The sequence below is a fragment of the Amborella trichopoda genome, chromosome 1 (assembly GCF_054954075.1).
Source record: "Amborella trichopoda isolate Santa Cruz 75 chromosome 1, AtrichopodaSantaCruz75HAP2 v2.0, whole genome shotgun sequence".
Taxonomy (NCBI): domain Eukaryota; kingdom Viridiplantae; phylum Streptophyta; class Magnoliopsida; order Amborellales; family Amborellaceae; genus Amborella; species Amborella trichopoda.
In genome coordinates, this window is record NC_142336.1 from 13888926 (window position 1) to 13961014 (window position 72089).

General features: G+C 34.9%; 1 protein-coding gene across 3 annotated transcripts; it reads left to right on the top strand.

Moving 5' to 3' along the window:
* Positions 1-5519: 5519 nt before the first annotated feature.
* On the top strand, positions 5520-31390 carry LOC18444545 (glycoside hydrolase family 2 protein). Of its 3 annotated transcripts, none has more exons than XM_088861547.1 (18): positions 5520-5645; positions 5999-6202; positions 7701-7937; positions 11385-11534; positions 12576-12654; positions 13947-14130; positions 16598-16663; positions 19591-19827; positions 24589-24795; positions 24954-25257; positions 25343-25502; positions 25612-25720; positions 26280-26415; positions 26538-26593; positions 26674-26973; positions 27066-27191; positions 28426-29136; positions 30823-31390. In XM_088861547.1, the coding sequence occupies exons 2-18, from the start codon at positions 6058-6060 to the stop codon at positions 30994-30996; spliced, it is 3381 nt and encodes a 1126-aa protein (XP_088717673.1). In that variant the 5' UTR covers positions 5520-5645; positions 5999-6057; the 3' UTR covers positions 30997-31390. The 3 variants fall into 3 exon arrangements, with proteins under 3 accessions (XP_088717673.1, XP_088717676.1, XP_088717683.1); XM_088861550.1 differs by having other exon boundaries at positions 5520-5546; XM_088861557.1 differs by lacking the exon at positions 5520-5645 and adding an exon at positions 5646-5790.
* Positions 31391-72089: the final 40699 nt, after the last annotated feature.

Below are 72089 nucleotides of genomic sequence, written 5' to 3' on the forward strand. Positions count from 1 at the left end.
TATAGTTACGTAGAAGACTGAGGACAAATTATAAAACTTAATCACTATAGTCCAGTAAACACTAAGGAGAAATTACAAAACTTGTGTTAAATCACTATAGTCTAGTAAACATCAAGGAGAAATTACAAATGTTGTGGTTAAAATCCAAGTTTTGTCAATCATCAACAAATAAACCAAGGATCTTTGCACAATGATCTACAATAAATAAGTAAGAATTATCACAAAACATATACGAAACCCTTAAGCATCAAGCTACACAACGACACTTTGACGTCTTTAAAATCTGAAGAAGCCGAGCTCGCTCTCTCTCTCTCCTTATCAAAGGTCTCAAAGTATTAATAAATTGTGGTGACGGCCAACACCATTTGTTGCTCCTGCCATGTTTGATTCTCTGTGAATGTAATGATTCAACACTCCCTGCATGTTTGATTCTCTTTGACTAGACATCACCACTCAAACAACAAACTATTAAATGAGGGATAACTGATGTTTATATGGATATCAAGAGAGAACCGATACTTCAGTATAATTTCTAGTGGAAAAATTGGAATGCAAAGCCCTAAAAAAAGATACAACCATGAAATTAAGCCTAAAATTTTACTATGAAACAAAGTAAAATTCATTGACATGGATACAACCACACAAGCATAAGAATTTGAAGGCAAAAAAATTTCTTACAATGCAAATTCAATGCAACAAATACTTGTTTACTGATTACAATACAAAGCACTAAAAATTCTTACCATTACTCATCATGTTCCACATTCTTACATGACCCATCCGTGCATCTTATATTGACATTTAACCTAAACGAAGAAACCCATTTCAATTCTTTATAATTAGGGAATTCATATTACCATCACAAAGAGTATGAAAGATGGAGCAACAGTTCATTCATACTTTGAACGTGCGAGAGATGGACAATTCATTCTGTCATGTCCACTCCCTTTGCAAATTATGCACTTTCAGGTAACTTCCTTCTCTTTCGCTTTCGCTTTCTCTGCCTCTATCTTAGCCCAATGTACATATCTATCATTGGTAGGTCTCCCCTTTGTTTATGCCTGAGGGGGCTCAAGGATGTTATAACTTGCATGTCCCTCAACCTCAATGCGGTTGCTACTGTCGACATTCACATTCTCAGTACGACTACTGCAAAGGTTCTTAATAACACCACGTGGTAACACCGCACCCCCAATTTTGGCCTCAACCTTTTCAACTGTACTTGCTATTTCAGACATTATAAATGCATGGAGTTCTAAACTTTCTGAAGCATGCTCAGCTAGTACTCTAGTGGCTTGACAAAGCTCATTAAAACAAATGGAACGGGGTTGGTTAAGTTTAGTTGGTTGTCTAGCAGCTTCTCTGTAAATTACATTGAAACCCTAATTCTAAAACCATCATGTCGTAGAATAGAACTGATGGCTTAGAGTCGAATCTTATTTGAGGTCCTCATCTGAACATGCAGTCCCTATGAATGATAAATGAGAGACTATCTAGTTACAACCTTGCAATCTATATAGACTATCCAGCTAAAATTTGAAGCACAAACCTAAAATCTAGTAGCTTCTCTATAAATTACATTGAAACCCTAATTCTAAAACCATCAAAGTCCATACAGTTAAAATTTGAAGCACAAACCTAAAATCTAGCAGCTTCTCTATAAATTACATTGAAACCCTAATTCTAAAACCATCAAAGTTCATACAGTTAAAATTTGAAGCACATAAAAAAATTTACTTGGCATATTACAGAAACCCGTCACATTCCATCATCTCAATAACATAAATTACCGAATCTAATAAGGCCATGATATTTACATCAACACTAATACATCCATAAAATTAAAGTAAAGTATAACATCCATTTGTGCATATGTGCAAAAAAAAAACACAAAAAAAACAAAGCAAAACATTTTATTCTAAAACCATCAGAGTCCATACAGTTAAAATTTAAAGCACAAACCTGTATAAAAAGGTTCTCTGTATAAAAAGGTTCTCTAGCAAGTTCTTTGTATAAAAAGGGTAAAATAACTCAATGCAATCAATCTGGTTGCAGAGAGAGAAGGGGTACAGTTTCCTGGTTGTGGAGAGAGCGAGAGAGGATTATATGGGAGAGGGAGCATGGGTTCAAAGCTTTTACCTCCTGGTTGTAGAGAGAGAAGGGGCACGACTTCCTCCTATGAGAAGTCATACAGAGTTTGAATAAAAATGTAAATCCTATTACATATTTTTATATTTTTACTTTACATTTTTACGTAATAAATATGTAAATCTTTAAATCAATAAATCGTCAATTCTGTAAATTTCAAATATTTGCTTATGTAAATTTGTAATATTTTTTACAAAGCAAATCTATAACAAATAATTGCTTCAACTTTTCAGATCTATAGATTAAATTTATAAAGTCAATTTTGATAGTAAATCTGTAAATCAATTTTACAGGGTAATGTAAAACCTGTAAATTGATATTTAAAGTATTTTTTACAGAGCAAATATGAAACACATAATTGCTTCAACTTTTCAGATCTACAGATTAAATTTATAAAGCCAATTTTGATATTAAATTTGTAAATCGATTTTACAGGGTAATGTAAAACCTGTTAAATTGAAATTTAAAGTATTGTAAATTTGTATATTGATATTTATGATTAATGCAAACAAGTAAATCTATAAATTGATTGTTAGATCACAGAGAGAAGCAAAAATTTGTAAATATGTAAATCTGTACAAACCTACAAGTTGAGATTTCAGAGTAATGTAAATCTCAAGATAAGTACTTTGATTCAAAGATCAGAGGTGTACCATACATGTGAGAGAGAGATGGGGTACAACCGAGAGAGATAAGCTTCGGGCATATGGGGAAAATGATGACGAGAGAGAGCAACAATTTTCCTTCTTATGACATTACAGCTTGAGAGTCCTGAGATAGATAATGCAGTTGAGAAGAGAGAAAGAACTTGGAGGAGAAATCAGGTAGTTGAGAGAGAACGAGAGAGGCAGCTTGCGGGAGAGGTAAAGAGAAGGAGCTTAGGGGAGAACTCAGGTAGTTGAGAGAGAACGAGAGAGGTAGAGAGAAGGAGCTTGGGGGAGAACGCAAGTAGCTGAGAGAGAACGAGAGAGGTAGCCTGCGAATGTCATATATATATATATATATATATATATATATATATATATATATATATATATATATATATATATATATATATATATGTGTGTGTGTGTGTGTGTGTGTGTGTGTGTGTGCATACTCTAAATTTCAAGTAATTTAGATTTGTAGAAAAAAATGAAAATTGAAACACTACTAGACAACTGTGACCATGCGATGAAGTTTGGATAGTGATGATGATAGACAAATCACTATTCATTTTTATCTATAGGCGTTGGCAAGAGTTTTCTTATTATATATATATATATATATATTTGTCATTTGCCTCAATGAGTGTGGCATGTATACCTTGTAGTTCTTTCTCGGGGAAAAAAGATGCACTTTTGATTCTATGGGAAACAAGACATTTCTTTTTTGCTTGCTTGAGGTTGATGACCGTTAATTAATTGGCCCCAGCAAAATGACAATAATAACCCTGATTCAGCTTTAGGGAATGTTGCTTTTTCCACTAAAAAAACAAAGAAGCTTTGTTCAAGCTTAAAGATGGTTAATATCATCATTTCCATTAAATTAGATGATACTAGGAAGATAGCTATTCTACTCCTTATTGTTAAGTTTCAAGTTTGGTCCAAGAAGGATGAGGACCTTCTTGGACCGGAACGATTAATCGGATGTGGGGTCGGAAGCGGTTTAATTGGCTTAATTAGGCAAGTCTCGGATATTTAAAAAATATTAAAAAATAAACAAAGTACAAAAAATCTAATAAAATATGAAAAATATATTTAAAGTATGATTAAATAAAATACATCCAAATGAAATTGAAATTGTTTTTAAAGAATCGATTTGTGCTCATGAGTATTTTTTAAAATTTTCCAAAATATAGGAGAAAATGTAAAAATAAGTATTACTGACCAAAACAATTTTCAATGTTTGCCAAAATGATGAAAAGTTTTTATTGCCTCCTAACAAGGGTTTTTCTTGATTTTGAAATCTAAAACCTCCAAACCTAGACGAGATTAAGTGTGGGCTTAGGTTTTAACACATAATCAATAGCACAACAATGACAAAGACTTAATGTTAAAAGAAAATAAAAAGTAAGAACAACAATTGTAAGGAAATCAAGAAGTTAGGGGAGAAAAGATTTTATGCTATTAGATAAGTAAACTATCCAATTATTCCATTGAGCAAAATCCAATCTAGAACAAATTTAGAAGCCAATACTTTAGAGATATAACCTTTTCAAAACATAGACCAACCGCAATAAAAATATTTTCCAATTTCACTCTCTATGCACTTGAAAAAAAAGAAAAGAAAAAAATTCAAGATTGAACAAAGACCGTCCACTATTTGGAGGGTAAGATCCAAGGGTTAATAAACTCAAAATTCGCATTTTTTTTCTTTTTAAATAATCATCTAATAACTCTTAGGTGGTCCCGTAATCAATTGAAAGAATTTCTCCTAACTAGGTCTTTTAATTGAGGAAGTAGGTATACACTCATGTGGAAACAAAATATACACGTGCCAGAGGGAGAGCATCACGCTCTTATTCCTCCTCAATTATCTAAGGAAAATGGATTGATAGGGCTGTAACCCTATCAAAATAAGTAAAGTCTCACCTCATAACTCATCAAAAATTACAATTTAAGTATTGAATTTTTTTAAAATCGTTCATCTTGGTTTGAACCTAACGATTGTTAAAAAATTTAAGATTTCAAGTTCTAAAAATAGTGTATATTGTAATGAATTACCTAAACCGTCCATTTCGCCCTAAGAAGTAGGTATTTATAGATTTGCAAGATATATATTATTCTTTGAGTTTCAAAATTTATTGTCGTGTTGAAAATTGATTTTAGTGCATAACAGATATTTCTATCGCCAAAAGTGCTTTTTGGACTAGGATTTGAGGTGACGTTTTGTTTTGTTTTTATAGAAGCATTGGCCCTATAAAAATTTTATCCAAAGATGAGGTTTCTATAAGTCCTAGGTTTTATGAAAACAAAAAAAAGCCTCACTTCAAATTCTCATAATGTAGGTACTTTTGACAAAAATATCTATGATGGTTCTAAAATCAATTTTTAATACAAAAAATAAAATTTTAAATTAAAAAAATAATACAGATCTTGTGGATCTATCAACATTTATTTTTAAAATAAAATAAACGGTCTAGATAATTTATTACAATATACACTATTTTTAAAGTTTCTTAATTTTTTTTTACAACCGCAATGTCAGCTCTGTTCAATGTAAAGATTTTCCAAACTTGCCATTTTTGTTTTGCTGTGAAGTGAGGATTTACTTATTTTGACAGGGCGGCAGCCTTATCAAAGCATTTTCCATATCTAGGAGGATAATACACTCAGCAATTTGACAAATGAGTTCCTTTAAAAACTCAATCCATCTGTCCACAACTCCTCAGTCCTCACTCCACTGTACACAAGCAGGTCGACTTCCCCTTGAATCAGTGAATTATTCACTGACCGAATCTCTCTCGATCTCGTCCAAAGTTTTTCATTACTTTGTGTTTTGGACTAAAATGCGCAGTATGTCATTACAGTCATTACCGTCTTTAGTTGATAGCTTTTGTTTTTTGGGTTGATCATTTGAAAATTAAAGATAATTAACAATCCACCTTTGCTCTGTATTCAGCTAGATTTTCATATGCATCCCACTCTTAAATTTATGCAAGTAAATCACTCTCCTTTTCTTATCCCCTTTCCGGTTTATTGCCTTCTCTAAAAAACTTAATATTTGAGCATTATTTACCTTGTAACTCTCTTTCTCTCTCAATTTGTAAAATGGAGCGTTTTTGGGTGCTATCGGTTTCATTTTTACAGTTGCAACCTGAGATGATTGGGAGTGTTTTTTGTTTTTTTTGTGTGTGTTTTTGATGCAGGAGGTTTTCTGGTATTTTTGCATGAAAGTGTAGGATGAGTTATTGAAGATATTGAGCGTATGAAGAGCATTACGATGGCTAGTTTACCTGATGCACTAATTTCTCCCCTCGAATTGAGTCATAAAGTTTGGGAAGATCCGTCCTTCATTAAGTGGAAAAAGAGAGATGCTCATGTGCCTTTGCGCTGCCACGATACTGTGGATGGTGAGATTTTAAGTTGCACAGATTTTTTTTGGATATGATTCTATTTTTTTATTGAATGTCTTCCGTGATTTTTATAGACATTGTTAATATTTTTTCTGTTTTTGAGTTTAGTAGAAGAGGGCCTTTAGATGGATATGTTTATGCTACTAGTTTATTATCCTTTATCATTGTTGCTTGTGAAAAGATCTTTTTCATGTCAGTTTATTCTTAAGGTCCTTACTTTTTTGATACACAATGTCCCTAGGGCTTAAATTTGATTTAGAACATGTTACGCGAGTTGTTCGGAGCACAAGTAGTTCTACCTGTGAGAATCATTGTGAAACTGTCTTATTTATACTAAATTTTGTCAATGTCTATTTTTGATCACTTTGTAAGCATGGTTATGGTCATGCAGTTGTTATGGTCACGTTAGTTTGCTGATTTTAATTTAGTATTCCCAATTAAAATGTCAATTGCAAGTTATTAAATGTGATTATTATATTTGAGGAGCCATTAGAGAAATGATTTCAATCTCGTTCAGCTCACCACCTTATAGAAAGGGAAAGAAAACTGATACATATGTTATACTTATGCAGTGATATGTGATCATTATCCAATATTACGACTTAAATTATTGACTGGATATAGAACTAATTTTGCAGATATCCAACTAAATTCCCATTGATCGTAATCTGGATTTTTCTTATAAAAAAAAGAATCATAAACCCGAACATGATCATTGGTTTCCTGAACTATTGCAAGGTTCAACTTTGACTGCATTAGAACATTATAAGGCATACTCAGAAATTTTATTAACAAGGGCTCTCACTATGTACCCATCATTTCTTATTCTTGACAAATTTGGCTGCTGCCTTGACATAGCCCAAAGATTCCCCAATGTTTTAGGATAGATGAGTGGGGTCCTTGCATTGTTTTCATGAAGGAGTTTTCGGAGTCAAAACGCTATACAAATCAATTGGCTTTAGCAAATAGATGTACTTGTAGGAATTGATCACCCATTCTTATAACAAAGAGCACTTCCATTTTTGAGGAGTCATTATCATCTGCTAGAATTTGAGTGTGTTGTAAGCGCCTTTCTGGTGGATAGACATCACAAGGCTTGGAGCAAATTGAAGAACCAAGCAGATTCCATAGTCGATTGAGGGCTAGATTCATCAAATGGTGATGTATTGTTTAGGCTTTGGTTTAGTTCTATGGTTGCTTTGGATGTCTATGCATTTTTCTATGTAGTGGAACATATTATTTGTAACAGTCCAAAAATTCCAAAGAAAGCCTGAAAAGTAAATTGAAAAGTTCTTGCATGTGGATTCTCTCAATTTCTTCATTCCCTTGGTGAATATTTTATCAGTGATATGCAGATAACATTGCTCAATTTAATTTGTTTATTTTGCCTTCCCTGCTTGATATCCACTCTCTGAAACAGCTTCTTGTAGTTTACATTTTGAAGGAATGCTCCTCATCAAAAGCAAACTCTTAACAAGTCTATCGTGCTAAACAGGCTCTTTGAAGTACTGGTATCGGCGCAGCAAAGTTGACAAACTGGTCTCTAACTTGGCTGTATGGGATGACAATGCTGTCACTGGAGCACTTGATAGTGCTGCTTTTTGGGTCCAGGGGTTGCCCTTTGTTCAATCATTGAGTGGCTATTGGAAATTCTTTTTGGCTCCAAGTCCTACAGATGTTCCATTGGATTTCTTTAAGACTAATTTTGATGAGTCAAATTGGGGTTCTTTACCTGGCAAGTTTATCTTACTGCAAACTGAAACATCTTCCTTTTTGCTTTTTTTGGCACAATTTTTAGTTATTGACCAAAGCTTCTGCTATATCTTGTGGAGTCCCTATTTATGGGATTTTTGAAATTTAACACTAAGAGTTAGCTGGCAACTTATTTAATCTATTGTTATTATTTAAGTTAAGCATTTCATAAGTTAGTTCATTCATTGACATAATGCTTTTATCTTTCCTGACTTATTCTTTGAACTATTCTATTATGGTAGACTTCTGAACATTGTCAAGTTGCCATACTAACTCTGCTCCTACTGTTGTTTCTTTTTGACAAGTTGCTTCTACTGTTGTTTGAGTTCTCTCTATCACATACCAGGCTTCTTGGTCTATCAAAAATTGATTCTATTATTTGCATATATGCGTGACACTTTTTCTTATCACAAATTATGTGAATGTAAAAAAATGTGGCTGGAATATCTGAAAATATGCTAAATAAACTTTGTTTTTCTTTTAGAAGTGAATAACTTGGTTGTGTTCTTTGCTTATAGTATTCTTTGAACATGCTCTGCTCTCTGTTGTATATGATCCATCATAATGGGCAGGAAGCATCTCATTTTCCTTATCATGTCGATTATTTATTTTTCGTGCTCCTCAAATGTATTTCATGAGATGAAAATCATCATTGTACTATATCTGCTTGTTTTTGTTTAGTTATTCTTGATTAGATAATCTGGCTAGTGTTGAAAGGAAGAAGATAACACAAAGACAGTGAAGGATTTACAAGAATACTATTCCCAAATCTCCAAAATGAATTATGTTGGTCGACCTGCCATACATACAATGGTCAAATTAACAAAGCTAATCTTAATATTTTTGCATTGGTATCATATGGATCCCTTGCTTTTCTACCCCATTAACCAAACCTGATCTACCCTTTCATGGACCGTTACCATCTTTCTATATTTTGGTTCACACTTATCAGTTTTGTTCGTAACCCATCCATTAGTTTTAAAACCTGCCTGAAATATGGGGAAACTCCAGAATTAACCTTACAAATTGGCTGGTTAATCGTCACAAGACCCATTTTGATCTCTTTTTCTTCATCTCTGTCATAAATTGGCTTTCCTCTACCATCTTTTTGTGCTTGGTGCTTCCTTAGGCGCATCCAATTTGTCTGCAATTATTGCTTTAGTGGAAACCAATAGATACTCTTCCCAAAAGTCCTCCAGCAAGAAAAACCTTTCATTTAGAGATTTCTTCATTCCCATAGGGACCCAAGAAGTAGTATGATATTTTTCCATGACATAATTTGAAAGGGACCTTGTACTTGAAATCTCTCCACTTTCTCCTGATCTTGTTCTTGGGGACTTGAGGGAGAAACTGCAAGACCCATGTTGCATTGAATATTCCATTCTTTAAAAGTAGTATCTTCCCTTTTGCTTAGAATGGTCTCCTTTGCTTGGAATTGCAATTGGAACTTGCTTCACGGATTAGTCCATCAGTCCCACCTCTTGAAACGAAAACAAGAGTGTGCACTCTCTTGTGGGTCTGCCACTGCTATCTCCCACAAAAATGGCATGCCCTTCTTCCGCATTTCGCATTTGTTGAGAGTGCCTGTATCTTTGTTTACGTGTTTGTAATAAGGGGTAATCCTGACAAGGGGTAATTCGGTCTCTTGTAAATATGTGTCTATGTATGAGGGGAGTTAATCTGGCATATGTGTATGAGGAAGCAAGTATGATCTTTCTAATTATATGGCTAAACTTGTGATGGATCATCTGATATTGATATCTCTAGAAGAGTGTTTGGTTAGTGAAGTTTTAATTTTCAATTGCTTTCTCTTTGATAGATGAAATCGCCATATTTGAGAAATTCATACTCCTCTCTGTGCCCTCGTCTCAGGTTCTGGATGCTTGATTAGATTCCTATTGGGATATAAGGATTCTTATCCCAATAAGTGATAAACAATTTTTAAGATCGTGGCTTAGCCTTTCTGAAATATCAATGTATGTGCAGGAAAGAGGAAAATATGTTGCATCATCTTCCTCCTCTTTTGTTCATCTGTGGATTTGGTCATTTTTCCTGTATTTGTTTCTCCATGGGTGATGTGCTGACTAGGGTGGCAATCCTCATGTCATTCTTGTCATCTAGCCATTTCAGAAGAACGGTGAGCTTATTGAGAAAATGTTCTTGTTTTCCACACGGCGAGAGAGGGAGGGAGGGAAGAAGAGAGGTGCGTTCCTCTCTTTTTCTCCAAAATGCATTTAATGCTGGGGCAGTCGTCACTTCTTTCCTTTAGCTGTCAGTACTATGCCATTATACCTAATGCCCATACTGGCAACTGGAAGAATGTGCTACACACCAAGGCCACTAGACCTGGGATTGTTGTTCATTGGAGTAGACCACTAGAGGTTAAGCTTAAGCATAACTTTGATTTATAATCAATCCTGGTCCTTCTGGGGTGTCTTAGGTGATTAGGCATGGTGAAGGTCATATATCGGAGGGTTATCTAGGCCATCTCGGTCACTGCAATTTGATGATGGTGGAAGTGGGGGCTTTTGTTGTCAGTCTTAGAGTTTCTTACCCTACATTTCATGTGACTATTGGTTGTAGAGTGCAATGTCTAGAATGTCTGTCAGCAAATGGGCTAGCATGTCTCGATTGTGCCTTGGAGGTTGCTAGTTGTATTTACTGAAGTCGTGTCAGTAGTTAAAGAGCTTACTTCCATATGTGCTTAGGAAGGCCAATGAACTCATGGATGATTAAAACCAAGGAGGGTACTAAACACTTTTTTTATTTTTTTTTCCTTTTTTTTGTGTGTGTGGGCGGGGGGGGGGGGGGACGGGGAGGGGGGTGTTTGGGGGGAGATCATATTTCATTGGTGCCTCTCTCCCACAATCTTGACCTATGTCTATTGTAGTAGCCTTCTGAATGCTTTTTAGAAATTTCTCTTTTGCTTTTTTCTCTGTAGTGTGTTATAGTTATTGCTTTAGATATATAAATGTCATTGATGGGGAAAATAATTATTTAAGTATGTACAAGTCATGGAATGTGAAATGAATGTTTTTGTAGAACCTAAGAAGTGAAACTGGAAATTCTACCATAATATGAAGAAGTTTTTCCTTATCCATAAAAAGAACCAATTATATGAAAGTGTTTTCGAGTATAATGATTTCTGCAATATTTTATGTCTAAGAGACAAATTCTAGGAAATATTTTGTTGAGGCCAATCTAAAAACCATTGATTTAGCTCTAATGGATAGCATGTGGAATTGTTTAATTAACAACACTTTGTGTTTATTGTGAATAGCTTTTATGCCTAGTCATTATGATGTATATCCATTTATCATTGCGCACTTTTTCAACTGTATTTATGCATGGATAACAGTTTCTCAGTTGGGTTTTCGTGACTGTTGTTTGAGATTTCTATCCTAACATAGTTATTCCTTCATTGAACCAGTTCCTTCCAATTGGCAGATGCATGGGTATGATCGACCTATATATACAAATAGTCAGTATCCATTTCCACTGAATCCACCATATGTGCCAGATGAGAATCCCACTGGTTGTTTTAGAAAGCATTTCAGAATTCCAAATGAGTGGAATGGTATGTAAATATAGAACCACTTAACACCTTCTTTTAATTTGTTTAGTACACCAAATTCAATTCATCGGTGTCAACTATGATACTGAAAAAATAGTTGTGCATCATGTACCGTTTTCTTAGTGGCTTGCATTAGTTGGTAATGGTATGAGTGTTGACTTCTAACATTTACAGGAACAGTTTATATAAGGTTTTACCCTTACTTGTAGAAGTAAGGTTGCAGTAATCTACCCCATTTGTTTTATTTGGAAGGTGTGGATTTGATACTATCTTAAAAGAAGTGCCACTTTTTGACACAATGTCAAAAAAGACGTGTCAAATCTACACCGTCCAACTAAAATGGATGGTGTACAACACCACAACCTCACTTCTACAATTAAGGTTGCAACCTTATATAAACCACATCCTTAGTTATATTATCCATAGTTAAGAACTATCCTGATGCATATAATACATATGTATTTGACGATTCATTACGTGAGGGCTGAGGAACAATATTACAATATATAGTAACTGGAGGCTAAGCACATGAACAATATGCTTGGTATCTCAATGACAATAAGTTTCTTCTTATCACGAACGACCCATGAGCACCATAAACGGGCACCCGAAAATCTTGAAATATTGGATTTACTAGTTCATGATGAACAAGTACTTCAGTTATTCCAAAACAATATATTGTTGCATGGTTTTCCTAGATCCTGTGAAACCCTGGGCTTAAATGAACTTAACTTGGACTTCATGTTAGTGAGGAAAGAATAAGCTGAAGTGTGGTCATAAGTGTACATGAATTTTAATTTATATATGATACGCACAAAGGGTAAAATTCAGTCATGCATTGTAATTTTACATTTTATAGATTCAAGCTTGATTCCTCTGAACAGCGGAATGGTGTGCCTCTAGGTAAACATGTGTGGGTGCTCGTGCACATGTGTGTGTCTGTGAATTAGATATGATCCATTTTCTTGTCCTTTTTATTTCTATCGGTATATCTTGTTTATAGTTACAATTCAGTGCCATTGATTCAACTATATTGATTGGCAGGTCGTCGTATCTTGTTGCATTTTGAGGCTGTAGATTCAGCTTTTCAGGCATGGATTAATGGGGTGCCAATTGGTTACAGGTTTGTGTTATGGAACTATTGAGTGTTTGCCAACTTGATCATGGTGATGGCTCGGTGCATCATGTGTATTTGTCTCATTACATTTAGGCAATTTTTTTTTTCATTTCAGATATCATGGCCTGCAAGTAAGGAGTAGCTTACTGACAAATATGAGTGTATTTTATCCTCTTTATTATGGAACTGTTTTCCAATGTTTGCATAATTCAGGGACTTCTGCAATGTTTTGATAATTTCCTTTAGGGATCATTAAATGTTGGTGAGTTTCTATGGCAGATCTGAGTTGGCTTGTGAATTGCTTTGGATAGGGATATGATATATACTCTTGACAAGGGTTTCCTAATAATATTCTATAATTTATAATGGTGAAATTATAACAAAAATGTAATGGTGAATAGAAAATAATGGAGTTGGTGGCTTTGATGTTTCACATTGAATAGTTTTAATGTTCTATATTATAAAGTAAGAAATGAAAGTAAAAGGAAGAAACCATACCATTTAACTTAGAAAGAACTTTACAAAACTCTGGATTTTAACTGCTGATCTTGAAACTTTTCTTTTTTGATGATTTACAAATTGAAACTCATTCATGCTCGTGTATTTATTTGAGTGCAACAAAATGCAGGCACTTATATTACTGTACTGTGTTATGAAAAGTAATTATTTAGAAATGGAAAGAAATGTTCCATGGGTACTTTATATCATTCTCTTGATAGTATCACATAGTTTTTGTCTTCCTTCTATGGACTATGGGGATGGGCTTGAAATTGGTTTGTTAAATGTTCTTTAAGTGGATTAGTGGGAACTTGCTGTCTCATGTTTTTTGAGAGAAAGTTAACTTTCTGTCTTATGTTGGAAAATTAGGACTCCAAATTGTAGATTATTCCTGGATATGTATGGAATTGTCCATAAGAAGACAGGTTTTTTTGGTAACACTACGTTAGGCGCAAGCTGTTCCACATCCTTTTCTATGTTTACCTGGGAATGCATATATTTTTACTGTAAGTTTATAGGTGAACTGGTCAAATCTATTAGATCTAGGATGTATTTTTTATTACTTTTTGTCCTACTCTTTTACCGGAAGCATTAAAAGGCAAAAGACAAGCCCATGTATTTCTATTTTTTGATGGTTACAGATCCTTGACTGTTGAGGACATGAAGTCATGTTTGAAATTGTATTTTATGTTTTATTCATGAACTGACAAGACTCGTGGGTAAGCGTGACTTAATACAATTGCAATTTATGTCTTATCTATGATGGTTTCTGATGCATTTCATTGTTCGTGTTGGGACAGCCAAGACAGCAGACTTCCTGCTGAATTTGAAATTACAGACTATTGCTTTCCTTGTGGCTCTTCAGAGGAAAACTTGTTGGCCGTTCAAGTGATGAGATGGAGTGATGGTTCCTACCTAGAAGATCAGGATCATTGGTGGTTGTCAGGGATTCATAGAGATGTCCTCCTTCTTGCAAAGCCACAGGTTAGAATATTTTTTGGTAATTGAGTGACATTCTAATGTTGGTTGTTTTGGCCTCAGTTTTGCATTGAAAAGTCTCATATTGTAAACTCCTCAACAAGGATGTTGGGACTCTTGTTTGCTGATCCAAATTTAGGTACACTGTTAGCTTTGTAGCTCCTGGGAACTCTTTCCTCAAGATTACCTTAGCTTCCTTGCACAAATTCTCAATTTCTTTCTTATTTTATGTAATTTGTTTCAACATTTTTATCTTTTCACTGACGTATTTTCTAATTTCATTTTTGATTCCCCAATGTTTATTGTTTTTCCCCTTTTTAAGTTTTTGCTTACTTTTTTCTTTTTAATTTAATTATGTTTCCATCATCCGTTGTCATCATCATGTAACAAATTTTCCCTGCAGTAGAACCGGACTGGTGAGAACCCATTCCCATTCCCTCTCACCTCCCTAAGGATATCATCTTTTTTCTCCTTGGTCTGTGTTTCTTCATCCTACAGAGCCTGATTTTTATTTTTAAACAAAGAACCTGCCTCTAATCTTGAGAGAAATATTTAAAGGCAAACTCTTCTCATCCATCCTTTAAATCTACCCTAGTTTTAGAATTTCAGCCATACTTCCTGTTTTCACCTGCTCTTCCAAACAAGCATCTGTAGCCTTTTCAGTCTCCCTTCACTAGCTTAGCGACTTTTAATTCTCCTCCTCTTCCATGATTTCCTTCCAAGTCATCCAGGACTCGAAACTGTTTACAAGCTATTCCATATACTGTCCTTTCTCACACCCTGCATTTCGCCCTTGAATTGTCTCTATTTTTGAAGTGCATTAGCATCCTATTGGCTTTAGGTGAAAATTTTATGGCATGTCGCTGAACTCTAACCTTGAGGTGAAGCTTTGAAAGCTCTGGTTACTCATTCGTCTTTTGAATCTCATGTCAATCTTTTCAAATTGAAGCACACACCTCCTCTATCCGCTGCTTTTCAGCCATTTTTCCTACATTTAATCAACACTTAGAAACACATGGCCCATTAGTTGGATGCTGCTCCATTATGCTCATTTCCTTCCCATCTTGTTGGAGAATTTTTCTTGAACCGATCTTACATGTTATCGATTCTTGCTATCTGTCTTCGTTTTAAGGCCCTTGGCTTGTCTCTTTCAGTTGTGTGTACTAAACTGTGACCATTTCATGACTTTCTCATGGAGTCATCTTTCATGATTTTGCATATGACCCTATAGGTTGTGAGCTATCATGAAGATCATGTATTACAATCTTCTCTTCCTACCTCCCATGAACCTCATCCTTGTCCCCTTGCCTTGGCTTGTCATCTGTTCTCCCCCAGTTAAGTGTCACCTTGTTAAGCATAGCTTGCATGCCTTCCAAAAGCCACTCTCTAAACTGTCTGAGATCCATCCAGGATCTTTCCTCAATTCTTTTGTAACTGGTCTGATGCTGCCTTAACTCTCTTCTTCACCTTGCATACTTAAAAATGATTGAATCCATATTCTTCCTCATACCATGCTTAACCAAATTTGCTGCACTAGAATCCTAGTCCTCCTTCCACTTCTGTTGTATCTTTCCACTGTCAAAAGAGTCAAAACCACCCTATGAAACTTTATTAGACATCAATGGTGACTGGGTATAGTTTCCTATTTATTACATATGCCATATAGGATGATCTGTTGGTTAACCTTAAGTTTTATAGTGTAATGGTAGTTTTGATATTTATTTTAAAATGGTTATCTTGATATTGTCCTTGGCACGTTCTCTTTTGCTACTTGTGCCTTTTGGGGAGTTTATAATTTTTTCCTGAGTTCCTCTCTTTATAGGCTTGCTTGATGTCCTTTTTTTCTCTTTCAAGATTCTTATCCTGGGGGATGAGTTAATGCCATTTTTAACACGATGCAGGATAGTTGCGTACTTAACACATATATAATATAGAGGTTAATGGTAAGTGGCTGTAAAATGCAGAGAAGCTGTTAAGCTTGTGGAATGAGCAAAATTATGGTGGTTTTGTCTGGCATCTTTTGTTCCCGACCTTTTTCTTGTCCAAATATGTGTTTATGGAATTGTGATGATCGGATTACTAATGAGATCTGTTTTCAAATCTCAGATGTTCTAAGATTGTGACATGCTTAGTCTCATCTCTTCTCTGTGAAGGAAGCATGTATCATATACTGAATCATGGTCATAATTCAGTTGCCTGCGATTTATTCTTACTCATAAACACTGCATTTGATTTGGCCCTTTTAGATTTTATCTATATTGTTATATTTGATGTTGAATGATTGCTTATGATGAATATATTAGCATATTTTACGGTCATTGTGATAAAGTTTAGTTTCATATCTATCTTTATCACTTTCTGGTAAATCAATTATCTGGAATATGTTGTTATGCTAATATTAATTTAGTGTTCTAAAAATTATATTATCTTGGAACGTAAGGTTATCTAATCCAGCAGGTGCTTGTTTATGCAGATATTCATAGAAGACTATTTTTTTCAATCATGGTTGACTAAAGGCTTCTCATATGCAGACATCCAGGTATTGTAATGTAAATACATTCTTGTTGTAAAAATTTTACTCTTAGTCAATGTTGAGGGGAATAACATGGTCGCATCTTACATTGAGAGAGATTTCATGTTCTTCGTACTGTTGCCGTTGGTATTCCACAGTGAGCAGCTTTGGTTATTACTACCGGGAATGTACTTTACCTCGATGTTACTAGGCCATCATTCGGGCATCTTCTCCATTTCCTCTTCTACTTAAAATGATTAGAGATTATTTAATGGGTGTGGTTTGTACAAGGCTGAGGCCCTAAAAGCACAAAGTACGGCGCACCTTCAAATAGTGTTGAAAGATGTCGTTTTAGTACCAAAAAACTTTATCGTGGCCTAAAATTTTTTATCTCCAATTGTAAAATTTAAAGCTTAAAAAATAGTGGTAGATCAAGCAGATCTATGAACACTTGAAAATCTTGAAAATTGGTGGTCTAGATAATGCATTACAAGACGCACTATTTCAAGGCTTGAAGTCCTTTTTTTTACGTCCATATATCTCAAGGTCGGGATGATCAGATTTGAGGGTTTCTTGACATTGAAAACTACTTCAAGTGAATTTTTGAGGTGCGCCTTATTTGATTGTTTAGGGCCTCAACTATATATGAACTTTTTCCTTATTTAATTTGATGTAGCGCCATAGTCATATTGAGGGGATTTGGGAATAGTTAAGCGTGTGGAGTAGAATTTAATCTATTATATTAAAGCTAGAACAACGATAAAGTTGTCCACCCAGATGATTTTATACTGCACGAACGTCACGTGTGATAAGGCTGAAGTTGGTTTTACACAAATTTCATCCTACCTCCAGGTTCAGGCAGTTTTGGTAGACCTTTTCTGTAGTTTATGGATCATTATCATTGTTCTCTTTTTTACTGTCTGATTAGAATTTTTTCTTAATTTGGGACTTAAATTAGTAAATTGTTTAATTTCCATTAGACTTGTACTTGGAAAAGTTCATTACAATCTTAGTTGTCAATTTTAAGTTTCTTGAAAACTGGTGAAGCCTTTATGAGTTACATGAACTTTAGCATTTTTTGTGAACCAGAGATTTGCCTTGATGTTTTTCTTTTCTCATACTCTTAAGTAAGATGGTGGGGGACTATGCTCTGGGCATGTCATAGCCTAAAACAACTCAAAAATAAGGTCTTTAATGACATGTCAGTGGTGCTATCTCTGAACTTGTAGTTAGAACAACCATCATCATTATCAAAGCTTTTTTCTAACTATTTGGGGTCGGCTACTCGAATCCTGGTCCGCCATTCTACTCTATCAAGGGCCATACCCTCACTGAAGCAATAAGTCCCCATATGTAGCTAACCCTTGCTCATTTCTAATTGTATCCGGGTTCCGGTATAGCGTGTTGCTTATGGGGAATGCTCAGCATAAACAGATAATGTCGATTCAGTATTCATGGAAAGTTTTGGAAAATTTTTACGTTAGCTGACTACCTAACACAACCCATCTCCTGTACTAGGGCTTAGGAAGGGTAAAGGGAAAGTTTAAGGTCCTCACCCTTTTTAGACCACTTGTAGTTAGAACATATGATTGAAAAATTTATTATATGGATCTTAAATTCAATTGATGTGTCTATTACTACGAATCTAGCCATATCTCTTTAAAAAGAAAAAAAGGAGTGCTAAAGGGAAGACATATTGTTTATCAAAAAAAGGAAGAGAAATACTTGTGTGCTTCCTCTCTAAAAAGAAAATATTGTTTTCTCTCTCTCTCTCTCTCTCTCTCTCTCTCTCTCTCTCTCCTAAAAAGGAAAACAAATAAATTTGCATGTGTGTATGTTTGTATTTAATTTTTTATTTTTCAGGCATTATTTATTTATTAAGTTTAAATCATTTTCTAATTTCTTTATAACATAGTTACTTGTGTGGTTGAGAAAAATGTATTTGATAGTTCCCATTTTTGTATAATATCTTCTTTAAAAATTTGGGTTCAAACAAATGGGCTGAACATAATTTTTGAAGATTGTTTCATCATATTACAATGCAACCGTTGCATGAAATCATTCCCCATATGTCTAACTTGAGTTTTGTTTTTATGTATCTCTCTCTTATTTCTTCACTCTAGTTTATTTTTGTAAATACTTGATATGGATTAAAATATACCAATTTTCAAAGGGGTTATCTAACTTATGCATTTAGATAGTGAATGGGAGGTCCCTAAGGATAGATGCTTATTCAAGGACACTATCTAGCTAGTAAATTATATTCAAAAGAGTTTACGTAGAAAGACAACTTAGGAACATTGGAGGGAAAGGAGATGTTATTTGTAGTTTGGAAGTCACTATTTATTCTCCTACACGTGCACACACACATTTATATGAGAAGTAAAAGAAGAATTTATCTTCCTTCGCTTTTATCATCCTTGTGTCTTCTTTTTTCAAGGGACTACTTTTCTGTCCTGAAGATTCTTGGGCTTTCACGCCTCTGAATCCTTCTCTTGGGATGACAGGGCTTATTGGCATTGCAAATTCTTTTCTGCTCTACACCTTCTTGGTGCTCCCCTAGGTTGGTTTACATCTTGATGTCTCTCCTTTAAAATATGTTGAATGCCCATTGGAGATCATTCTCACCTTACATGAATCTGTGTCCATTGTGATCATATGCTGATAAGCTTTTGGTTCTTTGGGAAGAACATTTAAAATTTCTTCTTATATTCTTCCCTCTTATGGTTGTGTTCTATTCGAATTATTTTGTCAATGTTACTCTCTGTAGACCCCATCACTTTTTCATGGACTATCGTTTTTTTGCTCTACATTTTACTTTGCTGAATCTGCTTCATCTATATTCAATATAAATCACTGGCTAATGGGACTGCTGCATCGTGTTTGTTGGTAGCAGTTGCAGCTACAATTTTCTTTGTTAGCTAGTTGAGTCTTAGTAGCTCTTCAACTTGCAGGTTGAAGTGAAAATCAATGGCCTGGGAGGAAGCAATGAGATCGACAGGCATGCTGATATCAACATGGAAGCCATCCTGTATGAAACAGGGAAGTGGTATGAATCTGATGAAAATGTGGACCTACAGGCTTCTGAAGTAGCCCGTCTGGAATTATGTCCATCCAACAAGAATATTGGATTTCATGGATATAAGCTTGTTGGAAAGCTGGAGAACCCAAAGCTATGGACTGCAGAGCATGTGAGGAGATTTACTTTGTTTCTTAGTTGACTTTGGTAAATTAGGTTTTCTGTCATCTCTGAAATGGACTCTAATTGATGAAATTGATGTAGTTTTTCCTAATGCTGCTGTTTGTATTGATTGAAATCCATTGTTCTTTGACTAAAAAGCTCGTGCTGAAGAGTACTTCCTACATCTGTTAATTTAATTTTATTTTATTACCATTAGCATGGGGATTTTAATTATCGTAGTGTGTTTTGGAAGTCACGGCAAATTATGACTGCTATTGGATATATTAACTAATTGACTTGCTATGTCTATATCCAACTTCTACCATGTGGTGATGGAATTGGAAGAAGGCATGCAATAAAGAATTTTGGGATTAAGTTTGACCTTGTTGTCTTTTTGATTATCGACATGGCTATACTGTGCTGCTGTTCTTATGAATATTTTTCCTGCTGCTGCTTATTTGTTGTTGAATTCTTTCCATAGATTTTTGTGTACCTTGACATTAAAGTGAAAACTAAGCTTTCCTAAGGTTTTATCATATTATCATGAACTTTGCTGTTCTCTAGGTAATGAATTTGGTAATCTGATGCATAGTTTCTGGGATCAGGAGCGAGGGCAGGTCCCTGATTAGAAGTAGGACCAGATCTAGCAAGGCTTGAAGTTTTCTCCATGAGGGATCAAGATGATCGAGTTTCCAGTATGGAGGGAGTGCGATTTAAATTTTTCCAGGATTGAATAATAACGTATATGAGATCGCGGTCCATCGCTTTGAATCGGGGCTCCCAAATATCACTTAGCTAGGGTAATTTAGTTTATGAACACAGTATATTTAATTTTTTCCTGAATTCAAAAACCAAAGTATATTAAATACAAGAATCCTGTCTTTAAAATACACTTTTGACTTTTTATTATCGTTGGAGTGTGTTTCATATATAAGAAGTGAAACTAAAAACCCAATGTGAGTTTCAAATCTCAGTCCTCAGCCACTAAAGAAGCTCCAGTGTCCTCGACCTTGTTTTCCCTCTGTTTGGGTTCTTTCACTTACATGCCATTGGGTGACATTATCAACAAGAGGGTAAAGGTATCTCTCTTTCGCTCTCTCTGTGGTCCTTTATTTTGTTAATGTTAAAAATAAAATTTTCTTGTACTGTCTCTTTTGGTGCTTTCTCTCAAACTAAAGGTGGTGGGCTATGCCAAACTCTTCGCATTCACAATGCTATCGGCCTCTCTCTCTCTCCATGTGTTGAAGATCTGTCAAGTAATCCACGATCCCTTAGTATATTAATCTCGAAGTGTGCTGGTGAACCTTGCTCCCAATGTAGAAGAAACTCAATTCCAAGTTGGTGGAGGCTCGATTTCAGTTACTCATGGACTCATGATTTGGATACGAGGGATCTGGATCCCATCAACTGGGGATATAGGTCCCCAATTTTGTGGATTGAGATCCCTGAATTAAAAAATGCCTGGAATCGAGATCCCTTGTCCGCGAGTGCAGGATCAAGCTTCCGGAGCTGGAGCAACCACCTCCTTGGGAGATCCCAGAGACTATGATCTAATCTATGAACTATCTCCTTAAAAAGCTATTAAGACTTTTCTTGGTTTGCAATCCAACAGCCGTCTTGCTCTCATCATCTTCCCCTTCCCCAATCCCCTAACCCCCAAAATCCATACGTAGAACAACTCCTTGCTTCCTCGCCTATCAAGACTTGATCATGTAATCAGTCCTTCCATCCATAAAACACCACAATTTATGCATAAAATCATTCTGAAACCTTAAGAGACCTGCTCCATAATAGAAAACCCAATATTTGTGGTTAGGAATGAAAACATTCATGGCCAACTTGATTGAATTAGTAACACCACTTTCACCAAAGTCTACTTTGAAATGATTTAGGAGAGCGAATTAAATCCAAAATCAGGGGAAAAATTTAAATAGTGCTTTTTGAGGATAACTATGATTGATTGTTGTTTTACTCTTTTTGGAGGCTGTTTTAGTCTCAATTGCCTTGGTATTATTGGCTCTCTAGTGCTCTTTATCATATTGGCACTGGTGACTTGTTCAGTTACATTAGCTTTGCATGACTGGTGTCTCTTTGAGCGTGATTTGTGTCCAGCAATATGCTAAATTTGAATGGAAAATATTGAAACTACTTCTTCCCTTTTGTAATTTGATGTGTCAATCTAGAAAACTGCCATATATTGTTCCCTGAAAACTAAGGGATTCTTCCCCAATGCCTCATGTGTTTGAATAATATGATAATTGTGGTGATGTTATCTCTATTTACTGATGGATGTATTTAATGCTGTTCAAATCTAAAGGCTTATAACAATTAAGGCATTGGCTGGTTGAACAGGGTTTCATAGAAACCAATCCTCTCAAAAAAGTTCCTTATAGAATATTGAGAGCCCCCTAAAATTCTTGAGGGCCTCTGGCCAGCTTTGCTTGTCAAGTCTGTCACTACACCCAATTTTGTATGAAAGCAGACCCTGTTTTTAGTTCGTCGAACTTTTGACCAAGATTTTCATTTTTCCTTGTAATCCAATCCTAAACCATCTAGAAATAGATAGTCACCAAAAGAGATATTGGGGAGGTTTGAATGCTGTTTCTTTTGTTGCGCATGTCGAGGTTAAATTGGCCTAGAGACCCCCGTAGGCAAAAGGGGGGGTTGCTGTTTTAAGGTTAGATCCCAGCTATCCTTCAAAAAATTTCCAATAAATTTGGCTGAAGTTCGTACCATGTGTAAGAAGCTTTAGAATTTGTTTTTCTAAGGATTTTCTTTTTTAAAATGGGGGTTCACGTCTTTGGAGCTTCCTTGATTTTTTTGTTTTCCCTTGTCTGTATTTGAGGCAGAGCTTTTAGTTCTGGATTGGTTATTCCACTCAAGATATAGAAGAATCATGTGCAACGATACTTGGAAGATAAGCTAACTTTCTTAAAAAAAAAAAAAAAAAAAAAAAAAAAACAAAATAAGTGGAAGATGGAGGAAGAAAGAAGCATGCATATTGTGTAGAAGGATTCTTTATGATGAAATAGAGTAAAGGCTTTGATCAATAATCTATTTGATATGTGAAGAAAGCGGGAGGATGGAGGGAATGTGGAAATCTGATTCATTCATCTTGGGCTCACATGAGCAAATATTTACAAAACATAGTTCGAAGCATATTAAATGAGTTTAATAAAATAATATAGAAAAGAGTTGATTCGGCCAAGGTACTCAGGCCTTGGCTGAGATGAGCAAGTCGGTTGAGTCCGAGTGGACTCGGGCGAGTTATAGACACCCTTTACCATGTAAGAAAATAAAAAAAAGAAGGTAAAAACTTACTTAAAAAATAAAAAAAATAGGAAAAAGTATTTTGAGTTACTAGAAATAATTAGAAGGCTGAAGAAGATGAAAAAAATATAAAATATGGACTAACCTTGATTTATGCTTTGAATATTTTAAAAAAATTAAAAAAAGGAAAAAATATGAAAGATCCCAAACCATCCTAAAAACTATCAAAATCATCTAAAGAATAATTTCTAAGCAATATATTTATCATTTCTTGACTCCACCATGGCCGGTCCCAAGCGAGTCATGCCGGCCCCAAGGCCAAATAAAGGAGGAGGGTTGTGTTAGGTAGGGCAGCCAGCCTAAAACTTTACTACATCTTTTCATGAATCTTGGACCAATGTTATATGCTCATGCTAGGGCGTTCCCTATAAGTGAAAGGGTATGACTCTTGATAGTGTTGAATGCTGAAATAGAATTTGTGTTGCCTATCCCAAATAGATGGGATAAAGGTCGGGTGATGATGATGATGATATTTTTTGTTTCTATTTTTTTTAGATTTTTAAATTTTTTTAGGGGGTTGTTGTGGTGGGCAGTTGGATACCCAACCTGCCCAGAACTCGCCTCACCACTAGGGCGAGGCCGAGTGGACTTGCCGAGTTGCGGAACACTGAGATTAAGGGTGTTATAATAGCATACAAGTATTTACATGATACATAATAGTTCTTCTGAACACTCCCCCTCAAACTGGATAATGTAGATCCCGCATTAATCTTGGTTGCATTAGCCCCAGATTGCATATTGAACATGCAAAAATGCTTGCTAGGCGATGGTTGCAGAAGTCCATTTCCATATTATTGAAGGCTTTGCCTTGTTGCACTTGCATGTATGAGATATCAAGGCAGATTTTGAAGTGCCAGTCCCTTTTGAGGTGTTTGTCCTGCACAAATAGTAACAATGTATGGCAAATTTGTACAGGAAAGCAAATTTTTTTGGGAAATAGCACTTCTTCTTAATGGGGGCATAAAAAAAAAGAAAAACTGCTTTGTCTCCAACTTGGATTAGTCCGCCCTGTGCATATCACCCATCCATGTGGGCAAACAAGCACTAGGCAGTAATTATCTGGATTACAGCACTCCAGCTTTAGCTCTACAACAGGTGAAGTTTATATTATGATTTGAATGCACATGCTTATGTTGCTAAATCATCCTGTTTATTTGAGCTCTGGCCTTGTGCAACAAATTTGAGAAACGTGCAGATTCTCCAAAGACTTGAGACAAAGTCATCAGGCCTCTTTTCCTTTGTTCACATGTGTTAAAAAATTGAAATTTTTTTGTGTAGTCTTTTTCATCTTGAATTTCTTCAAATGAAAGAAGTGATTTTTATTTATTTGGTTTTTCTCTGATTGTCTTTTATTACCTGCTGTTATTTGTCTTGGTCATGAAGTGTACTTCCTTGTTAACAATTGAATGGATTTACTTATGTCTTCTTTTTACTTCGGCAGCCAACTTTATACACTTTAATAGTCATCCTTCGAGATGCATCAGAGCAGCTGGTTGACTGTGAATCATGCCAAGTAGGCATAAGGGAAGTTTCTCTTGGTCCAAAACGGTTACTTCTGAATGGCTGTCCAATAGTGATACGAGGAGTCAACAGGCATGAGCATCATCCACGTGTGGGGAAAACAAATATTGAGTCATGCATGGTTAAGGTGATCTTTCTGAGTTTTATTTTTTTGGTTGATACCATTACTGTATATCCTGATCAAGGTTGCCATTAGATATCCTTTATTCAACTTTTGCAATTATGCAGTGCCATGAACCAATGATTTGCATACTAACAGAATCTTCTTGTTTTGATGATTTTCAGGACTTAGTTTTGATGAAGCAATACAATGTTAATGCTGTTAGAAACAGCCATTACCCGCAACATCCACGTTGGTACGAGTTGTGTGACTTATTCGGTGTGTACATGATAGACGAAGCCAATATTGAAACCCATGGTTTTGATCTTTCTAGTCGCCTGAAGCATCCTACTTCCGAACCAACTTGGGCTAATGCTATGCTGGATCGAGTCATAAGTATGGTTGAGAGGGACAAAAATCATGCATGCATTATTTCTTGGTCTCTAGGAAATGAATCTGGATATGGTCCTAATCATTCTGCATCATCGGGTAACAAAATCTTGGCTTTTAGGACTATTGATTTTTTGCTAAATCCTTGTTCTGCGTTATCATATCTGTTGATTGTCATTTATAGGGTGGGTGCGGGGAAGGGATCCCTCCCGGCTCTTACATTATGAAGGGGGAAGATCTAGAACTTCGTCCACTGACATTGTGTGCCCTATGTATATGCGTGTTTGGGACATTGTGAAAATTGCTAAGGATCCAACTGAAACCAGACCTTTAATTTTGTGCGAGTATGGTATTTGTTTTTTAAATTTTTCTGAAGGTTTTGATATGCTTACAGCAAGATGTGCATTCCTGATGCAAATCTCACCAATGGTTTCTCTTTTGGAAATGTCGTAGGTATTCGCATGCAATGGGTAATAGTAATGGAAACATTCATGAATATTGGGAAGCCATTGCCAGTACAGAAGGGCTGCAAGGAGGGTTTATCTGGGACTGGGTTGATCAGGTGAACATATTTGCTTAAGCTTAGTTGATTGTGTGGCATCTATTTTTCTTCTTTATGTCCATATATTGCATAGCATTTTTTTGGATGATAAATGAAAACTTTGAAAGTGCCGGATTTAATTATACAACCATTTCTCGGAAATAATATTGTATGTTGCAAAACTACGCATCAGGAAGTATAGGCCGTCCCTGCTTATGAAATGATTCAATACCTCAATCTCGATTCACTTGTGCACTTACTTGAAACAAATTCAGTGCATATGTCACTTTAACAAAAAACCTGTAATTCCTACAAGTTGGCCCTAAGTTGGCTTGCATTTGTGGGAATGCTTAGTTTGATCTGGTTATGTGCTGGCAATGGTATTCCCTTTAGAATATTCAGAATCTTTTTCAGGGGGTTTTAGATGTATTGTTTATCCTGAGTCTATGAAGAAATGAGATGGCACCGTTGGTGCATTTACTTTGTTATTATTCTGTGTCACCTTGTTCTTTGTTTCATCGTTCCTCTCTGTTTCATTGTTTTGTATAAATTAACATTTTAAATCTGCATATTTATACAGGGTTTACTGAAGGAGGGTGCAGATGGAACTAAGCACTGGGCATATGGCGGTGACTTTGGAGATATCCCTAATGACCTTAACTTTTGTTTAAATGGTCTTACTTGGCCAGATCGTACTCCACATCCAGCATTAAATGGTAACATGCAGATAATCAACCTCTGAAAGATATCATATAGAACCTTAGGCAATTGGAACTATCTGATAGTCGTACCCTTGGGATATGGATATTGCCATTCATTGTTTTTGTCTTTTTGTCAGAGGTAAAATATGTCTACCAGCCAATCAAGTTCACATTCGTTGAAGATAAATTCAAGGTATATTTTAATCAGTTGATATCCTACATTCCTCTCATGGCAAGCTGTTGCACTGGCATTGTAAGCGTCTTATGCTGCAGATATTTAACTCGCAATACTTTGAAACCACCGACAACATAGAGTTCAGTTGGCTTCTAGTTGGAGATGGAAAATGCTTGGGGTCTGGGATGCTGTCTGTCCCTCTACTAAAACCCCTGGACAGTCACGAAATTGAACTAAAATCATCACCCTGGTATTCTTTATGGGAATCATCCCCTGCAGCAGAAATATATCTGACAATGACTGCTAAACTTACCCAGCCCACACGTTGGGCTGAAGCGGGACACGTGCTTTCTTCTAGACAAATTTGTAAACCTGTTAAACGGGCGCATATTCCTTCTGTATGTTTTCTTCTCAAGTATCTTTATTTATTGTCTTACCTATATTGTATGTCTGATTTCTTTCTAAATGCTTTGTAGACCTGTTTTTCCAGGTCATTGAATTGCCTGAGAGTCCTCAATTGCTTATTGAACAACGTGATGGGGCAATCACAATTAGCAACCTGAATGAATGGCTGGTTGAAATTAATTCAAGGACAGGAACCCTTGATAGCTGGAAGGTAATTGTTGGCATAAGGGTTTTCCACACATAACATTTGTTTTCTGAAGTGCATCTGGAGAAGATATATATGTAGTGCTATACATAACTTGTATCACAGTATCGCTAGTCTCTATTGAGGCAGCATCACCTGCTAGAATTTTTCAAATCTATAATGCCTCCTGTCAACTCTGATTATTAGCCAATCAGGTTATGCTCTTTGCTGGAAGTCTCTTAGCCTTTCTCTTCACAATTTGATGGCAGATTTGTTAACCAAAGTCCATGGCATGGACACAGCATCAACTCCTGGTCAACAAACTGATGCTTCTGGTTTTCCCACATCAGTTTGAAGGGGAGGCCTAACAAATATGGAAGTCATTGTAATTTATTGTGTTCTACTACTTGTAACACTGTTTTGTATCTTATTATATTTCTTGAGTGTTCCTATTTAGTTGTTGATCGACCAAAAGGAGCCACAGGAGTTTGTAATATGTCGCAGGTATAATGCGTTAGAGGATCATGAGCCCTGTTGCATCAAACTCATTTTGTCTCAATGTTGTGGAGCCATTTGCTCCACATATGGATATAAGATCTTAAAAGACAGAATGGATTTCTAAGTACATATGCATTTTATACATAATAGATACACCAAGGACGTTTTTTCATCTGTTCAGTCCAAGGACACAGTAATCTGTGGATTTGTGACTTGGGCATTAGATCTGAAGCTTTGTGATTTCTTGGAGGACGAATTTTCTTTTCTTGATCTTGTTAGTTGGGTTGATTTTGGTAGCGAGCATTATCGTAAAGTAGTTTAATTAATCTTTTTCAATAGGGCCAGTGCTGGGAAGCAGATATTTCTATATGTTTCTCATGTTACTTGATTACAGTATAATTCTAACTAGGTTATGTAGGGTCTAAGCTCAGAGTTCTAGGTGAACCAATATATAACACTGTAATGCCCTGCCCTCAAGAGAGGAAGAAAAACTAAATGACAATAAATTATTAGTATGATTCCCAGTATAATTCATCTGCGTCATTTTTAGGTGAAATGGTGATTATGTAATACAATATCCAGCTGCAAAAATGTTGTTTAAAGTGCGCTATATTCTCAATGTGTTACTGGTTTTCTTTCTTCTCCCAATTTATATGCTTCTAATGTCTAAACTACTTTCATGATAGTCACCACTTGTCTTGTCTTTTACTCAAATATCAGTTGGTTGACAATCATCAGCATTTTAATATTTGAAAACTTCCAGGTTGCAAATGTGGCTTTGATATGCAAGCCTATGCTTCCATACTTTTGGAGAGCTCCAACTGATAATGACAAAGGAGGACTATCTAACAGTTATGCAACAAAATGGAAGAAGTTCTTCCTCGATAACTTAATAGTTTGTACAGAAAGTTGTTCTATGCAGAAGCTCACAAACCATGTTGCTGAAATTGTAGTAGTCCACAAAGTTATCCCCAAAGATCAGAGCTTTGTTCCCAATTCTGATAGATTTGAGAATAATGTATTCCATAAGAGGATGGTTGTTTTCAAGGTGGATGTCACTTACTTGATCTATGCGACTGGAGACCTGGTTGTGAAATACAATGTGTACCCACATTCTGATCTTCCGCCTCTTCCTCGTATTGGTGTAGAACTCCATATAGATAAGTCTCTCGATCAAATAAAATGGTATGGAAGGGGACCATTTGAATGTTATCCAGATAGAAAGGAAGCTGCCCAGGTTGGTATATACGAGCTAAATGTTGAAAACATGCATGTGCCTTATATTGTTCCTGGTGAATGTGCTGGTCGGGCAGATGTAAGATGGGCTGCATTTCGAAACTGTGATGGTATTGGTCTTTTTGCTTCATGCTATGATGGATCTCCACCAATGCAAATGAATGTTAGCCGCTACAGCACTGAAGAGCTTGACAAGGCTACGCATGAGGAAGATCTTGTTCCGGGGGATGACATTGAGGTAAGAAATCACCTTCTCTTTGTATTTATTCCAAAGCAAGAGGATACCATAATTAAATGGACAGCAAAAAAAATCATAATCATTTAGGTCATCATTGTCCATTGAAATGATGGATGGATGGTCAGACCCACCATTGAGGACATCCCTTGTAGTGGTGAGTTCCATTCTCTCTCCATAATGCCATTTTCATATTCCATTGAATTATAATATATTTTCCCATATTCCAGAACTCTAGAAGTAACCTTTTTTGTTCTAATTTGCAATCTTACCATGTTAAAATCTACCATTGAAACATAATAGTTCATATTTGACCTTAATCAATGAATGTTCTAGCAAGTATGACACAATCTGATGTCCCTATAAGAAGCAAAATACAAGCATAATCTGTTATTCTTTTTCTGTCTCCTCTGGAAGCATTTCCAGAAATGTATTAGGCACTTCATTCATTGTAATTACCCCAACCCCAAAGGTCCATTTCACCTTCTTTAAATGTTAATCCTTAACTGTCTTATCATTTGTTGACTCTAATCTCTAAATGTATTTGTGATAAATAACATTCTGATAACTGAAATATTTATATGAAATGCCTCATTTGTTATTTCTTTTTATTGCGATTGGTTTACCTATTTACGATATGAATTTAACTTACTGGTGTGTCACAATGGAATGGCACCCAGGCACGCCCTAGACATCAGACTTCTCCCCTTATGGCATATAAATTTCTCCTTACTTTAAATGTTAATCCTCAACTCTCTATCGCTGTTGATTCTAATCTCTTAAGGTATTTGTAATAGATAACATTCTGATAACTGAAATATTGATATGTAAATATTGATACGTAATGCTTCATGTGTTATTTCTTTTAATTGCGATTGCTTTACCTATTTAGAGTATGAATTTAAGTAAATTATGGGTGTTTCACATTGGAATGGTCCCGAGTCACACCCTAGACATCAGACTTCTCCCCTTATAGCATAAATACATTTGTGGCAACCATTGTCATTGAATTACTTGTGAAAAAGCACTAATCCTTGATTGAATGCCTAGGTCTTCTAGTAAAGAGGAAGCAGCATTTGAACACTAGCTTAATTGGTTAAGTGGTTTTATACTGGTTTCAAAAACCCCCCAGACTGGCCACCCACCGACCCCAAAGAAAGAGAAACCAAAAGTGCTCTCACAAAATGTTGTGGTGACCCGAGACTGACAATCTTTGAAGTAAATGGAGACTGACAATCTTTGAAGTAAATGGTTTCTTTACCAGTGGAAATTATGGACTTCACGTCTTGGTCGTTTAGCTATATCCTTCACATATAAAGATATACCTAATAAACCATTTTGGAAGTTGGTTGAAAGACATCAGGTTTCTGTCATTACTTGCATCAATCATAGCTAATTTGTGAGGAAACGGAACAGCAAAATGTACAAGTTTTAGGTCTAGATGCTTTTGAACTAAAAAAGAGAAACAACAATTGGGCTTGGGTAAGGCGGTAGCAGGTGGGTTTTCATAGCACTCACTCCATCTCAAGTTCCATTCGTATATAACCTTGTTAAAAAAAATAAAATAAAAAAATGCAGCAATTTGTAACAGAATTAGCCTCTTATATTTGTTGGAATTCATTCAATTTACAATTATTATCGTTTTTTTGTTTTTTGTTTTGAGAGAATTTTGTTCTTCTGGTGTTGCAGGTGCATCTTGACCACAAGCACATGGGTTTAGGTGGGGACGATAGTTGGTCCCCGAGTGTTCATGATCAGTACCTCATCCCTCCAGTGCCTTACTCTTTCTCTCTCCGTCTATGCCCTATTAACTCGTCCAGCTCATGCCATGATATCTATCGATCCCAGCTTCCAAAACCATGACTGTCACTTTAAAACAAGTTAAAATAGAGGATGGTTAAATTGGAGAACATGAGATGCGTATGAAAGCATGAGGAATAAGGAATGAATTGAAGATTTGTTTATCACCCTTCTAATGGTAAGTATGGTTGCCACAGCAATATGTATGTCCGAGTTACTTTAGTTCTACTAATAATAATTGGGTTTTAGATGTGCATTTTTACGTGAAGAATATAAATCTTATTTATGCATTCATGGCTTTAGAGTTGAGAGAATGAGAAGTTCATGAACTGAAATTTAGGGCATGAGAATGTGCAAATTCACATGTGAACGAATAGAAAGATATGCAGAGAAAAATGTATTGGAACACGCTCATTGGAAGGCACCTGATCAAATAAGCTTTGTTTTCTATATAAAATGAAGAATATATCTGTGATTTCATGGAATCATTACAGTAATGTATGGCCACGTCTTAAAATTATGATGTGAAATTATTTTATGTATAAGTAAATAGATCATGCACACAAATATTATTGCTGAACCTGTCGGAAGGGCTATTCCTTCTGCCCTTGTAGGGGAAATATTCATGTATATTTGAATCCATGAATATAACAACTCTAGGAACTATTGTGATTAAATTGTAATAGGTGTTTTCACTCCTTTTGTTTACGGAAAAGTATACAAAAAGATTTTGGTAGGAGGAGGGCACAATCACTCTGATTCGTCAGATTTCAAATCGAGATGTTGTAAGATTGTTATTTATTGGACTCAAAGTTCAAAAAAATAAAATAAAATTTTCGAATTTTGTGATACACTTTAAAACCATCCAATTTGAAATCTAATGATTAGAAGTAATTGTGATTTTGGTAATTAGTCTCATAATATCAATCCCTCTCCAAGGACCTTGTCGTAATGGTTTAGAAATGACGATACAATCGTCGTTAGATATTGCTTTATTATTTTAGTGAAAGCATTCTAACCAGTGTTTGGAAACTTGGATTGGAAGGTGGTGGATTGATAACTCACAAATTTGTGTGAGATCGTTAGATCAGCGATTTAGATTAGTCTGAATCGACAATTAAAAAACAAACTAAAAATAAATGAAATATAATGATATAAAAATTGGGGTTTATAGAGGTGGGGATTTAAAGGACCGAAGTAAATATTAGACCGACTGATAAATAATAGTGATAAGAATCGGTTTGGTCCTGAGCAATCTGGATTGAAAAGCGGTGGGTTTTAAAAGATTGATTCTACCAGGTTAATGTAACCTCTACCTCTCTCTCTTCACTTAAAAAAAAAAACACTTGTATTGATATATGTTCCAGGCAAATTCGTTAAATACCAAGAAAATAGAAAGTAGAATCTCAAGTTAACAGACAAACACAAAAAGGAAAAAGAATAAATAGAAAAGTGAAACAAACGAAAACTGACAACCAAGTTAATTTTATTTTTTCTGCTGGTGAAGCTCTTTTTGTTTATTTTTCATTTTCTTGTTGTCCAGGGAGAAGCTGGAATTCGAACTTTAGAAATTGCTCGGGTCCTCGGCAAGAAGCTGAACCACTTCTTCTTTTTCCTGGAATGTTAAGAGAATCTGAACTTGATTTCAAGCCATCACCTTTTTAATTAGACAGACAATGTGTCCAGTCCTAAAAATAATGCATTTTACATTACATTATTTGGACCCGGCAATTTATAAGGTTTTTATATGTTTATAGATCTATTAGATTTGAACGTTTTTGGGGCAAAAAATTTTATAATTAAAAATAAAAATAGATTCTTGCACCATCCTAAGATTTAGCACTCAAAATTGCTTCTCATGACAAAGATGCATCAAAAGGGCTTCTCATGACAAAGCTTAAAGTTGCACGATTATTTAAGTTGCAACCTTAAGCAAACCATATCCTTTGTTTTATTAAATTTTTTTATCATCATTTTTTATCCCTCTTTTTTTTTTTTTTTTTTAAAATAATGTTGTGCAAAGGAGGCAGGAATATACAACGGAATATTATGTGAACCTACATTTTTTAAAATAATGAATTTAATGTTATTATATGAACCTGTATTTTTTTAAGGGAAAAGTTTATATAGAGCCAAGGTTCTATACAATCAAATTAGAGCGAACCTCAAAACTTTCACTAGAAGAGGTTGTTTTGATGTCCAAATATGCTCAGATTGATCATCTTGATATCAAAATGTATGGACATAAGAAAAAAATGGATTTCAAGTATTGGAATAATGCATCATGTAATACATTTTTGGACTGTCAATTTTAAAGCTTCTCAAGTTTTTTTGGATATGCTCCATCTACACTATTTTTTAAAATTTAAATTTATAATTAAAGATAAAAATATATTTTAAGGCCATCACAAATCTTTCAAGCATTGAAACCGTATTTCTCAAGACTATTTGAAGGTGGGCTCTAATTTGATTGTTTAGAGCCTCGGCTCTATACAAACCGCACCCTTTTTTAAAAGTACCATGCAGCATTTCAATACTAGATTGTACTCTATGGTCTGACCAATTGTACTGCTAAAGATTTGACTGCAAGGTCTGACCGATTGCACTAGTAAAGATTGGACTATAAGGTCTGACCGATTGGACTCTACTCGATGCCTTCGCCTGTATTGTTTAAAGCAAAAACATGGTTTTGTTGAAAAATGATTCAAACTTTTTCTAACATATTTCATAATTTTGAATTACTATTATTTTTATGTACTTTTTAAAATATGTCTAACCAGTTTAACCGACAGTGGAACTGTTTTGATTGTATTAAACTCCACTGGCTAGATTGCCAGTGCGATCCTTCTAAGAATGATGTCTCACATGACTACAACATGTCAGTCTCCACATAGTAACACAACACAACTGACAATATATTTAGAAGATACTAAATTGTTTTTGGAAAATTTATTAAAATACACTTTACTTTTCAACAATTTAATATTTTTAACCTTTTTTTCACTATTCCAACACAAAAAATATGTGCATTTTAATGATATTTTAAAATCAAATAAAAATGGATAGTAAAATATTAAACTTTTTCCTACATAAGGAAATAATTTTGTACTTATAAAAAAATAAAATTTATATAAGGTGGCGACCTTCTACTGTAGAAATAAGATGCACCTTAAACATACACATGGAAAACTTGTTTCGATGTCGAAAAATCCTACAAGTGATTATCTCAATCTTGAGATGTATATATATGAAAAAGAAATCGATTCCTAGTCCTAAAAACATAGTCTTGTAACACTTTATTCAAACAATCTATTTTCAAGATTTTAGAGCATTTATAGATCTACTTATTCTACATTATATTTAGAATTGTAAATTTTTAGAGCGAAAATTGATCTGCGCTATTTTTAGAGTGAGAATAGATTTTTTAGCCATGATAAAATTTCTGGGAACCTAAATAATATTTTGGACGTGGTTCGTATAAGGTGTCAATCTTAAATAATTAAAGTAAAGCACAACTCTAAATTGTACGGGAAGATATACTTTTGGTGTCAAAAACCTGATTATCTAAAAATCTAATTTCACGCTCTTAATTATGAGGTTTAAAACTCATAAAATGATGTAGATAGAGTATATCTATAAACTCGTAAATATTTTGAAAATAGACGATTCAAATAATATGTTACAAGTGATGCATGAGAAGAAATAATTAAATAAAATAATAATAATGGGAGAGAAACTATACTATCTTTCAAGTTTGCAATGCATCCACCCCAAAAGAAATTTTCACAAGATCAACTATTTACTCAATTCCAATCTCTTTGTTTACATCAGTGTTTAAAAGATCCGCCGATTTTTAAGAAATCGGCCGACTAACTCCGATATGGCCCCATTCCAACGGTCATGTATGCATAATTTTCTTTCAGTTAATCAGTTGACTAATCGGACTAATCAACACTAATCGGCAATTTGTTTCAAAAATTGGTTGATAACTGCAATGTCACAGTGTAGAGTTTGTAAAGCTATCCTTATAACATTTTTATATATTTCTCCTTTTGTTTTCTTTTCCCTATTCTTCTATGGACATGGTTTCTATACGGCTAGCCCACATATTGTAGAAATGCAGGATTGACAATAAATATATATTTTAAATATAATTTCATCCTAAGTTTTAGAGAATACATAATCTTTAACATGGAGATCATGAATATGAAAATAATAACAATAATTTGAAAACTAAAAATAATAGTCATATTAAGAAAATATTTGGACGGTTAGTTACACTTGTTTTTAGATGGACTACTTATTTGCATCCATCTTTAAGATGGATGCTTTATACCTATGGACCGCATAATGTAGAAATGCGGTCTAACCTGAATGAAACAATTTTTCTTTTAGTATTTCTCTACTTAAAACTTTATATATTATTACAAATTTTTTATTTTCTATGTTGTGGCCTCGCTTCCTACCGTCCCCGTTGGACCCACAAAGGGCTTGGACCGGGCCCCCCGAAGGACAATATGGAGGGGTCACGACCACAGGTAGTGAGTGCCACTCGGGCTGTGGTGCTCTCAACACTTTGAAAAGAAGGAATTTTCAGTATTAAAGTCAACCACAAAAGAAATGAAAAATGAAACACAATATGCGTAACCATAGTCTGCTGAACAAACAAGTTCCAAAATACATATAGGTCCAAAGCAAAAAAAGCTTAACATCAAGACATATATCAACTTAGAAAGGACTATAAGGCCAGGACATGCCACTCCAAACACGCTGGCTATCACTCTACATAGAGGGAAAACTTAAAAGGGTGAGCTGTAAAACCCAGTAAATAGTTCTAGGTGCCATGCAATCATGCTTACAAATATTATAACATGACAATAGTCAGTGTTTTATGCAAATCTTACGAAACATGAAGTCATGTGTCAAATTCACATTTAAACAAACGTGTCATGCATGATTTGTTTCATGGTGGAGTAATAACCAATCAGATTAATCATATATAATTATAACAAGAAGTCGATCAAATCATTCAGGCATGAGTGTCATAACAACTCAAAATAGCTAGGCATGTATGTAACAAGCATAATCAAGATTAAGAGATACCAACTAACTCCTGAAGTAGAAGCCTCACCTATCAGGCCAATCAAATATTGATGTGTAGAACCTTTACCATCATAACCAAGAGGGAAGCACCACCAAAGGGTAATTCCGTTGCGTAGTGCCTCATACACATACACGGTCCCTAACGCGCTCTGGGGTTTTTGATACGTACTGGCCTTGCAAGACATGACCCTCTCATGTGTCCTTCTGGCTAGAGCTTTATACTACTAAAGGGATCCCAATGAATACTGCCTCACATATTTTTGGGAGAGCGACCACCCAAACACACACACTCTTAACTCGCATCATATCATAAAGAGTTAGGAAAAAATCACAGCTGTCGACACAAATATATCATCATATCATAATAGGGGCATGTCTCCATGAGCACTTATCTTATCAGAAATGTATTACCATGCACACATATTTTATCAGAAGCATATTGCCATGCACACATATCTTATCAGAAGCATGTTGCTATGTACACATATCTTATCAGAAGCATGTTGCCATGCACACATATCTTATCAGAAGCATATTGTCATGCACACATATCTTATTAAAAGTATGTTTCCATGCACACATATCTTATCAGAAGCACATTGACATGCACACATATCTTATTAGAAGTATGTTGTTATGCACACATATCTTATCAGAAGCATGTCACTATGTATGGATTATATAATAGAACCATGTCTTCATGCACACGAATCATATTAAAAGCACATCATACATATAATCACAAAAATATCAACATGTCCAGAGCATGTTATACTTATAATCACAAGAACCATCGCCATGTCATATTTTCATGCTTATCACTTCAAGAGACATTATCATGTCGATAGCATATATATCAATGTAGTAGACATCACTACATTATATTATCATGCTTATCAATTCTAGATACATTATCATGTCAATATTATGTTATATATCAATACAATTGACATCACTATGTCATATTTCTGGTTTTCGAGGATGAATATTGTCCACCTTTAAGGGCATATCATTAAATTTAAAGATCATTTAACTCTGAAACCAATTTTATGACAATCTAGACTCATAGAAAGATAATTTTCATATAGGAAGTAACCCCAAATCTTGGTCTAAAGTTTATCAAACTATTTGATATTCTCGGATGAAATTTTTGTTTTGCGCAGTAGAAAATCCAGTGTAATGCCCTACTTGAAAAATGACTAACTTTCAAACCATAAGGAATTTTACTATGAATCCAAAACCAATTTTAAACTAGAAAACTAGACTAATCTATCTAACAAATCAAAGTGGTTTGACCTCATTCTAGTACATTTTGGTCAATTAAAATCTTCCCACGAAAACATGTTAACTCCCTAGAATTTCATCTCACAGATCTAGCATGCTTCAACAAACAGTTAATAGCTTTCAAATTAAATGATATATTACCAAGGGGTTTTTTCCATGTAGAAGTACATTCAATATACTACTAATGCAACAAAATTTAAGGTCTAAGGCATGGTTTAAGGTACCCTAACAATCTTTCAAACAGAAACTACACATCTGGAAATCATAACACACTCTAACAGAATTTTAGTAGCATGCTTCCACACTCGAATTTCATATTTTAATTGGGTAAGGAAACATGCATTAACATAAGCATGAAACCATGGGAATTAAATCTACTTACGTACTCCAAACAAAACTTCCAAGGTGCAATGCTCAACAAGTTCCACTTCGATTGACAAGCTTCAAATGGATTTTTTTTGGGTAAGTCAATGGGGGAGAAGGCCCCTACCTATTTTGCATTAATAAAAAAACAGAGAAAAACAATTAAGATACAACCCTATGCCCTATGGTAGGGCAATTGCACCAGATCATGTAATAAAGGCTAAGGGGGAAAAAGGATTTGGTTCAAGCTTTAAATAGGTCAAACCACTTTGAAAGGCTAAAGCTTCAAATGGATTGGGTTCAAGCTTGAGAGGTTAAGGGTTATGAGGGGGTTGATGGGCTTCGAGGGGATTTAAAGGCTAAAGGGGAAAAAGGGGCAAGTGAGGACGTGAAAAGATGAGGAGAGAGAGAGAATCAAATTTATGAGTGGATGGGGGGTATATATAAGCATGGGAGGTGGAAGCATGCATGTGTCACATGACACTCAAGTGATCATGCATGAAGAGAGAGAAGGCATGCTTGAGGAACACAATGATGTGGGTGGAAGCATGCATGCGCTACATGACACTCAAGTGATCATGCATGAGGAGAAAGAAGACATGTTTGAGGAATACAATGGGGGTGGAAGCATGCATGTGCCACATGACGCTCAAGTAATCATGCATGAGGAGAGAGAAAACATGTTTAAGAGGGAAAGAGTATGAGCGGCGAGAAATACCCTAAGCCCACCAAATGCCACCCTCGCCCAATCGCCACACTCATCCACCCATGCTCTACTGTACGCTTATCTACTCGTGCCAGCTGCGCCCTCATCCACCCTCACTGTATTGCGTGCTCGTCTACCCCCGCTAGCTGCGCACTCATCCACTCGCGCTTTACCATGCACTCGTCTACCCACGTAAGCTGCGCACTCATCCACCCGCACCGTCTACCCATGCCAACTGCACACTCATCCACATTCATTTATCTAAAAAAGTCTCGAACCATACGTGCTAACTGCAAGGTTTGCTGTCTTGGGCAAGTAGACTCAGACGCACCAGAGATGGTCAGGCCTGACAGGGTGCCAAGCCTATAGGTCCCTCAACTCAAGGGATATAAAATTTATTTGCTGTTCTGATTTGATCTTCAATCTAATACCTACACAACCAACCCCTTTAGGGGTATATAGACATATACATAGACACGAATATGAGAGAGAGATGGAAATTTATCTAAATTGTCACAAAGAGAGAAACAATTTTATATGGGAAAGTATATAATGAGACAATTTACCTTTAGTACATGGTGGTCACAATTAATTTTTACCATTTGATGTGAAATTGGGTGGTTGCATTATTTTATTGATCGAACTCAAAGTTCAAAGTGAATTTTCTTGAACTTTGTGATACACCCAAGCTATCAGATTTCACATCGGATGGTTATAAGTAATTGTAACCTCTTTATACCAAAGGTAAATTGTCTCATGGTATACAATCCCATTTTATATTATACTGAGTTGAAATATTATAATATTATATTATATATTTATATTTATTTTATCAATGTAATTTATATTATATATTTACATACCATATATTATTAATATATTTATTATATGTTGATCATTAAAAAAATATTGCTTCATGTGCCTAATCATTTTCTCCGAAACTCAATTATGATTATGATATTTTTTTTAATTTTTTTTATATGACAATATAAAAAAATAATACATGTAAATTTTAAATTTTAAACAAATTTTCAAATTTTTTTTATAATTTTTTTGGGATTTTAGAGTTTTTTTGTGATTTTTTTTACCAAAATTGTATTTTTCAGAATAATCGGGGCAATAATTGGCCGATCTAGTCAGAATCAGTTGGACTAATCGGATCGGGCAAAGATCTAGTCGGCCCGATCCGTTGTTTTGAACATTGATTTACATAGAAGAGGACACCTCCCTTTTACATACACTTAAAAGAAATAAAAAATGAATAAATAAAAAGCCATATATAGTCTCTCTCTTATACATTTTTGTCTTTCCCCTATCATCTTTCTTCATCTCATCCAACTTTTTCAACTCCCCCCTTATCTCTTTCTAAAACTCACGTATTACCCTCTTTATTCTATCCTCACCAAGCCACCGCATTAAACAAATATATGATAATCAACCCAACAACTAATTCTATCCATATCCTAAACAACTAAATACTCAAAAGCCATCCTTTCTCAGAAAAAAATAAAAATAAAAATAAAAATAAAATAAAATTATACGACCCTAATTTTTATATGTATCAATAACATATGCTATGTTTAGAATTTGAAATTTTAATTTTTTCATATCCATACATAGGTCGAGATGTCCAAATAAGTAATTTTCCAATATCAAAACAACCTTTTTGAGATTTATTATAGTGTAAGGTTAGCACCCTATATAAATATATTTTTTAAAGTATTTTTAAGGTATATTTTTGAGGTACATTTACATTTTAACATGTTCATACCTTATAGAAACCACACCGGCACGTGTACTTTCCACATGAAAATTTGGGTTTTTCTAGTTCTAACGACCAAAATTTGGTATTACATTTGGGACCTCTAAGTTTTGTCAAAACATTACTTATGTAGTCGAAACTTTATAATGGCTTGAAAAACTATGTTCAACCCTAATTATAAAATTTTAAAATTTACAATAGTCAAATCCTATTTTACTATTTTTAAAACCGCACCCAAATAAAATAGTCAAATCCTCATTTAGAAAGCAGTTTTGGTATCTATAATGGCTCTAAAATAAATTTTTAATGTTGACAATGAAATTTGAAACTAAAAAAAATATACCGATCTTACGGATTTACAAAGACTTATTTCTAGGGTGAATGGACAGTCTAGAAAATTTGTTACAGTATGGGTGTGGTATATATAGAGCCGAGGCTCTAAACAATCAAAATAAAATGTACCTTTAAATAGTGTCCAGAAATGTGATTTAAAATATATTTTTATTTTTATCTTTAATTATAAAATTTAAAGCTTAAAACTTAATATTAGATCGTACGAATCTACGAAAACTTCAAAATCATAGAAAATTGACGGTACAAGATGCACTATCTCCAACTTTCCTCTCTTCTTGGACGATCTCAAGCAACTCATCACAACCTAACTCTCTCTACCCAATTGATTCTTCGAAAACTTCAAAATCATAGAAAATTGACGGTACAAGATGCACTATCTCCAACTTTCCTCTCTTCTTGGACGATCTCAAGCAACTCATCACAACCTAACTCTCTCTACCCAATTGATTCTTCCCCCCAAATATTTTAATTTTAGCTGTATTATTTGCCTGTGAAGCTTTTAGCCATGGCATGGTTTCCAAGCGTCTGATTCTCTACACAATTCTTCCTAGGCACAGCGAGGTCTTCGAGCCGCTGGCTTTGGGTTGACCCATGTCTCTCAATTTCAAGATTTTGGCTTTGGCGATGTTCCGTTCATACAAACGGCTCTTGTTTTGTTCAATGGCCAGGAAATGTTCATACAAACGGCTCTTGTTTTGTTCAATGGCCATGAAATGAAGACAAATTGAGAGATGCGTGAGTTTAATTACCTAACTACAGTGACAATGTGCATTTTAGGTGAAGAGAAGAATTGGGTCCACATGATAGAAGTAGATCTTCAGAGATGGATGCAGGATTGTTAACTTATATAAAGGAGTAATCCTTATGTGGAGTGCATTTGGAAAAGGTGAAAGAAAGACCTATGTGATCATTTATCGGGGAATATTTTTTTTATTTCTACCCTTTTCTTTTGGCAAAAGATCACTTACATGTGGTCTTTATTATAATAAGATAACTTTCAAAATGAAATCAATATAACAATAAAACCAAGATCTTAACAACTTGATGCCATTGAAACAACTTTGCACTATGTTTGAGAATAAAATATAAGATTGCAAGAAACAAAAGGAAAAGTGCCGAAGATTACCTCAACCGGGCTTATTACACCTCATACCGAATCACCACCATCTAGCTTTAATTTCAAACCAGAAAAGCAAATTTCGGCCAAGCCACTCCAATGGAACGTGAACCCCTTAGATCAAAAACTCAAACCCTAGATGAGAAGAACTCCATAACCTAAACCCTTAGGTTCTTTCACAATGTGGGAGAGAGAAATCAAACATTATAAACTTTCTTAAGAGAGAGATAGAAAGATAAGGTGTAGAGATTTTTTGATAGAGACAATCAATTTTTATCGGCTTTGAATAACATTAGGGTTTATTAGGGTTTTTTTGGCTTGCCTCTTCTTGTGAGATTGAATATAGACTGTCGATCAAGGGTGACTTGTAGAGTGAGAGATTTGAGCCATCCATTCCATAGATGAGACATCAATATTATGGAAGGTGCATGAACCATTATCCCCTTTTTCTAAACCATTTTGTCATCAATAGAAATTAAATAAATTAAATCTAATCAAAATTATGTACATACCATAAAATAACACAAGTCTATCAAGTCAATATTTAGTCAATATCTTCCAACCATATGGCCACATGTCATATCACCAAAAAATAGGAAAGAGAATAAAGGTGGGGCGTGCCACCCAAAGGAGGCACTTATGGGCCCCACCTTCTAAAAATATGGCTGGCCCATGTGCACAATGGACCCCCATAATATTTTTATATATTTAAAATTAATAAAAAGATTTTAGAATATTATTTGAATATTTAAACAATTGTAAAATCATTATATTTAATTTTATAAATCTAAAAATTATAAATAAAATATCCATAGGTTCATAAAAATTCAAATAATAATCTTAAAATAGTTTTCATCATAAAACAAATACAATTAAATTAATTTGATGGGACAAAGATCTATATGGTTTAGGAATCAACAATCATGAGGCACTCTACCTTCAACTGTGGACTACAGACCATACTTGCTTTATCAGACCGACCTAGTGTTTTCTATGACCTACAGTCCAAAAAGGGGCTCATTAGCGGGTCACCAAAGTTCGATCGATGAGCCAAGGGATCGCAATCCCAGTTTGTGGATTTCAGGTTCTCCCCTAGAGACAAGTCAAGGTCACCAAGACCTTATGCGACCGCAGCTCTATGGCGCATAGGGGTATCTCTCGCACATGCATATGTTTCACCTTAAAAGGTGGATTTCTGGCTTTCACGAACTATCTATTGATATGCATGCTGTGTGAAGGTACATGGATGAGGTTTTGGCCCATGTCTCTGTAGGCCACCATCACACACAAGGGTCACACAATCCATCGGCTCACTCATCCGAGCATATTTTCGACCTCATCAAGGGCTAACCTATAAGCCCTCATTGGTTTGTTCTTCATGCCCATGTAATGTGAGTTTTTCCCAACCGACTGGCCTAGATCGTTAAGTACATATCGGTATCAGATAACCATCGTTTACTTAGAATGGTCCACGAGGGACCACACTCTCACTGAGTTCCAGTTTCATTATATCATTTCATTTTACAAGTACTCATAAAGTCTTTAAAGGCCACATAAACCCAACATCTCCCACTTGGCTTTTGAAGACCGTACATTCTTTCATTCTCACTTTCACTTATTCCCATCTCTCTCTCCCAATTATAATCTCTCTCAAGTATTTTTACTTATTCTCTCAATACATTAATCATGGCTTTCTCCATCAATCTTTTCATAAAAAGATATATAGAAGCAACACATGTTTCTTTTTGTTGCTCGGATCTCATCCCAAAAATGGTCGTAGCTCATCTTTTACATCGCATCGCGAATCATGGACCTGTTGTCGCACAAGACCATCATGTACCCTCATCGTATGGGGTCGTATGTTCATGGGCTCAAAATAGTTCTTCAAATAAGCTGTTTCCTTTTGTAGCCATACAACCAGCACCAAACATTTGGATTCCATGGGTGAACAACATTATAGTTTGTTGTTTCATTTAGTATGTCAAATACTAGCAGGTGCTCCCACTGGAATATTTAGTTAATTTGGATCTCGATCTTTCTCAATCTCACCTCATTCCTCAAGTGATAAAAACATGGTTTTATATGCTTGGAGTTCTTATGGAATCGTGGCTCCTTTGACACTCATATCGTCACCGTGCTGCCGCAGAAAATTCTTATTGCCTCACAACACACGAGATGAAAGTCAAGTCAATTAAGAAATTTCTTATTCCATATGGTCTACTGGATCACTAAATAGGACGCCACGTACTCTGCCTTCATGGTGGACAATTTTGTCACATCCTGTTTCTTTAATTTCCAAGAAATTGCACCCCCTCCAAGCATGAACACATATCCAGATGTAAACTTCGCATCATCTAGATCTGTGAGATAGCTTGCACCTGTATATCTGAATATCCAAGCAGCTACAAAAACGTGGGACTGTAGTAGCTCCCACTCAATTATTGCATATACAACATATACATTTTCAACATTCTTATGCATATAACATGAGGTAGCATATCAAGTCTAATGTAATATGTAATTCAATACCCGTTGGTTTCACGGCATGCAAAATCCATCATGAACCACAAAGGTTCAACCACACTAGACATCTTGGTAGTAAATTCATACAAACCAAGTTAACTAATCAACACAATATGTGTCAGAGAAGCCCAACATGATGGCATTTCTACAACATTTCCTATGGTTCAAAGTCTTAGGTAATCGAATATTCTAAATAACTAGAAACATGGGTCAAGGCATATAGGTATTTTTTTTAAAAAAGTGCATGATAGTTTTTCTCCCATTTTTATAAATACCTTCAAAACACAATGTTTTTCTTTTTAATAAAAAAATTTGACTTGGTATATATATATATATATATATATATATATATATGCATTCACAAGCAAAAGTTATATAGCATTATGACAGTTTAAAATGATTTTCATAAAGACTTAATGGACCTTGCAAGACTATGTGGTTTTCTCAAAACCATATTCATAGACTTAGGCTTTTCTCAAATCATAAAATTTAATTATAAAATACATGTTTAGCCTTCATAAATCATTTTACTGCATTCACCTTTAATTTCCTACCAAGTCAAGTTCATGGCCACAAAAACAAATCATATATACCATTTTGTAATTTTATCCAAAATAAAGCACGACTAAATAATGTCTATTAAAGCCTTGACAAAATACTTCCTTTTTGGCAATTATGGAGAATTTATCAAGAGATCATCAGCACATGTAAAACATCATATTATAGACATTATTGAATGAGCCATCAAGACCGAGTTCCACCATAACTCTCTCTTTGTACTTACATATTTGAATGAGCTACACACATCTCTCGTATTTCATCCTTAGGGCTCAAAGCCCTTGATCAAATTACATCTCCATGTGTATTACTACCTTAAGTAGTTCATACTCAAGCATAATGAGGCAAAAAAATACAGGGTATTCAAAACCAGCACTTTCAAATTTGTTAGCACTTATCACTTAATATCCATACACTCCATACATATTCATAAAACAATTAGCCAAAATATAACCAAAGCACATTAAACAAAGTTATTGAATCCTCTTTCCCTATATGACCTTACCATATAATGCGGGAATATTTCATACCTCAAAACCATGTAGTGTGGTACCTGGGCTTTCTTGATTCATCGCTTTTACTTGTTTGACAAGTTTTTATGATCTTGGAAGTGTACACAACTGATGGAGAATATATTGGTTGTTGGTTTCACATGTCACGAAGTGTCCATCTCTTCGGTACTTGGATTCTCCTGTCTTACTCCGTGAAAAAAATATCTTATTCATCCCATTATTTCAAATATCACAATTTTACCACTGATCGTTAGCGTTTCTCTGCTACCACCAAGTCTCTCTATATATTCCTTCATTTCGAAGAAACGAAGATGTTTTTATAGGTATTGTGTTTTTTCTTCTTTCTGTTATTCTCAGATCGAATGCTCTTCACATAGAGTGTCATATCTTGTCAACTCTGTATTACCTATCTCTGAAGGTTTATTATAATAAACCATACTCATAGCACACTATAAAACCTTTTTAAATGAGACCTAAAAAAAGGTTTTCATAATTAGGAATCCAAAGATGTGTCTTAACATGCCACATGTTTTTAATTTACTGCATAATAAAACTTGAGCATCTCATGATAAAAATATGATATCTCTCAACTCATAAAGAGTAATATTCGAATCCTTTTGAGTATTGAAATAGACTCAAAAGAAATATAAAATAGTGCTCAGTTCCATCCCTAAATCATACAATTTAATGAATATTCATTTTAGTGACATTTAAGTCACAATGTAATTTTTTTAGTTGAAAATCAGGTTGAGCACCTCTTAATAAAAAAATTGTTTCTCTCAATTATCAAAGAATTTCTTCTTGAAATCTTTTGTATTGAAAACTAGACTCAAAACAAAATCATAACATCATAGTTTGAATCCCAAATAATACTTTTCTTTAGAGAAATTAATAAGTGACATTTACATCATAAAATAAATCATACTGCAGAATTTCAGGATGAACACTATCTAGTAAAATTGTCTTTTCTCTCTACCATCATGGAGTTTCCCTTTCACACCAATTTTGTTTGAAATTAAACAGATAATAGTAACACATATATTTTCACAAGCCTTATATCACTCTGTTAAATAGGCTTGATAAATATAGTTATTCATGTCTTCAATAAAGGACATACCAAATTACAGAAAATTCAGGATGGCCTGTTTTCAATATAAAATTTTTATTCTTCTCTTCCCATAGATATTTCTCTCTCAAATAAATTTTGTTACAAATTAGACTCAAAATGGAAGTCTAAAAACTTAGTGTGAACCATAAAACATCTATTAAAAATAGAAATTAAATCTTAACTTCCAAGTCATGAAAATAATTTTCGTTGTAGAAAACAGCACTTGCGCATCCTTCAATAAATTGATCATATCTTTCAAACCACAAGAACTTTCTTGATGAAACCTTGTTTTTTTTTTGAAAGTAGACTCAATTTTATGAGTCAGTCCAATTTCAGCTAGAAATAAAATTATATGATTGGTAAGAAAAATCAAGGAACTCAATGGACAGTTCTTGAATTTTGCATGGTCAGAACTGACACCCTTCATTGTTGAGTCCAAAACTCTCAATTCCTATAAGATCTCCCACTGAAATTTGTAAGTAAATCCTACTCTTAAATACATAAAATGTCACTGAAGTATGTAATGGAAAAATACCTCATTATATTCTTCATATCTCTACTCCAAAATAACCCAGAATACTCATTATGCAGAGTGCCTTTTCGGTGTTGGATGTCAATAATTCTTAGCTGTCGGTGTATTTCTTGACCACAAAGGTCATTATCTTTCTTATATCTCATTCCCAAGTTTGATCTAAACTCAATAAATAGAAAATACAACTAATGACATCAAGTATCAATAGCTCTGGTTCTAATGAAAAAAAGACCTATGTGATCATTTACTGATGAATACCTTTTTTTTCTTTTTTTCCACCCCTTTTTTTTGCAAAAGATCACTTACATGTGGTATTTATTATGATACGATAAAATTCAAAATAAAATCAATAAAAAGATTTTAGAATATTATTTGAATATTTAAACAATTCTAAAATAAATATCTTTAATTTTATAAATCCAAAAATTATAAATAAAATATTCAGGGGTTCAAAAAAATACAAATAATAATATTTAATTAATTTATATCATAAAAAAAATACAATTAAATTAATTTGATGGGAAAATGATCCATATAGTTTAGGAATCAACAATCATGGGGCACTCCATTTTCAACTATGGACTACAGATCACACTTGCTTTATCAGACCGACCTAGTATTTCCCATGACCCACAGTCCAAGTAGGGGCTCATTAGTGGGTCACCAAAGTACGGCCGATGAGCCAAGTGATCGCAATCCCAATATGTGGATTTCAGGTCCTCCGTTATAGACAAGTTAAGGTCACCAAGACCTTATTCGACTACAACTCTATGACGCATAGGGGTATCTCTCGCACATGCATGCGTTTCACTCTAAAAGTGGATTTCTGGCTTTTCCGAACGATCTATCGATATGCATGCCGTGTGATGGTACATGGATGAGGTTTTAGCCATTGTCTCTTTAGGCGACCATCACATACAAGGGTCACACAGTCCCTCGGCTCACTCATCCGAGCATATTCTTTGACCTCATCAAGGGCTAACCCATAAACCCTCATCGATTTGTTCTTCATGCCCAGGTAACATGGGTTTTTCCTAACCGACTGGCCTAGATCGTTAAGCACAGATCGGTGTCAGCAAACCATCGTTTGCATAGTATGGTACACAAGGGACCACACTCCCGATGAGTTCATGTTCCACTATATCATTTCATTTTACAAGCGCTTATAAGGTCTTTAAAGGCCACATAAACCCAACAAAAGGATCACTCGTTGTTTTAGACTGTTTGGACCCGCGAACAACCCATCAAAGTTCATGGATGTACAAGCCTAGACCTGTCAGAGCAAGCCAGAAAATAAAAATGTATTTTTTTTGTTGATAATTTTAACTTTTAAAATAAAAATGTATTGACTGCATAAGTTTGATACAATTGGCTGAACCACAACTAGTTCTCACATATGGGTGATTTACTAATAAAAGTAACTTATAAACATTTGAGTTTCAATCATTTTTTATTTTGGGAAATATGCATCGTCATGCAAAGCCCCTTGATGGAATTTATTTCATAAAAATATTTTGAATGTGTGAGTTTAGATTAAGATTGGATGAATGCTGACTAATTCTTACCATATAGATGATTAAATAGCAAAACAACTTGTGTACAATTAAATCAGTTCATCCTTAATTTTGGTGTTAAACAGTTAAGGGAGTCTTGTGTGGTCATGTAATGTATGGTTAGAATACAAGGCTTTTACCATAAAGAATAGAGAGTTAGAATGATTGAATGGATTGCGATGGGCTGGTGGAGATTACAAATTTAGTGCATATGGTCTAGAAGTTGGAATAGAGAAAGTGGACAATGAGGAGGTGGAGGTCTATGAATGGTCCTAGGAGCATTATTCAACTATAAGAGACCCTAGGAGCATAGTCTTTTTTCGTCAAGACATACTGCAGCAAATTATTTAACAATTCTTCAGGTAAGGAACATACACAAGCCCATGTGTCTATTGTGGAATTCCCTTTGAAGGCCTAAAGCCTTGAAAGTCCTAACTCTTTCCTTGCATCAAATTGATGAAACTTATTTTCAAAACTTCAGCTCGCTATAGGGTCAAATACCATGCTTCAAACTAAATTTCGGAGTTTATTTTGCTTTGTTTATAATTGCTTTTGGACCTCCTAATTAATCAAGTGATAAGGAAATATATGAAATTGATATTGTTTTCACATGAAATATAGTTTTGTTGTTGGACTTATCAGGTCGCCTCCTGTTAAGATGAAATTTTTGATAGATCTTTAAACTACTGAGCTAATTGAAGTTCAATTAGAGAAAAACCAGAACGAGAGAGAGAGAGAGAGAAAGCAATTTCCTTCTGGTGATTCCCCAGGTTTAATGGGTGCTTGATTTGGTTGCAATGATCTTTGCAATAGTCACTATGTAATTTTTCAGGACAATGTCTTCGTGTTTATGGTTTTCTTGGGTTCATATCTATGTCTTATGCACAATTCCTCTAATTTTTATTCACCTTGTTAAAAAATTAAATAATGCAACCACACAAATGCTGTGTTTCTTGTTATTTCTTTCAGTAGAGAATTGAAGTGATATGCTTTTAAGGAGATTCCTTTAAAATCAAAGTTGAACTTGCTGAGTTAGATTGTCTTTTCATCTGTGTTGTGTGCTGAAGACTTGGTGATTCCTCAGATTTAGAAATCCATAGGATGCTTGAGTTGGTTGGAATGATCGGTGTAGTTCAGGACAATATCTTTGTGTTTATCATTTTCTTGGACTCATGCCTATGTCTTATGAACCATTTCTCTTATTTTTTATGGGCCTAGGAAAAAAAAAAGAAAATTAAATAATGCAACCAAGAAAATGTTGTGTTGCTTGTTAATTCTTTCAGTAGATTCCTGCTACTTTTATTTGCAGATTGGTGAGTGTGATTCAAATAGTTATAAGACATGAGTTTTGAAGTGATATGCTATTACAGTGTTTCCTCAACAATCAAAGGTGAACTATCTACATGGAATGTTTTAAGATGCATGGTTATTACTAAGCCAGAGAAAAAAAGAAAGAAAAAAGAAAAGTTATTCAGGAATTCAACAATCCTTTATAAATTGAAATCTTGCTTCTAATTGAATCTGTGATTGCAATTGAATCTGTGATTGCAATTGAATCTGTGATTGCAATTGCTCATATTTTCTTTGGATTATGAAACCTTTGAACTTCATGTTCGATCTGTTAATTGGGTTTGCGCATTCAGTTTTGCAAAAGCCCATGTGAGGCTTTTTATAGAGGCTAGTTGTTAGGTTTGTTTGTCAACTTCTATGAGTTTTTATCTCAAGGATTATAATGAAGAATCTAGTGGTGACAGTTTAACTCATGGTTGAAGGAAACCATCGAAGAGGTCCATGCTTCTCTCTGCCCTGACAGCCCAGCTCCCACTGTTTTAACAAAGGCCTTTAATCATCTTTTTCATATTTTCTGAGAGCTTTGGTTATGATACAAGTTATGAGCATTGCGGACAGCAAATAAGGCCATCTGTATGGAAGTTAGTGATGAAAGTATTAGTTTTAGTAAATGATCTTATTTGAATTGTCATTGTTGTTGTAAGTCATCTATTCAACGGGGCTTGTGTGGAACTTATGCGTTTTAAGTTGTTTCATCACATTTCTAGGCAATGGTTTGCATTAAAATTACTAAGGGATGAGTGGTAAAATTGGAGAATAATTTGAGATGTGTTTTCATATGCGAAAGGAGTTTGGGCTTTAAGATGGCATTTCATGAGCTGGTCTTAAATTTAATGGAGCTTCTGCTAGTTTCCACCAGTTGCACATCTAATTCTTCAACTAGGTGGACTCTCTACTTAAAATCCAATCACTATCCCTAATTTTGAGGTGAAGCAACATCATAGTACATGCTTTAGAGGGCCTTTCTTTGAACACAAACCTTCATTTAAAACTAACACCGCAACTAGGTCATTAGTATTGAATTTAGTTCAACAACAATGGCCGAGACCTAACAGTAACCTACTGTAGAGATGATTTAATATCATCTCTTAGGAGTTTTGAATTTAGTTCATTTTTATTTTGTGAAATGAGCCAGTATCAGTTAGAGCCGCTTGATTGCTAATGCCACTAGAAAGACCATCTTGAGCAGTGGTTGGAGCCTTGCAGGCATGACAATCTTCATAATGGGGCAATGGACAAATCAAGGTCAGTGATATTCATGTGTGAAATGGGAAATGGAATTGATTTTTTGGGTTCGAGAGTCTTGAGTGGCGAGGAAAGCCTTTAATTAAAATGTGCATATTTGCTATTTGGTTTGAAGAAGCAAACATATGAGCTAGGATTTCGTGTTCAGGAAAGGCGAAATATGTTTGTGCAGGATACATATTTTGAGTAGGGGATATATTCGTTTGCAGTATGCTGCATAAATTTGGGCATTAAATGAATATTTATTTAAAAAAAATTTCACTGAAACATTTGTCCTAGTAGATGTGTTCTTAACAACCTTCGCTATGTATCAAGTTGTGGGTAATGGAGCCTCAAAGAGCTTGTTCTTCTGGACTGTGCTTCTACCCATTATTTAGTAAACCTTGGAGGAGGCATGCCAAGTCCATTTGGGCAAATATGGGGCCCTTTCCAGGCCCATTGTTGGGCCTTAACAATCCTACTCCTGCATGCTTATTGCATCCCTATGAAAACTAGGTTTGGTTGTGCATAGTTAAGTTCTTTTCTAGAAGATTTGCTCTCCTGGAGAATGATCATAGTTCCCACTAAATTTTCAGAGTTCATTATTTTCTTTTCTTTAGAATGAATTTCACTCACTTGTTATGATATAAAGAAGTAAATCTATGACACCGATTTCTAGTTTCATGTGAAGTTTTTCGACGTACTTATGATATAAAGAAGTAAATCTATGACACCGATTTCTAGTTTCATTTGAAGTTTTTCGACGTGCTTAGACTGTGAACTTTTTTTTTTTTCTATTTGAAAGGGTGGTTGAAGTCCTGCACATGCATTTAGCAGCTAAAAGATTGCATATATTTCACTATTTGTGTAACAGTCACCGATTCTCAAATAAACTCACTCAGAAAAGGGCCTTTTTAAAAAAATTAATGATGAATTCGTCAATGTACGGAAACTCAATGAGCCTAACTTGGACTCGCCTAAGTTATTCGGACTTGGCAGGCTGCTGAGAATGGAATCTAACACATCGGAAACAGCCGAGTCTAATTTGTTTCTAATATTAATTTTGTTTGGACTCAGCCATAGCTTGTAATTGACTCACTTGTGTATGCTAAACCTCACTTGGGCTCGAGACTCTAGCGAGTTACCACCAAATTTTTTGTTACTATTTTTGGTTTGGAATAGGTTGAGACTCTATCAAGACATCGCCTGGCTTGATGCCAATATTTTATATTAGTAGTGTTTCGATTTGGCCAAGCCTTTGACCGACGTGGCGACCTGTTTCCTTGTTTCTTAACACTTTCAGGTATGGAGGATCTGATATTCAACACAACCACACATGCACAAAGTGCATCCTGTGACATGAATGACTTTGTGCATACTTGTGACATGAATGACTTTGTGCATACTTGTGAGATGAATGACGTTTATTTGGCCCATTTCTCTCTTTTTTTCTATTCTGTATGTGGTCTTTTTTCGTTTTACTTGAGGAATGTATTTTTCTTGGTACATATGATTGAATCGGTGTCAACACTTTATTGCAGTATGTCCAAATTTTTTACAAATTTGACACTTTTTTTGGGGTGTGTGAGCTGATTGCTCTATTTGTGAATCTTGTTGGAACCTTTGATTTATGTGTCGCATAGGTGTATCACCACTTTCTTGGTTTGTCGAAAGCACACCACGTCCCTCGTTCTTGTTCTGGCATGTTTGAGCAAATCCATGGCCCCGAGAATTAAAAAATTGTTGACCACCAAAGTTTTGTCTGCCTCTACCTCTGTAATTTCTAGTACCTCTGTTAAGTCCAAAATTTCTCTGTTGTCCAACAAATGCCATATTCTGATTTCGATATGAGTGTCAAATACTCTTGAATCTGCTTATCTATTTTGATAGGGTCGAATTCTCTTTCTTGCAGAGTTAGAATTACTAGGTAAATTGGAACTCCCTAGCTTGAGAATTACCTGCATAGGCATTCTTCAGAACTTTCCATACTTTTGCAGAAGTTTTAAAGCCAATCACAAGACTGAGAAACTCTTCTGACAGTGTCCCTGTAATCCAAGCTTTAAGAAACCAGTCAGACTTTAGCCATAATTTGTAGTCTGCGTTTCGATTTCACTCTTACCATCAGGAGAGGTTAAAAAATGAATGAGAAGTTCACCTTTGGCCTCAGTGCAAAAAAGTCTTAGATCTGATGTAGCCTTCCCCTCTCCCCCAATCCCAAATTGACACTATATATTCAACAACGGTCTTTCTAATGCAATGAAGAGAATGATTACGATTAGAAAAATGAACTCAAAAAAAGAAGAAGGAGAAGAGTGATTTACATATAGCCCTTAAAACTTGAGGTAAAATACAAAATACTCCACTTATATGCAGAAATTACAAAGAAGGTCGTTTAACCTATTTTTTTCAAAATTGCCCTTCGATTAACTCTAAATTTTGATTTTTTATAGTTTTATTTTTTATTATTTTTATTATTTTTCATTAGTAGGACAGTGTACTGCCCTACTAACGAAAAAACTAAAAAAAAATAAAAAAAAAATCAAAATTCAAGATGACTAAGGGGCAATTTTGGAATTTTTTTTTTAAAAGTAGGTTAACCGACCTTCTTTGTAATTTTTTCAATAAGCAGAGCATTTTGTATTTTATCTAAAATTTTAAAATCCGTGTGTAAATCACTCAAAAAAAAAAAAGAAGAAAATAACACGTGTATTGTTCCGAGAGTTGGAATGACTACCGGCGCATGGAAAGTGAGGTGCATAAGTAGGGGAAAACCATGATCTGAGCATGTGTGTTTCAAAAGGCAAGAACATAGTGATACGTTTCTTGGTTCATGATATATGTGAGGGTATACGCATAGATAAGGATTTTACTTACACATGTAGAGCTGTAGACAGTATGCACATCTAAAAACACATGCATGCATCCAAATTATACATCCATGCAAGACACAAATACATGAAAGCACATGTTACTGTGCAAAGATTGGATAAATTTGGAATGTTTGTATTACAGTTGATCTCTCATGCATGTAGTTTACATGAAAGAATCATATCACCATGATAGATTTATAAATGGAGAGAAATGATCAAAATGGCTACGGTGGGTTATGTACAACATCATTCATGGACCTCAATCATTTGATTAGATTAATCCATATTGAAACTGGAAATTGATAAACCTTGTTATTAGAAATGAATCTTCCTAACTTATATAGACAACCTATTTTCCAACTTAAGAAATTCTAGTAAACCAAAAATTCAACCATCAAATTTTTTATGTCAAATTTACCATCCTAGACACCCTGAGCCTACGAAATATAGGAAACAAACCCTTACACATCCACAAGTTTGAAGACCAACATCCTAAAGTCCCAAGTCCTCTGTACGACTCAAAAATAACTGAAATTGTACCAAACGTGATTCCAAATTATAAAAATTGTAAGCTTTTCAACTGTTCAAGAATTGCTCAAATCCAATATATACTTTGGAAGTTATGATCCGAACAAGATTGTTTCCAAAATTTTATTTTGGTCTATGTGAGAGCTGTATTACCATGTGCGCTTGTTGGTAGAGTACGCACTGCGAATTTAGTAAATACACATGCGGGTTTGGTACTCACGCAAAGCCAATCTTCACCCAGAATTTCCAGGAAATCAGCGAGCTTTATTAATACCCATCATGTTCATCTATCATGCAAAGCCATTTTATTCAAGATTTTCCATAAACCATCTTGAGTATTAGCTTTAGTAATACCACTAGTTGAAAAGTTGGCCGACTTTTAAAAAATCGGTTGACTAACTCAGCACTGGCCGAGCGTGAGTATGCCCGATTTCATAGGCCATGTATTGAAAAATTTTCTTATAATGCATTAATCAACCGATTTACTATAAAAATAGGCCAATTTATATAGTAATTAACCGATTATGTACTAATCGGCGATTTATTGAAAAAATCTATACTAACCTCTCTCTCTTGGGTTCGTGCAACATGCCCCAACTCTTTCTCTCTGTGGTCTTATAAGAGCTTTATAAATTATATTATTTTTATAGATGTTCTTTAAATAAAATAAAAAATGTCAAGAAATTTGAATGGTACAAGTGGAAACCTCTAGTATTTTGGGATATCATCTACAAATGGCTTAAAAAGCAACTTTCAGTCCAATTACATAATCACATAAGATACTAGAAGCTTTTTTTGGTAAACTATAATAACCTTACGTTTTAGGGGCACTCTATTTATACAGTAAAAGCTGGTGAATTCACAAGGCAGTCTTTTTCATTTAGGGGCACTCTATCTATGCAATAAAAGCAGGTGAATTCATTCATAAAAGCAGGTGAATTCACTAGGCAGTCTTTTTCATATTCTATCTATGCAGTAAAAAGCATGTCAATTCACAAGGCAATCTTTTTCATGCATCAAAACAATTGCTCGTGACTTTGGATTCCTATTAGGCACTCGACTATTCGAGGCGGTGAGTGCTAATATGAAAGAAACTGGAACCGAGACTCAATAGAATAAAAGTGGGTTGATGAATCAAGAAAATGCTTCTCAAAGACTCCATAAAGTCCCAAATGTGTGACCATCGTACACGCGGAGTAATACAATTGCTCTTGACGTTAGATTCCTATTAAGCACTCGACTATTCGAGAGGTGAGGTGATAAGTGCTAATATGAAAGAAACTAAAACCGAGACTCGATAGTGGGTTGATGAATTAAGAAAATGCTGTTCAAAGACTCTATAAAGTCCCAAATCAATATTACATTGCACATCAATTGATAACTTTGTCATTGATAAATTATCCAGTACGTTGTCTAAATATAAAATGATGACTTTAATATTGATGAATTCTCCAATATCTAAATATAAAATGAAGAACTGTATGGCACAACCTGTACCCAATATTGAAAAAAAAAAATGACGTGGTCCTTCCAAAGTTTCAAATCTACATCATGTAACTTTCCATAAAAAAATTATTTGAATGTCTTCAATTATTTGGAGGTAATTTTTGTGTTTTCCTTTTCCTCAAAGAAAATAACCCTTTAGGCTCCTCTTCCTTGGACAAATGTGTAAATTCGTTTCAAATGAGATTCTATATTTTTATAACAGCAGAGTACAACATATCACCATATTGGTGTTGAACCAAATCATATACATACCTGCATATAAGACAACAATTGAAGTATTAATAAGCATCAAGACATTTACTCTAAATTATGAGGAACATTGTCACTGGGCTATGAAGAACTAAATTTCAACACACTTCTTTTTTCCACACGCAGTGCGACAACTTAGTGAACATTGGCAATTCAGCTCTACAAATATAATGGTGTATATAATATATTGGAAAATTGTTTCATGCAGGCTCGATCACATTTCTACAATATGTGGTCCAGAGTAAAAGTGTAACTAACAATCTAAATGTTTTCTTAATATATTTATTATTTTTAGTTTTCAAAACTTTATTATTTTTCACATTCATGATTTCCATGTTAAAGATTATATATTCTCTAAAACTTAACATCAAATTATATTTAAAAAATATATTTATTGAGCATAGAAGCCATATCCTAATATATTTAAACTGTTTTTTGAATCTTCTTAAATCATCTCTTAATTAATCATCCCCAGGCACACACGTTCAACATAAACTTGCCATGAAGCTCATCAAGAAACTCATCAAGACTAGTCTATTAACCACAAAAGAAAAGTATCAAACACAACCATTGAATGCATCAGTTAGAGTTATCAAATATGCTCTAATTAATTTGGCAACTAAGATTCTTGCATGCTACTATGATGATAATAACGAAACTCATGAAAACATTATAGAAACAAATACAAAGAAAAAACTGGAAAAGATTAAGATGGACAAAATATCAAACATAAAAACAAACAAATTAGACATTCATTCTTATTAAAGAACTTACCGCTGTAATATCGAACGACCAGCCCTAGTCTCATTCGAACTATAAATGTAAGTATGTTCAAGAATCTTCCATATGGGTCCTGCTTCATTTAAATCCATCTAGAATAAAGTTTGAAAGCAATGGGAGGAAAAAAATGATTCTTCTTTAAGAAAAGTACAAATCACAATAAACGCAGGCTTGTTTGGTTGTATGTGAGAAAATTAGTTTGATTACGATGGGTGTTTCAACATAGAAGGCCTTTGATTATGAAAAGCTAAATACTTAAATAAAAGAAATATAATCTTTCATTTAAATTTTTTTTTTAAAAAAAATCTCAAAAAAAACAGAGAACAATTATATTTAACGTTATTACAGAATTACCATGAAGTTTCAGTTATTACTTGTATACCCAGTTTTTCAACTTCCTAACTTCTTTTTTTTTAAAAAGACAGAATTATCCTTTTCGGTTTCTGAAACTTCCTAACATTATAATTTCCATTATAATTGATTGTGGTTACCGATATCAGTTTGGGGCCAATATGAATTTCTATGGAGTAAATTCCTTAACCATTGAGCTTCTTCACAAGTAGAATCTAGAGCATGAATTCCAATTTTATAGTGGATCATGAAATACACAGTTGTTTCTTTAGCCCCTTGATACTGCTCCACTGTTGTGTGCGGAAGCTTTAAATCCGATAGGTTGATTTTTGGCAAATAAAGTACGAGACAAAGAATTGATAAAAAAACAAGCACCAAGTAACAAGCAACAAGCAACAAGCAACAAAAATAAACCAAGAAATAAATAATAGAAAAAAAAACACCAGGATTAACGTGGTTCGTCACAAATGTGATTACATCTACTGGTGAAAAAGGTCGATGTTTTTAACTAAATCAAAGAAAAAAAATTACAAGGCAACTTACTTGAGAGAACTAGAGATTCAATCTTCTACAAAGCCTGAGAGAACCAAAGATTCAATCTCCTACAAAGCTTTCTTCTCTATAATTTTCCCTCTTTGCAAAAACGCCCCAAAGTTTCCTTCTATTTTTCTGGTTTTTTTTCTCTCTCAATAACCCATTATATAGAAAAAGCAAACCCCAAGAAAGATGGTACATGGGATTCTATCATTTCCTATAAAGTTAGAAAACTTAACGTTATCTCTATCTACTTGCGGACCTAAGGCTCCATCTTAATCTAAATAGGACTTATCTATAAACTTAGATCCTAAATAATAGGCTTATTAGAAAAATGAAAAGTCACATGCAAAAAAAGAGACAAGATTTACGTGGTTCGACAATGGCATACATCCACAGTGAACATTGCATTCTTTGTTCTGTCATGGGAAAAGTACATAGCCTCAAGACAGATAATATATAGAAGAAAGGAGCAACATTTACATCCCATAAAAATCTGATCATATCCCATGATATATATTAACCGTCCGAAAATAAAAACCTTCAACAAGTAAACCACTGTAGAACAGATTGGCAATGAGGTGGTGACAGGGTGGCAACACATTTTCAACACTCTTTCTCAAGTTGGTGCGAAGATATCAATAGAGCCCAACTTGGTAATAATTTGCAGGAACCTTAACTTTGAGTCTGCCTTTGTAAATATGTTGGCAAGCTGGTCTTCACTTCGAATATAAGGGGTGCTGATTATTTTATCTTGAACCTTTTCACGTACAAAATGACAATCGATTTCAATGTGTTTGGTTCTCTCATGAAAAACATGATTAGTAGCAATATGAATAGCAGAACGATTATCACAAAACATTTCAATTGGTTATTTAATTTGAAAAACCATGTCTTGAAGAAGAGACTTTATCTAGACAATTTCACTAGTTCTAGATGTCATAGCTCGATATTCAAATTCCGCACTTGATCTGGCAACCACATACTTCTTTTTACTTTTCCATGTAACAAGATTGCCTCCTACCATCATACAATAGCCTGTTGTAGACCATCTATCATTCTAATTTCCTGCAAAATCTGCATCAGTATAGCCCATAATATTGACATGAATTATTTTTCATCCAAATTCCTCTTCTCTGAAAACCCTTTAAAAATCTTATAATTCTTTCAACGACTTCAAGGTGATTTGTTCTAGGAGCATGCATATTTTGGGTGACAACTCCTACAATATGATATATATCAGAACGAATTATAGTCCAATATATTAATTTGCCTGCCAATCTTTGATATCTTCCTATATCCTCAATATATTTTCCATTAGAGGAGTTAATCTTACTGTTTATCTCGAGGGGAGTTTCAATTGGTTTCACTCCAAATTTTCAAGTTTCTTTTAATAGATCCAAGGCATACTTTCGTTGAGACAAAAATATTCTCTTTTTAGAATAGGCAACTTCAATCCCTATGAAATATTTCAATTTTTCAAGATCCTTAATATCATTTTTTTTTGTGAAAGTAAGCCTTTAAGTTCGAAATTCCTTCTTCATCACTTCCCATGATAACAATGTCATCAACATAAATCAACATAATAATAACTCCCTTCAAATTTTTTTTACAAAAATGGAGAAGTCAACATAGCTTCTCTTAAATCCTACTTTAAATAGAGCATCATTCAACTTAGCATGCCAAGCCTGGGGAGATTGTTTTAATCCATATAGAGTCATTTTTAATTTGCATACAATTCTAGGCTTTCCTTCTATGAGATGTCCTGAAGGAAGATTCATGTAGACATCTTCTTTTAGATCTTTATGTAGGAAGGCATTTTTAACATCTATTTGATAAAGATCCCAACCATATGATTAACGGCAATGGATATAAGGATTCAAATGGTTCCCATTTTGGCAACAAGAGCAAAAGTGTGACACACCAAGTTTTCTAAAATTCATAAGATGCGACAAACTATTATTATACTATCTATATATAGAACAAATTTAAAATTTCTACTAGTATATTGGCACTAAAACAAGAATTTTCCATTTCTTTTAATCTATACAAAATCTACCCACAACCGATATTAACATGAAGAGCTAGATATAAACATCTCTTGATAGAACAAGAATTTCAATGGTGCATTTGATCAAAAGTTACAAGGGGAAGGTCAATCATGTTTACAAATTCTTCAAAGATGGTCCTGCTGCATTCGAACAATGAGACTACAATTACCCTGAAAAAATATTTACGATAGTTTGATGAGTTTGGCTACTTAGTAAGTGATCATCATGGTCCTAAATATAATCATGGTGAAAAGATATAAACATTTTCTAAAAAAGATGTCTATAGAAACAATACGAGGAAAAGTATTTATGGAGAACAATTTCATTTTCAGAAATACACAATTAAACAATCCAAATGATTGAAATGCATAATAAACACTTTAACATAAATGCATCATTCAAAGATTTCACAAAGTAGCCTACTAACGTCCCAAGTAGTTCACCTATATACCCTACTAGCTTCCTGATGGGTCTACTTAATCCCTACCGACATCCCGGATAGGTCCACTTAATCCCTGCATGTCTATTCATACCTCACCAATGTAATGGATGAGTCCACTTAATCCCTTCCGACGTACCGGATAGGCCCACTTATACCTCACCGGCGAATCAGATGAATCCACTTAATCCCTACCGACATCCCAAATAGGTCCACTTGTATTTAAATTATCTCTGAAACTCTTTAAACATTAGACAACGTCATATATTCAAAATATACTTGAAATCCTTAACATGAATTCACTTGAATCAATTTATAACAATCACTTTCATTGAAATATCTGTAAGTAACCAGTCAAACATTTCGACAATAATTTCTGAAAGGCAACAATTCTGAAGGACATTCAAGCAGTCCATTATCAATAGAAGAGCTTTAAAGAAAATCTGAAGTTAAACACGGAAATATCACAAATTTATGGAAATGCAATTACGCAAATAATTGTTTTATAGGAATGGGTACAACTTATAATATCTGAAATTCACAGACGGACAAAAAAACAATTAAATACAAAAATACGTAAATCTTACATTATTGATAATATTACAATTTTTATTGAAAGTGCAAGTAACCAAAATTCATAACAGCAACTGGAATATCATAATTTTGCTAAAGCAAACTATTTTTCAGGATAATGAGATCACTTATATGTAAAACTTATAGTGTCTAAAATTCTTAACAGACAAAAATATCACAATTTTAATAAAAGATTATTTTTCGAGATAATAAGGTCACTTTCCTTTATGTATCACTTTGAGATGAGAGAAAAATTAAAAATACTTAATTTTAAATATGACATAGATTATTTATCACCTCGCATCACTGAGGCCAAAAAGCATTTTTGGCTCCGAACTTGCTCTTGCGTGGACAAAATTTAAAAATTCATCATTAACTGCATGATGCCGTAAGATAGTCATCAAACGTCCATGCTTCACATAGATGTTCCTTGTCCTTTGGAACCCTTGTCGCCCAATTGAAAGAAGCTTCAGTGACAGATTGCGAACGCCACACCACAAATCGGCGAGTCGCAACGGATTCGATTGAGTCAACTCGGGAATCGAGCACTCCATGTCGATTCTTCTACAAAACTGGGAATCATCCGATCCTAAAAAGGAATCGACAGTGAATCACCTCTATTACGTCATAAATCGCGATTCCAATCGTCCGATTCTAGAAGAGAATCTACGATTTTGAACAGTTAATCGCCCTTATTAGGTTATAAATCGCCATTCACCTTCTACACTTTCTCCAATTCTTGGATGTGGGACTTACGCTAAGCCATATTATATTGAAAATTCATACAATATAGGTAATTATTGTACAAAATTCTTTAGCACATGAAGGGTTGCCGTGGTTAGCAGTAGTGGTTCTTATGCGTGATGTCCCAAGTTTAAATTCTAGTTGGGACGTTATTATGCAAAATTCACTTTTTGTCTTCCAAAAAAAGTTTTTTAAAAAATAATATCATATAAGAAAAAAGAAAGATAGGTTTTTACTTTTGTCTTAAAAATAAAACTAAAATTTATCTTCATAATATATATATATATATATATATATATATATATATAATAATAATAATAATAATATCATAAATTTTTTTTAAAAAGATAATATCATAAAAAAAAAAAGAAGATAAGTTTTTACTTTTGTCTTAAAAAAAAAACTAAAATGAAGAAAATAATATGATAAAAGAAATAAAGAAAATAAAAAGTAATACAACATGGTACGATTTAACATAAATTTATGAATATTAATTTTAAGATATGATTCATACACATTTGAAATATTTCTTTGTCTCTAACAATCTCTTCCATTAAATTTATTCTAGAATTCCAAAAAAAAATATTTTTAAAAATTTGAAATGTTATTTCGAAAATTGATGCGCATTCAAATAATTTATATATTGATAATCAAATATTTTATTTACTTATTTCCATTATAAATCTTGTAATGTATTATTTTTCTTACAGTTGTCAATAATACATTTTAAATTAAATAATATTATAAAATATTTTAAATTTGCTATTATTTATATAATAAAATATAAACCAACAATTTTCGTTGTAATATATAATATTATAGTTAGATAGGTTATAATAATTTTGGATTATAGTTAGTTAGGTTTTATTAATTTGGTTCCTTTTTTTTTTAGTGGATTAGGTTTTTCCGTCAATTTGAGATTTTAGTGGCCATTTTTTATCGATTTAATCTATTATTTATTGTAGTCTATGTATGATTATATACTTTATCCATGGTAATTCTATGTTTTTTGTTTTATGTGATACAAATTTAATAGTTAACATAAGTTCATACAGGGAAAGAATATCTTAATTATTCACAACTTGATTAAAAATGAAAGTTAATAATGTAATACCCATATTTCTTATTGGATTCTTAAACAATAACATTTATAATGAATTTTCATAATTTTTTTAGATTTTTTTTAAGAATTAATAAGATCGATTGGACCGATTTCCGATCTAAATCGCCAATTCACCGATTCAAATGAGTTTTTGAGGTGCCCGATCCGTTTTTCAAACCACTACCTGACACCAGGGAAGACTCAAGAGTAAGGCAACTCTCCCGTGAAAAGTGCCAAATAGACAACGGAGAAAACTGGCTATGTGGCTTTGATTGCGTGGGTGACACAAGGGAAGAAGCAGAGAGCAGGCAGCTCTCCCGTGCAAAGTGCGAGAACAACTGAGAAAAATGGCTCCGTGGCTTTGATTGTGTGGGCGACACAAGGGAAGAAGCAGAGAGTAGGCAGCTCTCCCGTGAAAAGTGCAAAGGTGAAGGGAACAGCAACTTTCCCGCTCCTATTAATGAAAAGGTTGCCCAATGTATGAACAGCAGCCAGAGGTAAGATTGCAATGAACTGTGAAGAACTGATATTGGGCTTTTATAGACCAGTTAATCCGTTGACCACATGGTAGGAAGGAGCGCAATGGCAACAACAAATTGTAAAGTTGTGATAGCGATCCGGAAGGGAAAGACATTCAAGACCTGTTTGTTATACGTTGAAATATATATTAAACGAATACTAGAGCCCAAGAAGAGCTCCAAGTTGCAAGGTCTGAATCAACCTCTGGAGCTCGATTTTGAATCGGCGCTCTCAGGAATAGAAGTGCTAGCCCCAACCTTAAAATCAGGCCCATCAAAGAGTGATTTTTGCATAGAAGGGGAAACTCCATTACCAAAACAAAGAGGTCCTTTGCTTAACAACAGCAGGGCCAGTATTAGCTCCAAGGTGAAACACTTTTCGTGGGGGTGGATCTAGGGCATGACTGAATCTTGGGGGAAGTCTAGAAGTGGGTTGCATAGGCTTTTGGGCTTCAAAATTGGGTTGTAAGAAGAGAGGGAAATTGCAGACTGGGTGGAGAGTACAAAGTGCAATTTGTGTCCGTGTGAAAAAAAGACCTATGTAAACAAGATCACTCATAGATGGTCTTATTACAAACAATAAAAATTCTAAAAATAAATAACACATCAATAAAGTAAATCTCAACTACTTGATACTATTCATATAACCTAATACTGTGCTTGATAATATAAAATAAAAGAACAAACAATTAAAGGCAAAGATGTCGGAGAATACTTCAACCGGACTTTTTACACCTCACACCGAGTCACCACATCCAATGACGCGGGATCAACGGTCTAGCTTCAATCTCGAACCGAAAAAGCTAATTTCAACCAAACTAGGTAACCACCCTTAAATCTCTACAAAACCCTAACTCCAAAATAATTAGGCTCAAACCCTAAGTTTCCCAACCGTTAGATTAGATCATGAGAGACAGAGAGTCTCTATGTTGGGGCGTGCCACCTAGGGTTTTTTTAGGAGAGAGAGTAGAGAAAAAAAAATCAGAGAGTACAAAGAGAGGGGTGTGGCCCCTAGGGAAGAGAGAAAGAGTTTATGGGAGAGAGAGTTATGTAGAGTTGGGGGGAGAGCACCCCTATTTATAGTGATAGTTTGCCTCTTTCTTGAAATTGAATATAGACTGTTAATCAATGTGACTTGTGGGGTGAGAGACCTGAGCCATCTATTCTATAGATGGGTCATCAACATTATGGTGCATGAACCATTATCCTCATTTCCTTAAACTATTTTTCCATCAATATATTTAAATAAATTAAATCCATTAAAGATATAGTGCATACCATAAATTGCATATTCAGTCACATATTTTCCATAAAAAAATTTCAATAATATCAAGTCAAGATATTCTTTCAATAATCAAGATAAGATATGGTCAATATTTCCTAATCAAAATTTGACCATATGCTACAAGATATAGTTACCATATTTAATAAACTTGAAGACAAAGCAACAAGAGAAGGTATCCAAGGGTGGGGCGTGCCACCCACGTATTGTATGTGGGGCCCCACTTAATACCCACATTGTAGGCCCAGGTGCACTATGGGCTCCCATATATATTTTTTTAAAATAAATATTTTAAAATTAAACAAAATGAATTTTAAAACATTATAACTTTGTAAATTAATAACTTCATTTTTATAAGTCCAAAAATAATGACTTATAATAATTTAATAATAAAATGAACACCATTAAATTAATATGATGGGAAGTATATCCATATGGTTCAGGAATTTAATCAACGATCTCGGACTACTCCACCTTCAATTGTGGACTACATACCACACTTGCTTTATGGAACCGACTCAGTGTTTTTCATGACCCACAGTCCAAGCAGGGGCTCATTAACGGGTCACCAAATTTTAGTCGATGAGCCAAGAAGTCGCAATCCCGGTCTGTGGATTACAGGTCCTCCCCTAGAGACAAGTTAAGGTCACCACGGCTTGATACGACCACAGCTCTATGGCGCATAGGAGTATCTCTCGCACATGCATATGCTTCACCCAAAGGTGGATAACTAGTTTTCCCGAACGATATATCTATATGCATGCTGTGTGATGGAATATGGATGAGGTTTTGGCCTTCGTCTTTGTAGGCCTACCATCACACACAAGGGTCACACAGTCCCTCCGCTCACTCATATAGGCATAAGCTTCGACCTCATCAAGGGCTAACCCAAAAACCTTTCTCGGTTTATTTTTTATGCCCAGGTACCTTGGGTTTTCCAACCGACTGGCCTAGATCGTCAAGCATAGTCCGGTATCCACAAATATCATTTGCTTATTATGGTCCTTGAGGGACCACACTCCCACTGAGTTTAGTTCTATTATAATAAATGTTTTTCATTACACACTCATAAGGCTTTTAAAGGCCACATAAACTCAACATCTCCCACTTGATAAACTCAACATCTCCCACTTGGCCTTTGAAGGCCTTAGATTCTCTCTTCCTCACTTTCTCTCATCCCCATCTTTTTCACATGTCTTACAAAAACATTAGAAACAACTTTCTTAGTCAGAGGGTCTGCAATCATCAAATGTGTAGAAATGTAGCTGATCTCGATCTCTTTCAATCTCACCTCATTTCTCAGGTGATAGAAGTATGACTTGATATGCTTGGAATTCTTGTGAAACCGAGGCTCCTTCGAGACGCAAATAGCCGCCGTGTTGTCGCAGAAAATTCGCACCGCCTCACAACATACAGGATGGAAATTAAGTTGATTAATAAACTTCTTAATCCACACAGCATCCTTGGCTGCTAGACAACATGCCACATACTCGGATTCCATGGTGGATAAAACCACAATATATTGTTCTTTGACTTTAAAAAAATTGCACCCCCTCCAAGCGTAAACACATACCCAGATGTAAACTTTGCATCATCTGGATCTACGAGATAGCTTGCATATGAATATACCTCTATTGCTATTTCAGTTCCCCCTTTATATATGAACGCATAGTTCATGGTCCCCTTTAAATATTTGGGAATTCTTTTTACTACTTTCCAATGCTCATCTCTTGGATTGCTTTGGAAACGGCTCATTAGACTCTTGACGAAGGACAAGTCAGTGCTTGTTTCTGTCATGGCGTACATAAGGGACTCAACTGCGCTCATGTATGACACTATCTCCATAGCTCTTATATCCATGTCTTCGGTCAGACACATTTTATTACTAAGTTTCGTCTTTTTGTCAATTGGGGTTGACATGGGCTTACACATACTCATATCTTTCCAGTATTCTTTTACAGTAGATTGCCTGGGAAAGTTGGATAGTCTTCTCTCTCTTGTTTCTTATTATCTTGATGCCCAATACATATGAAGCTTCTTCAAGATCCTTCATGTCGAAGTGTTGTACAAGGAAATTTTTTTGTCTCTCCTACTAGGGCAATTAAGCTACTAACACTTAGCATATCATCCACATATAATGATATAAAACCACATTACTCCCACTGACCTTTTGATATATGCAATAATCCTCATTATTTGTAGAGAATCCTGCAAGAGCAAAGGTCTATTGGAATTTTATGTACTACAGTCGCAATGCTTGTTTCAGGCCATAAAGAGATTTATTAAGTTTATATACAAGGTTTTCTTTCCCTTTTTCCTTAAATCTCTCAGATTGGGTCATGTAAATTTCTTCTTCTAAATCTCTATTTAGAAAGACTGTTTTGACATCCATTTGATGAACTTCAAAGTCAAAATCGACTGCTATAGTTATAAAGATTCAGATAGATGGAAATTTGGCAACAAGGGAAAAAGTTTCCTCATAATATATCCCTTTTTTCTAGGTGAAACCCTTTGCAACCAATCTTGCTTTGTATTTTTCTATTTTCCCTTCAGAGTTCAACTTTTTCTTGAAAATTCACTTACAACCATTGGCCTTACGTTTTTCAGGTAGGGGTACTAATTTCCATACATGGTTTTGGTTAATAGAAGCATACTCATCTTTCATGGCTTCTACCCAGTATTCCCTTTCAGGACAGGTCAACGCTTCGCGATGAGTTTTAGGTTCTGAATCTGGATCTTCCCCAACCTTATCAAAATGGTTTAGGTAAAGTGGTGGTCTACTGACTCGGTTACTTCGTCTTGGTTAAGGTAAATGTTCACTTTCTTTAGGGAGTTCAGAAACAGGCTGGGTTGGTTTAGAAGTTTTAGGTTCAAGGTTTCGAACTACATCACTGTTTTTGGCCTCATCATAAAAGTTGGCTTGTTTACTACTCACCCTTGCTTCAAGGAACTATTCCTCAAAGAAGTGAGCATCGTGGCTTTCAATAACAGTACCAGTTTTAAGGTTGTAGAATTGATACCCCTTACCATGATCTGAGTAACCAATGAAAATAGATTTGACAGTTTTGGGTTGCAATTTGGTTCTAGTTTGATGTGGGATAAGGACATGGGCTGAGCAACCCCAAACTATCAAGTGTTCAAGAGAGGGATACGACCTATGAAAATTTCGTGAGGAGTACGTGGGGCAGCTTTTGTGGTAGTCTGGTTAAGGATGTAACATGCCATTAATACGACTTCTCCCCAAAACTCCAATGTGAGATTTGCATACCCCATCATACTCCTTACCATTTCCACTAAGGTCATATTCATTTTTTCAACTACACCATTTTGTTTAGGAGTATAAAGCATGATGTACCGATGGATGATCCCATTTTCAATGCATAATTCTTTGAAAATGTCAGATGAATATTCCTACCCTCCATCGGCTCCAAGGACTTTAATTTTCAAGTTGGTTTGATTATCTACTTGGGCCTTATATTCTTTGAATTTTTCTAGGGCTTTTGATTTTGCATGAATAAGGTACACATGGCCATATCGCGAGTGGTCATCTATAAAAGAGATAACATATCTTTTTTCCACTTTTGGTGGTCACATTCATAAGTCCACATATGTCACTACGAATGATTTTCAATACGTTAGTAGCTCTTTTTGCCCTAGTGGTATTTTTCCTTATTAGTATTCTTTGCACACAAGACTCACACACTTTCGATAAATCTCTTTTATAATTATGAAGGATCCCGTCTCTTTTTAATTTTTCCATTCGTTTGATATTAATATGTCCTAACTTCATATGCCATATAAGGTAGCATATAATTCATTAGGGGACGAGACATAAGCAACGTACTCTTTTATTTCAATAGTAAATAGCCCATCTACAAGTCGTCCAGTCATGATTACATCTTTCCCCTTCTTGACCACCACTTTCTCACCAATGAAAGTGGTTATGAATCCAGCCATAGACATCTTAAGAACTGAAACCAAGCACTTTATCATATCAGGAGCATAAAGTGCTTGTTTTAGAATCAAGGTGCTCCCACTCTATAATTTCACCTCAAAATCTCAAACTCCAAGTACAACAGTCTTCTGATTTCCTCCCATATAAATATGTTGTTGTCCTGACCCAATAGGAGTAAAAGAACGGTAACCTTCCTTGGTATTTGTGATATGGGCCGTAGACCCCGAGTCAAGATACCAAGAAGCTTCCTTGGGGTCAGCTAGCATGGACTCGAAAATCACACATGTCAATTCCTTATTAGTTCCACCAGATTTGTTGAACCGACAACTATTGGCTTTGTGGCCCACCTTCTTGCAAATAAAACAAGTTCGAGTCTCTCTCTTTGCTCACTTATTTCCAAAATCTCTTGTTTTGAAATATTTTTTCTTCTCAAAAGTATTTCTTTCCTTTCCTTTCTTAAAATTAAAAGATGGTTGAGATTTTACCATATGCACAACATCCCAAGGGGTTTGCCTTGAACTCCTACTTTCTTCTTCAGATTTGATGGTCGTGATAAGTTCCTCCAATTTTGGTGCCTTTCTTCTAGCAGAGATGGAAAATATAAAAGTCTCCCATGAATTAGGAAGATAATTCATTAAATGAATCACTTATATAAATTTATTGGGGCTTCATGCCTGTATCTTCCAAATCTCAGACTAGCGCACGAAACACGTGCACATGATCTGCAAACTTGGTACCTTCTACCATTTTTAAATCGTTGTACCTTCTCATAGCCATAGTTTGCTTCATGGGATAGGGTTCATCATACTCTCTTTCAAGTTTATCAAAAATCTCACTTGTAGTATAGATTGGCTCGTACTCAGAAACATACGAGTCAGTCATGACACATAAAAGAATATGGTTGCATCTCAAGTTCCTCCTCTTCAATTGGCGTACTCATCTTTGATTATTTGAGATGAGTCGTCAGTTGAACGATGAGGTCGAACCTCAAAGAGTACCTCATGCAAGTTTTCTTTAAAGAGCACAAATTTGATTTTTATTTTCCATGAAGCAAAGTTGGTCTCATCAAACCTTTCGATTATCAGGATCTCAGAGATGAAGGTACGAGCAACCATTATATTTATATTCTCAACCAAAAATAAGAAAAGACTCCGAATAGCAATTAAGTAAAACTAGCTCTGATACCAATGAAAGAAAGACCTATGTAATATTTTGCCGAGGAAATACAATTTTTTTTTTAAAAAATAATAATCACCCCTTATAATTTTGGCAATACGATCACTCATAGATGGTCTTATTACAAACAATAGAAATTCCAAAAATAAATAACACATCAATAAAATAAACCTCAACTACTTGATGTTATTCATACAACCTATTACTATGCTTGAGAATATAAAATAAAATAACAAACAATTAATAGAAAAGATGTCGTAGACTACCTCAATCAGGCTTTTTACACCCCCTACCGAGTCACCACATCCAATGGCACAGGATCAGCGGTCTAGCTTCAATCTCGAACCGAGAAAGCTAATTTTGGCCAAACTAGGTAACCCACCCTTAAATCTCTACAAAACCCTAACTCCAAAATAATTAAGCTCAAATTTTTCCAACTCTTATATTAGATCATGAGAGAGAGAGAGAGAGTCTCTATGTTAGGGCGTGCCCCCTAGGATCTTTTTAGAAGAGAGAGAGTAGAGAGAGAAAATCAAAGAGTAGAGAGAGAGGGGAATGGCCCCTAGGGAAAAGATAGAGAGTTTATGAGAGAGACAGAGATGTGTGGAGATGGGGGGAGAGCACCCCTATTTATAATGAAATTTAGGTCTAGGATTTTTATAGGGTTTCTCATAGTTTGCCTCTTTCTTGAGATTGAATATGGACCGTTGATCATGGTGACTTGTGTGATGAGAGATCTGAGCCATCCATTCCATAGATGGACTATCAACATTATGAAAGGTGCATGAACCATTATTCCCCTTTTCTTAAACCATTTTCCTATCAATATATTTAAATAAATTAAATCTATTAAAGACATAGTGCATACCATAAATTGCATATTTCGTATCATATTTTCCATAGGAATATTTCAATAATATCAAGTCAAGATATTCCTTCAATAATCAAGATAAGATATGGTCAATATTTCCTAATCAATATTTGACCATATGCTACAAGATATAGTTACCATATTGAATAAACTTGAAGACAAAGCAACAAGAGAAGGTATCCAAGGGTGGGGCGTGCGACCCATGTATGGAATGGGGCCCCACCTAATACCCACATGGTGGGCTCATGTGCACTATGGGCCCTCATATTTTTTTTTAATAAATATTTTAAAATTAAACAAATTGAATTTTAAAACATTATAACTTTGTAAATTAATAACTTCATTTTTATAAGTCCAAAAATAAGAATATCAAATGACTTATAAAAATTCAAATAATAAATCTAAAATAATTTAATAATAAAATGAACACAACTAACTTAATACGATGGGAAGTAGATCCATATGGTTCAGGAATTCAATCAACAATCACGGGGTACTCCACCTTCAACTGTGGACTACAGACCACACTTGCTTTATCGAACCGATCCAGTATTTCCTATGACCCACAGTCCAAGCAGGGGCTCATTAACGGGTCATCAACGTCTGGTCGATGAGCCAAGGAGTCACAATCCCAGTCTGGATTACAAGTCCTCCCCTAGAGACAAGTTAAGGTCACCACGACCTGATACGACCACATCTCTATGGCGCATAGGGGTATCTCCCGCACATGTATATGCTTCACCCAAAGGTGGATATCTAGCTTTCCCGAACGATCTATCTATATGTATGCCGTGTGATGGAAATGGATGAGTTTTTGGCCCGTGTATCTGTAGACCACACACAAGAGTCACACAGTCCCTCAGCACTCATCTAGGCATAAGCTCCGACCTCATCAAAGGCTAACCCAAAAACCTTTCTCGGTTTATTTTTTATGCCCAGGTACTTTGGGTTTTCCACCCAACTGGCCTAGATCGTTAACACAATCCAGTATCCGCAAATGTCATTTGCTTAGTATGGTCTTCGAGGGACCACACTCGCATTGAGTTCATGTTTCACTATTATAAATATTTTTCATTACACACTTATAATGCCTTTAACGACTACATATACGTAACACCGTGAACGTGCCTTGTATAAAATCATCAAGGACATATCTAGAGAGAGAGTTTCGTTGCTGTTAATGGTGTTAAAGAGTTTGGGGTTATGAGTTCCTTTTTCATCTCTCATGTGGTTCAGGCTTGCTCGCTCGCGGAGCTATTTCATCTTGATTCCTAAAGAGCGAAAGTGGATGCCTTCATATGAACTTTATCTCTATGTCTCACCTGCACACATCATCTGTGGCTAGGATGGATGCGTGAAGGTTGCCGTTAGGTGGCGATTTGTTTGTGAAATCTGCTGTGTTGATGGGGATTTGTTGATTCAAGGAGAAATCAGCAGCCGCTGTAGCCATTCGTCTTCTTGAGCTATGAATTCGTTACTTTAAAAGAGAGGTGGAGAGGGTTAAAATGGGAGGGCTGGAGGGTAAGGCGTGAGAGAGGGCTAATAAAAACCTAATACTATATGTGTCGATGACACATT

Bases quoted from the DNA above. Each gene is read 5' to 3' on its own strand.
- LOC18444545 (XM_088861547.1), top strand. From the start codon at position 6,058: ATGAAGAGCATTACGATGGCTAGTTTACCTGATGCACTAATTTCTCCC. The intron at 6,203-7,700 runs GTGAGATTTTAA...CGTGCTAAACAG, and splicing joins CTGCCACGATACTGTGGATG to GCTCTTTGAAGTACTGGTAT. The intron at 27,192-28,425 runs GTAATTGTTGGC...GAAAACTTCCAG, and splicing joins GAACCCTTGATAGCTGGAAG to GTTGCAAATGTGGCTTTGAT.